This window comes from Squalius cephalus (genome assembly GCF_949319135.1).
Source record: "Squalius cephalus genome assembly, chromosome: 14".
Taxonomy (NCBI): Eukaryota; Metazoa; Chordata; class Actinopteri; order Cypriniformes; family Leuciscidae; genus Squalius; species Squalius cephalus.
In genome coordinates, this window is record NC_137135.1 from 3,813,090 (window position 1) to 3,885,178 (window position 72,089).

Consider the following 72,089-nt stretch of genomic DNA (forward strand, 5'->3'; position numbering starts at 1 on the left):
GAGAAAGTTCTCGATTTTTTCCCCATCCATACAATTGAAGGAAATGGGCATCGAAACAGTTTGGTTACCAACATTCTTCAAAATATTTTCTCTTGTGCTCAACAGAAGAAAGAAACCCTACAGTTTTGAGGGTGAACTAACACTTTAATCTATTTTCAGGATTATTTTTACAGGGTCATGTATCTCTCTTAACCCTCTGGGGTCTAAGGTGTTTTGGGGGTTCTTGAGATGTTTTGACATGCCCTGACATTTGTGCTTTTTTCAGTTGCTTATAAACATATTAATGGCAAAGGTGTAATTGCACTCTCTTTAGCACAAACAGGGCTACCATAATATGTGTGCAACTTGTATAAACATATTAAATGTTAAAAATGTTTGTATTTTTGAGAGAATAATGTTTATGCATGGTTATTGAAAAAACTAAAAATGAAAGTTTCTGAAATAAGGCCACAAAACACATACTAAATATGTGTCCACAAGACTTTTGACTAATGGGTGTTGTCGCTTAGAGTTTTTGCTTCAAAATGATCTGAAATTTATCCTGCCTAATCATTCACATAAAACAATACATTGATTTAAATTTTGTAAGACACATTTTGTTTGGAAGGCAATATGCGTGGGGGCTTGAATGATCATGAATAATGCTCTGATTCACACCTGAGAAGACAGTGACCTGCATAATGAGCCTTTCATTCAGGTGTGTCACTAAGAGGGTATACCACAAGAAAGAATGTGAGGACTTGCTCTGTATTCTCATACTGTATTTTCAGAAAGTTTTGGAATATATCCTCTCCCCAAATGTGTCACTAATAAAAAACAATAATAAGTAATTTAATGAGAAGGCTTATATTGACCTATTAAGATGTTGCTTACATCTACCTTGTACATATATCTTTTGCTATTTTATTAGCTTTCACATGTAAATCAACAACAATTACAATTTTAACAATATTTCAAGTGTAATCTTTCTTTGTAAAAAGTATACATTTTATCATACGTATTTCAAAGTTAAAGATTCATTAGTTTGAATATTGGAGCAAACACTATAATAACATCTTAGTTGATAATTCAATATACCTACTTTATTTGTGGTCAAAACATCACATAGTATATATTTAACATATAGCAGAAATTGGCGGACAAAAGGTTATTTAAATCACACTTAAAAATGTCTGAATGTGACTTAAATGTGACTTACCTTAAACATTTTAAATTTGTTCTACTTTAGCAAAGGTGAATTAAGACTAAAGAACATGCATACTTTATTGAAACAATCAAATTCTTCATTATGAGCCAAATTAGACTGTTTGAGAGTATCAGTGTGTATCGCAGGTCCTCATGTGACAAATTAGCAACATCCTAATATCAGTTGTTTTTTTCTGAATTAAATCATTATATTACTCACCTAGGACGCAGAAAAAGAACGATGATTCCTTGTGCAAACATTGTTCACAACCTGAGATTCAACTCACTAAAACTGACGATATGATCTGGCTATATAATGTATACGCCTCTTAACGTGGGAGCGGACCTTCCATCCCAACTATTCATCACATCAGACACACAGAACACACAGAGGGAGGTTTACTCAACACCTTTGTTTAATAGATTTATTTACTTTGGCTGGTAGTAGATGTGTGTAATGTCAAATGAATAATCACTTGAGTTGTACGAAATCAATCATGGATAACATATACAGTTTAATCTCTCTGATTCCACCAAATCATTCAGTTCCTGTAAAACTACTCAACTGGGGAACTATTTTCTAAGTTCTGGGCTTCTTCAAAGAAGATGTTCTGTACAAAGTAAAAAAAATTTCTCTCACAAATTTATCTGTCTTGTCTTGCACAAATTGCACAAGGTCCTTTTTAGTACAATTAATGTATTTTTAAATTCACTCCTAGTGCCCCATTAGAGATCTCCAGTGATTTGTGTCTCATTTGACATAGTAGATCATGACATCCTTTTGCAAAGACTTGATCATGTAGCTGGGTTTCAGGGATCTGTGCTGAATTGGTTTGCATCTTACCTTAAGGACAGAATCTTCTATGGTGTTCCCCAGGCCTCTATTCTGGGCCCTCTTCTTTTTGCCTTATATAAGCTTCCACTCGGTCATATTCAGAAACACACCATATCATATAATTCATATGCAGACGACTCTAAGCTTTATCTTCCTGTTAAAAAACAACAACTGTTCTGTGTCTAATTTGATTGCATGTCTTCAAGACATGAAATGCTGGATTGACTTGGATTTCTTACAGTTATAGTGATACAACTGAAATAATAGTTTTTGGCCCAACAGTTCTGTCTTCTGGCATTGTTAATCAGCTTGGTCCCCTTTCTTCTAATGTACGTGACTGTGTTAAAAACCTTTATTTTCAATCCCACATTGTCATGTCTATTCATTATGTTTTAATTCTGTTTGAGGTTTTGAAAATTCCTCATTTGTCCGAAAATTTTCATTTGTCCAGTTGATTTTTTGTATATTCATGTCTAAATTTGTCGTACAGTACTTTGGTTTCAACGTCTGTTTTAAATGTGCTTTATAAATTAATAAACTAAACTTTCCAAGTCCATTCCAAGGCTGTTCATTTAATGATTTTTAAAAATATGATGCATTATTATCTCCAACCATTTCCATGAGGCACTAACAAAATTCAAAATAGTATATAAATGAAAGCATAAAATTTTTTACTTTGATCGTCAACCTCAAGGACTCCTTCACTTTCAGTTCGGTCACGTTCGACGTAGTCGACTGATTGGGATCACGCTTAGGGAGCCTGTCATCTTCGAGTATTGATAAAACGAGTCAATGCACACATTGGCGTACGAGCTTTGCATCCACGCTCCGCCCCGCAGCGCGGGTATAAACACGAAAGCGGATGCACGCACCACTTGTCTTTCGCTTTGGAGCCGATCGGTCTTCGATGTCTCTGAAGAGTGTTGTTATATTACAATGAGCGAGTGTGTCGGTGCTTCTTCAAGGAAGTATCTCCCGGTGCTGGTGGTTCTACAGCGCGAGTGCAGCGGTGGTCGCAAGCTTTCTGAGCTCTCAACTGCTGTTTTAACAGCATCACATTTCTGTGTTTGTGTTTGTTTGTCTGACGGCCGGTTGAGAGCGAAGGAAGTGAGTGCTTCACTGGTACAGGCTGCAGCATCCCTGTAGGGCTGTCGCGATAACCGCAATATCGCAGTACCACGCTACTGACAAGCCAACCGCAGAGGAATTCAAGTAACCGCAGCAACCGCGATATTCGCGTGTTTTCTTTTTTCATAAGGCTATACCCTTCTTGTTTTGAACATCGTGCATGTATTGAATGTTAAATAAGTTAATAATGATAATAAGACGTGGCGATCATGGTTTTATCATGGTGATTTGTACAGAGGCTTCGTGGATTTGCACTTAAGCCTAAACAGACAGTGAATGAGAGCGATCGACTGAGCGCGTGCGATTACCTGCGTCTGTCTTTGAGGTCAAGTCATATATTCGTGAAAAGGTTGCCGTGTCCAAGGAAAGTTAAATATTTGTCCTGTCATCCTTTTAACTTTTAAAATAAAGGTTATTTACCATGAATGGCATCAGCGACAGCGCTGGTCAGCATCCACAGCGCGAGGAACTTGCGGTCGCGGGAAACAAAACTCAGTGAGTCACGCATTGAATCAATACCATTTGTCTCCATTAAGTGAAGCTTCAGTCAGAGAATGTCTAATAAGACGGGCTCTGCTTCAGTGTTACCCGTGCGACGCATTGCTGGTCAGCTGAGCCTTGAAAAGTGGAGCTCAAAGTTAAAAAATAATTAACCTTGTTTCATTACTATCTTTTAATGAATCAATCAGCGTTTTTGAACGTGTTGTTGAATGAATAGTTTACTCAAAGACAGTCCGTTGCCGTAACATCTGCGCGCTGAGTGACAGGCTTTCAATGCGGAGAGACGCTGTTTATTTTCGGTTTATTGGTTACTAAAAATGTACTCGTTTTTGTGCATGCTGATTTATTTATTTATTTATATAGCAACAAATAAATATAAATAAATATAAATTAATTAATAAATGCGGTAAAACCACATATCGCGCTATTGAGCCACTCAAAATTACTGGAAGGGAAAATCCTTCACCGCGACAGCCCTACATCCCTGTCAGTGTCGCCGCGATCATTCCCTTGTGTGCTCCGGCACTGGTGAGAGTTTTTCATTTCCTGAAAGAGCAACACGTTTTGCGTCTTTTTCAAGATGTCATTCCGCCCGTGCGTTTCTGGATGTGGTCGTTCCCTTTCCCCCTCTGACAGTCACAATAGTTGCATCACGTGTTTGGATTTAAAGCATGCTGTAGCAGCTTTTGTGGATTGTTCATGTTCTCATTGCGAGAACATGACTATCGCGGTGTTAAGATCGAGACTCACCTTTGTCCGCGAAGTCTCCATTATCACGCCCCACCCTAGGGTGCCGTGTGGGATGGGTGATCAGAAGATCATAGTGATGACTTCCCCGCCCGGTAACCAATCCCTGTGGGCCCCTCACTCCTCTATCACACCGCAGCCGGTGGAGCCCCCCGTTGAGTGCGCTGGTCCCTCTGTAATGGGACCAGCCATTTCATTCGGGGCCTCTCCAGAGGGGAGCTGGCCTCTGGAAATGATGAAAAGATCCAGAAATGTCAGCTATGCTGAAACGGGATCCAGAGTCCTGCACGGGTTCGGGTGACCCGCAAATTTTGCTGAAACGGGTGAAAAAGATCCAACTGTGTCGGATACGGGTCAGGTTGGACAAGGCTGAAACATGGGTCTAAACACGGGTTTAAAACAGCCACGTGCAAACGTAAAAATATATGCATATTTTTAGGAACACATCTACAAAAATATGCCTGTATTTCAAGTTGATCAAATAATTTAAAATCCATATCAGTTTATTTGTGCCCGCGCCCTCCCAGGAGTCTCTAGGCCTACTTTTACTTTTAAAAAATCACAACCGCGCGATCTGCCTGCAGTCGTCGAGATGGATCCTGAGGAGTTGAAGAAAAGAATAGCTAGTAGAGATTGTAAAAGTTGTCAACAATACGTCATCAAAAATCAAGTCCAGTGTGTGGGAGAAATTTGGAGTTGCCTCAGATGAGGAAAACAATATTGTGAAAGGCTTTGCTGCATCCAAAACCTGCCTTAAAGTTTTCGTGTTGGATAGCCGCAAATGTGGAACTTCATCGCTGAGGAAGCACGTAGATAACTCTGGTAACAAACCAAACAGTTCTATTGAACAGTATTTTTCAGTATTTTTATTTTGTTTAATGTAACACTGTTAAGTATGTGTGGTGTACAAGGCGTGTTTGAACCCAAAATTGTCAGATGTAGGCTAGACGAAATTGCATGGCAGATATAGTGTTGTAGCCGCGTCTGTTCAGTTTTGTGGTAGCCATGTTCTTCATGTAGCCTAGGATAGGCCTTTTGACAGCTTCGGCTGAAGTTGTCCTTGTGTTAATGGTTGTGTAATAATTTCTGTATGACCTGACAATACACATTTTTACACATTTTCGCGTCTGTGTTGCACGTCACCACGTATCACACATGACCAGCGTCGGCCAATAGTGAGCCTACGTGGTGACGTGCAACACAGACGCGCTACGCTTAAACACTACGCGAAAAGACCCGAGGCCCAGAGAGAAGGAAATGAAAAGTGGAATAAAGTCGTTATTTTTGTTTGTTTTTGCGCACAAAAAGTATTCTCGTCGCTTTATAAACTTAAGATTGAGCCACTGGAGTCACTTGGACTATATTAACGATGTCTTTAATACATTTTCTGGGCCAGCAAGTTTCGGTCCCTTAGAAGCCTATGGAGGAGTTAGACAACTCTCAGATTTAATCAAAAATATCTTAATTTGTGTTCCGAAGATGAACGAATGTCTTACGGGGTTGGAACAACATGAGGGTGAGTAATTACTGACAGAATTTTCATTTTTGGGTGAACTAACCCTTTAACCTTCACCAGTGCACGGACGCACTGAAGCGTTTTTTTTTTTATTTAGTTCAAAGTCTACTATCAGATTTAATGTTATACCTTGACAAACTATACATCATTAAAAAGATATAAGACTCAAGTTTCAGTATTTGACCACTATTGTATTCTGAGAAACTTATAGTGACAGTTATTTCTTAATTTGTGTCAGGAGTTATGAAATGAAAAAATGAGTCGATACCTTTAATATGAATTATGCCCGTCAGCCGCTCCCAATCAGAAAAAAACTCTGTGCTGTCGTCATGACAGCGCTTGACAAAACAACATCCCTCAGGGCTTTGAGCTCAAAAATGTGCAGATTTGCAGAAATATTGATAGATTCTCATAGGTTTACATCAGATTTCTATAGACAGGAATAATATTTATTGAATTTATACCCAAATGCGTCGATGTAATCATTATGAGCGCTTGATACTCTGATATACTGTGTTTTCAATCCATACCAGCAGCCTGAGGGCGCACTATGCACATTATAGTCCATATATGGATCACATGAAGAAGAGCCATAATCATGTGACATTCCAGGAAGTCCCGAACACATTCAAAGCTAACAGAGATCACTGTAACATGCAGATAAAGCCGTTTTGAAGACAATAAACATGATTGCAATGATATTTGATTTACCTGTGTTCTTCAAGACATGCCAGGTATTTTCATAATAATAGATTATATTTATAATGTAATGCAAATCTATATAGACTTTATCATCGTGCAGAATACTATAAAATAATATATTTTCTGTCTGACTTTTTTATCTGAAGCCAAATTACATCACAGAAGATTATTTAAAACACTCGACTTGCGTTATAAAGTAAGTTTGGAGCACAAACATGGTTTTAATCTCATAAATGGTCGTGTATTGATGGTGTGCTAAGCTAACATGCTAGCTAGCCCTAGGTGCACCTGCCACCTTGCAGTTATTCTTTTATGATTTTGGCGTCTTAGTGGGGATCCCAATCAGTCGGTACGTCCGGCTACGTTGAACATGACTGAACTAAAAGGGAAGTCAATAGTCCCGTCGTCACTGGACCACCACTGACTCCTCAGCGAAAAACAAGTGGTGTGTGCATCCACTTCCGTATCTAAACCCGCTCTGGGTTTAAATTATAAAGGTATAAATCTCTGCTCTTTATAAAGGTAGGAATCTCTCTGTGTCTGTTTGCATTTTGCATTTGGATTTGCCAATTGACTTCACATGTAGTAGACGTGTTGCTGCAGACCCAAGAGAGTGCAGTCACGTGTCGCATTTGGTGCAATATAGACACGCAACACGTTCAGAATTAATAAGCTTTTAATAAACAACAGAACAGCTCAAGCCGGAAACGGCGCGCCTCACACGGGCAGTAGGGCGGCTGTGCCGGTTAACTTGACAAAAGCATCACCGATTTTGTATTATGTTTTGCGATCTGGTCACCTGATTATCAGAGAATTTAACAATATTCCATGGGACATAGAATATCTTGTTTCTATTCCCAAATCTTCACTCACGTCTCGCCCATTTTTGCAGGTGATTATAAACGTTTCTTCATTTGGTTCGCTTTTAATTTGTCCTATTGCATTTTTTCTACTTAACCACAGTAAAAATGCGAATATAATAGGCCTGATACCTTTTTGCTTGCACATCAAATTCTATTTAACACAGTTTGTGCTTGTTATTATGGTAAGGCGCGTCAAATTTATTTGTATAGTGAATTTCATACACGCTTGGGATTTTAGTTTTGCTTTCTCTGGGAGCACAAAATCAAACATAGCCTAAATGTCTATGTCTAATAATGTATAACTTTCTTATATTATTTGGGTTACCAAAATTTACTGACTTTTAGAAGTGCTAAAATAAACGCGCGTCTGTTACAAAATGGAGGTTTAAGTTGAAATAAAATTAAATGAATTCCCTTATATAGAATAAAACAAACTGTAATAGGCTAAATAGAATATGCTAACGAGTATTGTATTTCACCAGATTTTATAGTGTAAACATATTCAAGCATGAATGAGAACCGTTTCGAGGGGGATGCCAGTACACTGTCATATGTATGTACAGTATGTATATATGTATGTGTATGTTAGAGTAGTTTAAATGTTTAGTCTAGTTAATAAAGTCTTGTTCCTGTCACACGTAAAGTTGTCCGTGTTTCAAGCTCATAAACTGGAGTCCCTAATCATAGATTTTGACTACATGCTCTGAAAAGTACTGTACAGTAAGAAAGACATTCCCCATACCCCAGAAATGCACATTTCTTAGAATTAATAAACAATTAACACTGAGTGTTCACGGCACAAACAGATTAATTGACTGTGATATTAATTTTACTAGTTAATTCTATTAACTGATCCAATTATTCATAATCAATTTAACAAGTTATGATTTATTATTGATATTTCTTTAGAGCTAATTTGCTACATCTAGCACATAATTTTTTAGCCAAATAAGAACTCAACTGTCTTAAGACCACTTTCTCCAATGTTTTTGAAATACAAGGCAGCTTTGAAATTGACCAGTAATTCATGAGATCCAAGGGTTTCAAAGTGGGCTTCATAAGAAGAGGTTGAACAACCACTTGCTTAAGAAATGATGGAAAAATACCTGAAAGACTACTGTTCACAATCGATGTAATACTTAGTCGAATAAAATCATCTGTCTCCCCCAAGCAAACCTGAGGGCAAAACATCCCAACTAGAGGCTGAGTTTATCAATCAAGCAATAATATAACTTATATCAGTAGACAAAACCAAATAAACTCATCAAAAGTGTTAACGAGCCATTCCACCGAATGGGTGACATTTCTGTCCCCAGGACATTATATGTATAAAATTGCTTGAAAATTAACTCTAAAATACATTTTATTATTAAGCAAAATGTCCTGCACATTATGCTAACTACAAATTTAAAATGTATAATTAAAAACATTAATTAAAAACTACATAGAACACACACAAAAAAATGCATTTTCTGCATGTTGCCACTTTACCATGAAATATAATTAATAAAATCCTTCAGAAATCTTAATTTTTGGGGATTGTTGTGTGACTTTATATCCAATCTATGCTTTAAAAAGGTTTTTTTTTTTCATGGGAAAAAAATTTTTTTTTTTTTTTTTTTTTGTCCAGTCAACGGTGTCAACTCTGTCCTGTTACCCTAACACATCCCCCTCCTGAAAAACTTGGAATATTCCACAAGACACATTTTCAACAGGAAGTTGCATCATCTGGATGTTCTGAAGGCAATGGGAGGACCAAAAGTAAGTCCTCTCATTTTAATTTCTGTATATTTGATGAAATTGTAACTATGAATGAGAAGGTCAATCTCAACATACTGTTCTGGTATCTAAATTATTTCTTAGATTTTATTTGTTTATTTTAAAAATATTAACTTTTGTTAAGTCACTAGAATTTGCTCAGTGTCCTCATGCTATTAGCATGTATTCTATGTGGCCATATGTCATGTATTTGATAACTATTTGCTTAAAAACTCAATCCTGTTACTTTCAGTCCTGTTACTTATATGAAAAATAACAGGAGTGAGTTAAAGTAACAGGAGTGAGTAGAGTCCTCTGTTTTGTTGATCTAATACTGTAAATATTAGTTGATATAATACTATTCACCTGAATTATGAGTTTTAAGGTTGCAATTACTTATATTGTAGACATTAGCATTAGTTTTACAATGTGAACACCATACTTCCAGGAAGCCAGTTCACCATGAAGTGACTTAAACGTTTTGTCTTTGGCTTCCTTATATTTTGTAGAAGATGGAGAAAACCCATACGATGCAGGTGCCAGAAACACCCACCAATGGCATATTGCAATGGAAGGAGCGAAACACACCCGCAACCCTCTCTTTTCTCCCTTTTTTGTCTTAACTTCCCTCTTTCTTTCTTTCTTTCTTTCTTTCTTTCTTTCTTTCTTTCTTTCTTTCTTTCTTTCTCCCTCCCTCTCTCTTCTTCTCTCTCTCCTTCTTTCTCTTTCCACCTCCTTCACTGTGAAGGAGCATCTTATGCACACACAGTCATGTACACTCTCTCTCATACACACACAGATGGACACTCATTCCTGTTTCCTGTTCCTCATTCCTGTAATGAGATAGTTCATTACTTTTACCAAGTGTTCATTCCTGGGGCTTTTTTTTTCTTTATAAAAAAATAAAGTTAAACCACTGTTTTTATCAGTTTTGTTTGGTCCATCATTTATACAATTGTTTAATAAATTAAATTATAAAAAAAAAATTATAAACTTGAGGCTTCGGTCTTCTTTAAAATGAAAAAAATGGCTTTGTGTTTTTTATTAAAATACACCTTGCCTTAATATATAGTGATAAGTATATAGTGACAAATATCAATTATTTGAACATCTAACCAACAATTTCTTTAAAATAAACACTTTCTTGTGGGAAAACAATGGAATTAATTGAGATGCTTTTAAACATGCTTTTTAAATGGCACATGAGTTTCGTTAACAGGACTGAGAAAACATGCGTCCATCTTCTGCTTAGAAACCTTGTAAAATTAAATAAAGTTGCCTGAGATGGACCAATACACATTTGGAATAGTTAAATATGTGTAGTATTAGATTCAGTGTTGAAAAATAAAAAATAATTTTTTTAAAAAAGATAAAAAAATAAAGTTTAATTTTGAAGAGTTACAACAAGCAAATGTCACCCATTCGGTGGAATGGCCCTAACACTAACAGAGTCATCCCCTACCCTTCCATCGAACACACAAAACCCTAATGTCTTTAGTCTTTCCAGTGAAAAACAATTAAAAATATCTCACAGCATTCTGAGGTTGGAAGTATAGTGACAGCAGTGAGATTAAGAAACCTATTAATAGTTTGAAACAAAATTTTAGGCGAGTTTGAGTGCTTTTTTGTTGAAAAATAAGCTGTTTTAGAGTCTTTAACAGCTTTCTGAAACCTAAGAAGTAGAAGTGAAGCCCATGAAATCTGATAAGAGACCAGTGATTTATTTATCTTCCAAGTCTGATCTACATTGCTGTCTAAAAAGACGAGTATGTTCATTTAGCCAAGGCTGATGATTGCCTTACGACACTTAATCTTTTAAGGAGCAACAGAGTCCAAAACATCAGAGCAAACGGAGTTACATCGTCACGTGGATCATATAGATCAAATACAGACCGGAGCAAGCGCGTTTCAAGTTTTTATGGACATATACTATATTGGCAAAAGTTTTGGACATCTGCCTTTACATGCACATGAACTTTAATCACATCCCATTCTTAATCCGTAGGGTTTAATATGGAGTTGTCCCACCCTTTGCAGCTATAACAGCTTCAACTCTTCTGGGAAGGCTTTCCACAAGGTTTTGGAGTGTGTAAATGGGAATTTTTGACCATTCTTCTAGAAGCACATTTGTGAGGTCAGGCATTGATGTTGGATGAGAAGGCCTGGCTCGCAGTCTCCGCTCTAATTCATCCCAAAGCTGTTCTATTGGGTTGAGGTCAGGACTCTGTGCAGGCCAGTCAAGTTCCTCCACACCAAACTTGCTCATCCATGTCTTTATGGACCTTGCTTTGTGCACTGGTGCGCAGTCATGTTGGAACAGGAACATCCCCAAACTATTCCCACAAAGTTGGGAGCATGAAATTGTCCAAAATGTCTTGGTATGCGGAAGCATTAAGAGTTCCTTTCACTGGAACTAAAAGCCCAACCCCTGAAAAACAACCCCACACCATAATCCCCACTTCCCCAAACTTTATACTTGGCACAATGCAGTCAGGCAAGAACTGTTCTCCTGGCAACTGCCAAACCCAGACTCGTCCATCGGATTGCCAGACAGAGAAGCGTGATTCGTCACTCCAGAGAACACGTCTCCACTGCATTTGACACTTTACACCACTGCATCCCATGCTTTACACCACTGGATCTGACGCTTTACACCACTGCATCCCATGCTTTACACCACTGCATCTGACGCTTTACACCACTGCATCCGACGCTTTACACCACTGCATCCCATGCTTTACACCACTGCATCCCACGCTTTACACCACTGCATCCCACGCTTTACACCACTGCATCTCACGATTAACACCACTGCATCCGACACTTTACACCACTGCATCTGACACTTTACACCACTGCATCCCATGCTTTACACCACTGCATCTGACGCTTTACACCACTGCATCACACGCTTTACAATACTGCATCCCACGCTTTACACCACTGCATCCCACGCTTCACACCACTGCATCCCTTGCTTTACATCACTGCATCCTACGATTTACACCACTGCATCTGACACTTTACACCACTGCATCCCATGCTTTACACCACTGCATCTGACGCTTTACACCACTGCATCCAACGCTTTACACCACTGCATCTGACACTTTACACCACTGCATCCCATGCTTTACACCACTGCATCTGACGCTTTACACCACTGCATCCAACGCTTTACACAACTGCATCCCACGCTTTACAACACTGCATCCCACGCTTTACACCACTGCATCCCACGCTTTACACCACTGCATCCCACACTTTACACCACTGCATCCCACACTGCATCCCACGCTTTACACCACTGCATCCCACGCTTTACACCACTGCATCCGACACTTAACACCACTGCATCCCACGCTTTACACCACTGCATCCGACACTTTACACCACTGCATCCCACGCTTTACACCACTGCATCCAACACTGCATCCCACGCTTTACACCACTGCATCCCACGCTTTACATCACTGCATCCCACGCTTTACACCACTGCATCCCACGCTTTACACCACTGCATTCCACGCTTTACACCACTGCATCCCACGCTTTACACCACTGCATTCCACGCTTTACACCACTGCATTCCACGCTTTACACCACTGCATCCCACGCTTTACACCACTGCATTCCACGCTTTACACCACTGCATACCACGCTTTACACCACTGCATCCGACGCTTTACACCACTGCATCCCTCGGTTTACATCACTGCATCCCACGCTTTACACCACTGCATCCCACGCTTTACACCACTGCATTCCACGCTTTACACCACTGCATCCCTCGCTTTACATCACTGCATCCCACGCTTTACACCACTGGATCCCACGCTTTACACCACTGCATCCCATGCTTTACACCACTGCATCCCACGCTTTACACCACTGCATCTGACACTTTACACCACTGCATCCAACGCTTCACACCACTGCATTCCACGCTTTACACCACTGCATCCCACGCTTTACACCACTGCATCTGACGCTTTACACCACTGCATCCAACGATTTACACCACTGCATCCCACGCTTTACACCACTGCATCCCACGCTTTACACCACTGCATCCAACGCTTCACACCACTGCATTCCACGCTTAACACCACTGCATCCCACGCTTTACACCACTGCATCTGACGCTTTACACCACTGCATCCCACGCTTTACACCACTGCATCCAACGATTTACACCACTGCATCCAACGATTTACACCACTGCATCCGACACTTTACACCACTACATCCCACGCTTTACACCACTGCATCCCACGCTTTACACCACTGCATCCCACGCTTTACACCACTGCATCCCACGCTTTACCCCACTGCATCCCACGCTTTACACCACTGCATCCCACGTTTTACACCACTGCATTCCACGCTTTACACCACTGCATCCCACGCTTTACATCACTGCATCCCATGCTTTACACCACTGCATCCCACACTTTACACCCCTGCATCCCACGCTTTACACCACTGCATCCCATGCTTTACACCACTGCATCCCACGCTTTGCACCACTGCATCCCACGCTTTGCACCACTGCATCCCACGCTTTACACCACTGCATCTGACGCTTTACACCACTGCATCCCACACTTTGCACCACTGCATCCCACGCTTTACACCACTGCATCCCACGCTTTACATCACTGCATCCCATGCTTTACACCACTGCATCCCACACTTTACACCACTGCATCCGACACTTTACACCACTGCATCCCACGCTTTACACCACTGCATCCCACGCTTTACACCACTGCATCCCACGCTTTACACCACTGCTTTACACCACTGCATCCCACACTTTACACCACTGCATTCCACGCTTTACACCACTGCATCCCACGCTTTACACCACTGCATCCCACGCTTTACACCACTGCATCCCACGCTTTACACCCTTGCATCCCACGCTTTACACCACTGCATCCCACGCTTTACACCACTGCATCCCACGCTTTGCACCACTGCATCCCACGCTTTACACCACTGCATCTGACGCTTTACACCACTGCATCCCACACTTTGCACCACTGCATCCCACGCTTTACACCACTGCATCCCACGCTTTACATCACTGCATCCCATGCTTTACACCACTGGATCCCACGCTTTACACCACTGCATCCCACGCTTTACACCACTGCATCCAACGCTTTACACCACTGCATCCCACGCTTTACAACACTGCATCCCACGCTTTACACCACTGCATCCCACGCTTTACACCACTGCATCCCACACTTTACACCACTGCATCCCACACTGCATCCCACGCTTTACACCACTGCATCCCACGCTTTACACCACTGCATCCGACACTTAACACCACTGCATCCCACGCTTTACACCACTGCATCCGACACTTTACACCACTGCATCCCACGCTTTACACCACTGCATCCAACACTGCATCCCACGCTTTACACCACTGCATCCCACGCTTTACATCACTGCATCCCACGCTTTACACCACTGCATCCCACGCTTTACACCACTGCATTCCACGCTTTACACCACTGCATCCCACGCTTTACACCACTGCATTCCACGCTTTACACCACTGCATTCCACGCTTTACACCACTGCATCCCACGCTTTAGACCACTGCATTCCACGCTTTACACCACTGCATACCACGCTTTACACCACTGCATCCGACGCTTTACACCACTGCATCCCTCGGTTTACATCACTGCATCCCACGCTTTACACCACTGCATCCCACGCTTTACACCACTGCATTCCACGCTTTACACCACTGCATCCCTCGCTTTACATCACTGCATCCCACGCTTTACACCACTGGATCCCACGCTTTACACCACTGCATCCCACGCTTTACACCACTGCATCCCATGCTTTACACCACTGCATCCCACGCTTTACACCACTGCATCTGACACTTTACACCACTGCATCCAACGCTTCACACCACTGCATTCCACGCTTTACACCACTGCATCCCACGCTTTACACCACTGCATCTGACGCTTTACGCCACTGCATCCAACGATTTACACCACTGCATCCCACGCTTTACACCACTGCATCCCACGCTTTACACCACTGCATCCAACGCTTCACACCACTGCATTCCACGCTTAACACCACTGCATCCCACGCTTTACACCACTGCATCCCACGCTTTACACCACTGCATCCAACGATTTACACCACTGCATCCAACGATTTACACCACTGCATCCGACACTTTACACCACTACATCCCACGCTTTACACCACTGCATCCCACGCTTTACACCACTGCATCCCACGCTTTACACCACTGCATCCCACGCTTTACCCCACTGCATCCCACGCTTTACACCACTGCATCCCACGTTTTACACCACTGCATTCCACGCTTTACACCACTGCATCCCACGCTTTACATCACTGCATCCCATGCTTTACACCACTGCATCCCACGCTTTACACCCCTGCATCCCACGCTTTACACCACTGCATCCCATGCTTTACACCACTGCATCCCACGCTTTGCACCACTGCATCCCACGCTTTGCACCACTGCATCCCACGCTTTACACCACTGCATCTGACGCTTTACACCACTGCATCCCACACTTTGCACCACTGCATCCCACGCTTTACACCACTGCATCCCACGCTTTACATCACTGCATCCCATGCTTTACACCACTGCATCCCACACTTTACACCACTGCATCCCACACTTTACACCACTGCATCCCACGCTTTACACCACTGCATCCCACGCTTTACACCACTGCATCCCACGCTTTACACCACTGCTTTACACCACTGCATCCCACGCTTTACACCACTGCATTCCACGCTTTACACCACTGCATCCCACGCTTTACATCACTGCATCCCACGCTTTACACCACTGCATCCCACGCTTTACACCCTTGCATCCCACGCTTTACACCACTGCATCCCACGCTTTACACCACTGCATCCCACGCTTTGCACCACTGCATCCCATGCTTTACACCACTGCATCTGACGCTTTACACCACTGCATCCCACACTTTGCACCACTGCATCCCACGCTTTACACCACTGCATCCCACGCTTTACATCACTGCATCCCATGCTTTACACCACTGGATCCCACGCTTTACACCACTGCATCCCACGCTTTACATCACTGCATCCCACGCTTTACACCACAGCATCCCACGTTTTACACCACTGCATCCCACGCTTTACATCACTGCATCCCATGCTTTACACCACTGCATCCCACGCTTTACACCACTGCATCCCACGCTTTACACCACTGCATCCCATGCTTTACACCACTGGATCCCACGCTTTACACCACTGCATCCCACGCTTTACACCACTGCATCCCACGCTTTACACCACTGCATCCCACGCTTTACACCACGGCATCTGACGCTTTACACCACTGCATCCCTCGCTTTACATCACTGCATCCCACGCTTTACACCACTGGATCCCACGCTTTACACCACTGCATCCCACGCTTTACACCACTGCATCCCATGCTTTACACCACTGCATCCCACGCTTTACACCACAGCATCTGACACTTTACACCACTGCATCCCATGCGTTACACCACTGCATCCCACGCTTTACACCACTGCATCCAACGCTTTACACCACTGCATCCCACACTTTACACCACTGCATCCAACGCTTCACACCACTGCATTCCACGCTTTACACCACTGCATCCCACGCTTTACACCACTGCATTCCATGCTTTACACCACTGCATTCCACGCTTTACACCACTGCATCCCACGCTTTACACCACTGCATCCCACACTTTACACCACTGCATCCCATGCTTTACACCACTGCATCTGATGCTTTACACCACAGGCTTGGATGCAGCTGCTCGGCCATGGAAACCCATTCCATGAAGCTCACTACTAATCTTAAGGCCACATAGGGTTTGGAAGTCTGTAGCTATTGACTTTGCAGAGAGTTGGTGACTTCTGCGCACTGTGAGCCTCAGCATGCACTGACCCGCTCTGTGATTTTATGTGCCCTTCCACATCATGGCTGAGTTGCTGTTGTTCCCAATTGCTTGCACTTTGTTATAATACCACTAACAGGAATAGTAGTGAGGACTGACTGTGGAATAGTAGTGAGGAAATTTCAGGAATGGACTTATTGCACAGGTGTCATCCTATCACGGTTCCATGCTTGAATTCACTGAGCTCCTGAGAGCAACCCATTCTTTCAACAAAAAAAATGTGTAGAAGCGTCTGCATGCCTAGTGCTTGATTTTATACAACTGTGGCCATGGAAGTGATTGGAACACCTGAATTCAATGATTTGGAGGGGTGTCCCAATACATTTTTTAATATAGTGTATTTCATATACTCTAGTGCTCTAAACATGAACCAGCACCGTGAATGCGCACAAATGGAAAATGTGCATATAAGAACACTGATACAGCTGTACTGATCATAAACGTGATGACACAATGGATTATTCTGATGTAGACAGAGCTTACAGTAGGTTAGTGCTCTTAAATTTAATAAATGTTCTTCTGCGTTTCTGCCTCGTTTTGGGAGTTTGTTGTTATGAAGGGTTAGATTTTTAAAATGCTTCATTGTGCCAGGTTTTTTTTTTGCTTTTTTTCTCCGTGGTCATATTTTAATATCCATGTGTCTGTATAATGAGTGTGTTGCAGGTCTGTGTTTTATTGGTTGTCTCCCCTTTTTCCACCTTCTACACTCCCAATTTTCCACAGCTTTACACTCCCATTTCTTAAGACTTTTTCCAACTCTGAGGTGTAAACGACCAGACTAAAGTGTTTCATAACACCACACCACATAGACATATAAACAACATTAAAAACTTGATTTTTACAAAAGGGGAACTTTAAAAAACAACACATTACAGCGACAGATTGCCTCTTATTTAAGACAAATTAACGTCAAACTGGAGATGTTTCATTTGTATTATGCATATCTGTGCAACCAGATATTTTCAAAAAAGTGGTGGGGACAATATCGACCCTGGGAAAATGTGGTGGGGACATGTCCCAGCCGTCCCAACCACAAGTTACACCTGTGGCACACACCTATTATGATATTCTGCTCTCTAGATATCGTTTGGGTGCTTCCTTCAAAGTAAATCTTCACCTATTTTATCATCTTGTCTTTCCAGGATTTAAAAAGTAAAAACAGAACCAAACAGAAAAGCTTCAACATGCAACATTTATTAATGGATTAAACCATTACACATTCAGGTCGTAATGAATGAGGCATGAGTAGCTGACTAAAGGTCTATCAAGCTGAATCATGGTGCCATCCTGTGTTACTCCTGCAGATGTTCATTTAACATGGGCCTTGCTTCTGGATCAAGATTTTAGTATTTGATGCCCTAAAGAGAGAGAGATTAAATTGAAGATTAAAGTTTGAAAGTGACAGACTCTAAACTGTTTTTAAACCTACAGTACTTTATTTTAAAATACATGCATTTTTAAACTCACTTGATGGCAGCACACAGTGTGCATTCATTGCCATGTTATTCCATTGGATCCACACATGCGTGATTGCATTGCGCATATGTTAGACGAGTACTTGCAATTAGGCTGGTCACATAAAAAGGAAAAAGAAAACCTTGAGTTATTTGCACCTGGAGGGAAGCAATTCTACAGCCTTTATTTACTCACCGCTCTTGCTCCATCAGATATGGCCAATGTTTGTGTCAAGAAGGAAAAACAAGGATTAAAGTTGATCATGATATGGCAAGAGGAAATCAAATAACATACATGCTAACTTCTTGTTTTACCCATGCAAAGTCTACTGTTGTTTCGTAGGACAAAAACAGAACTTTTCTTACGCATTTTTCAGTTGTCCTACTTTGGCAAAGATGAATTAAGACTCTAAAGAATGTGCAGACTAAACAATCAAACTCTTCATTATTAACCAAATTAGACTGTTGCTGAGTATCAGTGTGTATCGCAGGTCCTCATGTGGCAAATTAGCAACATCCTAATATCAACTGTTTTGTAAATGAAATTATTATATTACTCACCTAGGACACAGAGAAGGACGATGATTCCTCATGCAAACATTATTCCTAACCTGAGATTCAACTCACTAAAACGATATGATCAGTGATATAATGATCCGGCTATTTATATCAATACTGTATCCGCCTCTTAACGTGGGAGCGGACCATCCATCCCACCGATTCATCACGTCACACATACAGAGGGAGGTTTACTCAACACCTGTTTAATAGATGTATTTACTTTGGCTGGTAGGGGTTTGCAGGTCAGGACTTAGGGGGCTGGGGGCCCCTGGGCTTGAGTTTATGTTTGGGCCCTACTTACGCTACAAACATCATAATGGAATAGCACAAATTACACAAAAATTAAAATATGCTTTTGAGGTTCCTAGAACAATTAATATTCAACATGCCTATAACCAAAGTTTTGTGGTAGGCTAATATTAATTAGTCATTATAATATAATATAATGCAGGATATGCTCTCTCGATTGAGATGATTAAAACTCTAATAATAAAGCCAGGAGAAAACAGTATTTTTAAATTCATTGTCATAGCTATCTGTCCTCTTATGTCAGATTCTTAAATTTAGTCAACAAATTTAATCAGAATGCAAAGATGGTGTATGGCTATTATGACCAAATAAAAGGAAGTCAGTATCAATAAAATCCATTTTTGGATTGACACAGGCTGTTTAGACATGGCATGTTTACACAGCAAATTATAATTGCATAAATTATGTTAAGAGATTAATGTTTTAAATGTAATTTTTTTTAATGTAGAAATATGAAATGATTGAAAAAAAATGAAATAAGTCTACGTTTTAACTATGAAACTAACACCGCCAGTAGGTGGCGGCAAGTCTCCATCTTAATGATGGAGTTGAATCCTTTATTCAACCGATTCGTTTAAAAATCCTAATTCGTTTAACCTAGCAAACGACTGTATTTATGAATGGGTAGCCTAATTTAATAATTTTTTCATCTGATTCAGTCAAAAATGCAGATATTTTGAGGAACAAAACACGTGTTGCTCGGAGGCGCAGCAGTCCTGCTGTTTCTTCTGTTTTCTTTGACGGACCAAAAACAGAATATATCTATAAAAGTTACTCAGTAACTTTATTGAACTGTTGTATAAATGTCACATTTGCGATTGTGCAGATGTTTGGAAAAACAGCACTCTTGCTGGTGTGATAACTCACATATCATAGGCTTGTATTATAAATATATAAAACGGGAACTCGTTAGGACTAAATGTTTTTTTTTTTCGCGTTCGGCGCGTGCACGCGCACTATAGTATGTATGATTTTGTTTTCAAGCGCTCAAGTCGCTACTTTGTTTGGGCTGATTATAGCCCTCGCTCGCACATGGCCAGACAGTGGAAATACGACTAATAATTTCTGGATATCTGGCATACAAGTCAACCGAACAAAACAAACGAACGAAAATGGGTAAGGGAGGGGGGCCCCCTACTGGACGGGACCCATGGGCTGCAGCCCAGTCAAGCCCAATGGCAAGTCCACACGGGCATGGGTGTATGTAATTTCCAATGAATAATCACTTGAGTTGTACAAAGTCAATCATGGATAACATATACAGTTTAATCTCTCTGATTCCACCAAATCATTCAGTTCCAGTAAAACTACTCAACTGGGGAACTATTTTCTGAGTTCAGAGCTTCTTCAAAAAAGATGTTCTGTACAAAGTACAAAAATTTTACAGATATTATAAAATTTTTGAAAAGCCGAAGGTCCTTTTTACTACAATTAATGTATTTTTAAATCCCACTCCTAGTGCCCCATTACAACCCATTCTCACTCCCAAAAACTGAAGCATGGTCGAGCATGGTCAATATGAAGACGCCAAAGGCGCCCCTCTGCGTCACTCTATGGACGAATTGGGAACCCCATTGCTTTCAATGGGAGACCTGTGGCGTCAACAACAGACGCAAATTTTATCAGTAGGAAATCGTGCTGAAGAAGTCTCTTATTGAATACATTGCGATATTTGGCATCAGTTCACGTGTGCCAGATGTTGGTAAGTCGTCGTAAATGTACTGTCCCAATTATGTTTGTTATAATGTATTTTGTGTTTGTCGATATTAATCAGATTAGCTTCCTCATGGTCAGTCACTGCATTATATCTGTCATCTCCACGGAGGCTTTGCGTTTCATTGCTTTCTAATTCAAAACACTTTACTAAACTAAGTTTTATGTAACAAAGTTCGGGAAGCGCACGTTCAGGTAATCAACCAATCAGCACAAGAGGAAGCCGGTATAAATAAAGGATGACAAGTTTCATGACAAGTTTCACAGCATCCCTCCACCACCCCATCACCTCACTCTCGGCTGGTTTCTGTCCCAGTAAAAAGGGGGAGTACTCTGGGTTCGGGCCAAATTCCGAGCTCGGAGCCCTCCCCCGGACAGCATGCCAAATACGCTTAAAATACTACATCTGATTTCATGTACATGTGAACTTGTGAAACTAGGGTGATTAAACACGTCTGTCACATGACGTGCTATTGACCTTCAATCAGTTAATCAGATTTATATCAGGTTCAAAGTAGTACAATTAGTTCCAAAGTGGTATTTGTAGTAAAAGCACAGTAAAAACAACACTTGTTGTTTAAAAACACATTATAGAAATGGGTTCCCCCTCGGGGAAAACCCTCTGGTCCTGAAACACCACTGCAGGGCCCTCATATACAGCAGGGCAGGCCAAAAGGTATCACGTTGGATGCTGCTGCAAGAAGATGTTTTTATACCAGGGGCTGAGCCTATGCCAAGGGCGTGGTGAGCTGGTGCCTGCTTACGTCACTCGGCACCACAACTTTCAATAGGAAAATTCAACTGCAGTAGCCACCGTTCAACCTGAAGAGGGCAGCACTCAGGCGTTTTTACACCATATATTGTAGAATTAAAACACTTTAAACCCAAATGTCAAAAAAAATGTACTTGAATCAATGAACAGCACTAATGAAGCCCCAGTCTTACAGATCATTAACTAAAAAAAGTTGTTTTAGGGTTTAGTTACCCTTTAAAAAGCAGTTTTTTTTCTTTTACTATTGTTGACAATTTGGGATAGAGAAACATTTATGTCTAGTTATTTCAGCAATATTTTTAGTAAAGTGAAGTGGATTTGGTGTTGTTCATAAACTGACACAGACACTGGAGGGTTTGAATATTGAGTTTAATATTGATGAATGAAACAGTTTTCAATAGTTCCTCTGTACAGTATGGCAGCTCATTGTGTGTCTGTTATTAGATCAGACAGACTATATTCTGAATGCTGTTACTTTTTAAATTCAAAAGGGATCAGAGGTTCACTGGCGGTTTTATGGTACTGGACTCCAGACACACTCTTTGGCATTCCAACATAGATAATTACAGATAAAATCGCATGAACGCACTTATCTACTCCGATGTACACCTGAGAGAGAGAGAGAGAGAGAGAGAGAGAGGGAGAGAGAGAGAGAGAGAGAGAGAGAGAGAGAGAGAGAGAGAGAGAGAGAGAGAGAGAGAGAGAGAGAGAGAGAGACATACATTTATATGATCTCTTCCATGTAAACTCTGTTCACATTGATAGCGACCTGAACACATTTATTTTCCATGACAGCAAGCACATCTCTGCGAGTTCTGCTACAGTGACAGAGATCTCTTTCAGAGGTTTGAGTGTCCAGCAACGCTACAACGGTGAGAGAAGTTTTCTCTTATAGGCTCCAAATGCAGAGAAACTTTATACAGTGACTTGATGCATTTTAACTTTCAGAGAGGACGGAAAAATTACTGGACACTTCGCACCCGTTTAGGACACACTGCCACAGTTGGCTTGATGATAATAGAAACATACAAATTAGAGTTTCAGTGATGAAATCATAAGCTCAAAATCCATAAAAAATAAAACACGACTTACCTTGACCAGAGTGTGTTCTCCTCCCAACAAACTCAGACGCCTATAGGTTAAAGGAGCGAAAAAATCTAAATTGGTTCCAACCTCCTTCTCTATGTCTGGCTTCATCTGAATTAAAAAAAAATACAAAAAAGTCACATTTTATATTCATCTATATTATTACTATTATTTCAAAAAGATTGATTTATGTGACGTCTTTCCTTCGGATACCAGAAAAATCATGTAAAAAATATTGTGACTTTGAGTGAAAAGGAAAACAGTTCTTTTAAAAATGACAACAAAAACAAGTTTCCCCTCACATTTTACAGCACCAAAATATGTAGTTTATGTTTTAAAGGAGAACTCCGGTAAATTTTGTAAATTTGGAGTGTCAGTACAGAGAACAACGACAAAAATCGGTGTTGCCTACACCGTGTTATCCTCTTTTTAAAATTTGCACCCTGTTGACTTCAATGGGGCAAGTTTTAAACCTGCTTTTAGCCTCTTAACATCCTTGATGTGTCATTACAAGTGCCCAGCCAATGTGCTTTTCGGTTGAAGTCCACAGTAGTCGATTGTCGAGTTCGGGCGCATGATCGTACGTACTAAACCTATGCGCGTGAACTTGACAATCGACTACTGTGGACTTCAGCCGAAAACAGGATGTAAATACAGGTATGTGCGCTGGCTGAAATAACATCATTTTTATTCATATCTTTCACATCTACTGCAGTCAGATTCACCGTGTTCACTCTGAAGGAATCACTCACATGACCTGTGCACTTGTAATGACACATCAAGGATGTTAAGAGGCTAAAAGCAGGTTTAAAACTTGCCCCATTGAAGTCAACAGGGTGCAAATTTTAAAAAGAGGATAACACGGTGTAGGCAACACCGATTTTTGTCGCTGTTCTCTGTACTGACACTCCAAATTTACAAAAAATGAGCTCAATGTTAAAATTGACCGGAGTTCTCCTTTAACAAAAACTACATGAGTGATTTTCTGTCTCCTACCTCAAAGCAGAACTTCTTCACGTCTTCAGTGACGAGCTCCTCTGTGCTCCATTCTCCATGTTCTGGCATTGCTGTAGTCATTGTGCTGGTGATCAAAGCCCGGATGAAATAAACTGTATTATCAGGCAGTTTGTCTCATAGATTGATTCTGGTCCACTATTTATGCTGCCAAAATCGCATGACATCAGTCGTCATTGTAATTCCATGTAATCACATCAAAGGGAGTTTTACTTTGGGATGTTGTGTAATATTTAGTTCCTGTGAAAAAAATATTTATTACAGAAAAATAAGGACACAACAGAGCAAACAATGAGTGAATAACATATGCCAGTGTAATAATTGATTTTCCTGCTAAGACAAAATCTGAGATAAAACTCACATCTGCAATAAAACACACCCTGGACAGAAGATCGCAAAGACAGAGCACAGGACATTGTCTTGTCCAAACTTTTTTCCTTCCTTATCTCTGCATCGCCCTCTCCCTCCTCCCTTCCTTTCCTCCTGATTCAAGTCACTAAAAGTTCACTGAGATTGTCTATATATCACATATGATGTATCTTGTGAATCTAAAGTTTTTCCTTTTCATGTTAGGTATCATTTCAAATGTCTCAGTGCGATTGGTAAAGTGGTCTTAATTTCATTGCAGTCATTGGTATTATAAGAAAGAATGAAAACGTCTGTTCACCTCTTTGGGTGGTGTCTCTTCAAGATATCTGATAATTCTCTCCTCTCCCCCGAAACCAGGTGTCACCCCCTGGGGTACATGAATTGACCCAAAACAACTCTAAAAAATATTTGTACAAAATATTTGTTCTGGTCTGGGTATTTAAGGGTAGGTGACAGAGCAGTCTGTGGGAACCTGTAACCAGGAAAACCCCCATGCAGTGCTGTGTCAGTGTTTTCCCCGAGTCTTACACTTGAAACACATTCACACACCACTGTGTGTCTCTGTCAGGAATGCATTGCTTACTCTTAGAGTCATCTTTGAGTGTTTGATGTCATGTATTTATTATTTCTGAATTGGCTTTTAATCATTTACTTGTGTAATTGGCATGATACATTTTTACCTGACAAATAAAATGTGATATTTGAATTATTCTGCATTATTCTGAAATCATTATTCCTAGTAGATTAATGTGTAATCTGTTGTTTCCACAAATCTCTTCCAGGATAGATCAAACCGAAGGCACTAATGAATGGAGCATGGAGCACATCATTAAGGAGACCTTCCGATTTCTGACTATCACTGATTTAGCACGTTGCATTTTTGCGACTATTAAAAAAAGTACACCTTCTGTTATGAGTAAGCAGAGAGCGACCGCTTAAGGGTAAAATAGGTCGCACGGCACCCTCTGACTATTTCAGAACTTGCTAAGTTTGTGATCGTGAGCGCACATTTGCGACGTGACGTCTCAAAGCAATACCGGGTCCTAATGAATAAATAATTGGAAATATGGGATATTCAGAATAATTAAAGATCTAAATGATGTCATAATCAATATTTATGATTATTTTCTAATAAGAAACATGATCTAAATTTGATTATCATTTGAAATTGGAGTCAGATTAAGCGTAGAGCTAAAGTAATATTGAAACTAAATTCTAATGAATAAAGTGAACTTCACGCACTGAACAGACATAAACGCATTATACCTTCACCCACACCGTTGGATTCCGTCGTTGGGCCAATAGGTGGTCTTTACACCAGTTTAGGCTAATACAGTTTTTTACTCTTTGATGACTATCCCTTTAAAATGGACCCACAAAAGCATAACGTTTTTCCTAATTGTATTTAGTTGGCAAAATACAGAGTGATGTTTAACAGTTTAGAGAATCTGAGATAAAGAACTACTGCTCACTTAAATGAACTGCATGTGTGTGTGCGCATAATATAAAGCGCTACAGACAGTGAAAGCAAATAAAATACAGAAGTACAAGAGTAATACAAAAATAATCATTACAGTACAACACAGTAAAATACTAATCATGACAGTCTATATAAGCAATTTTAAAAAGATGAGTTTTTAACAACTTCTTGAAACTGGCTAATGTGGGAGCATCTCTAACAATAAGAGCAAGTGATTTCATAACCTGGGTGCCGCAACAGAGAAAGCTCTCTCCCCCATAGATCTTAATCTACAGGGAGGCTGCTGAAGAGTAAGTGAATCAGTAGACCGAAGGGAACGGGAAGGCGCGTGACTAAGTCACAGATATAAGAAGGGGCTTAGGTTTGTATGTTAGTGTGAGAGTTTTAAAAGCAATACACGACTGAACAGAAAGCCAATGCAAGCTATAAAGCATGCCTGTAATGTGCTGACGTGGTGAAGTGTATGTAAGCACACGTGCTGCTGAATTCTGGATGTACTGCAGCCGTTTTATAGATTTAGCAGGTAAACCAAATAGTGCATTACAGTAATCAATCCTGGAAGTAACAAATGCATGAATAAGCCTTTCAGCGTCAGGTAAAGTAAGATAGGGCCTAATTCTTGCAATATTTCTGAGATGATGGAATGCAGATTTTGTAATACTCTTAATATGTGAGTCTAGTGTTAGGTGAGCGTCAAAGATCACACCAAGGTTACAAGCATAAGAAGATGGAAATAAAACACTATCATCCATAATCTAATAAAAATTTCTGACTTTGTGAGTAGCCGCAGGTGTGCCAATGAGTAGAATATCTGTCTTGGAAGAATTCAATTTTAAAAAATGATGGTGCATCCACGTTTTTATTTCCTGCACACACTCCGAGGGACAGTATAGGATCAGATTTGGAACTGATGTAAATTTGAGTATCAATAGCATTAAAAGTGATACCCCAAACCATATTTCCTATATTTTTTCCCCAAAGAAAGCATATAAACACTAAACAATATGGGACCCAGGACAGTTCCCTGAGGAACACCATGGCGGACTTGTCCAATTTCAGATTTGTTGTTTCCCAAGACAATAACCCGGAAACGATCAGTGAGGTAAGATTTGAACCAGTTAAGCACAGTACCAGTGATACCAAGCCAGCTCTCCAGCCTATTTAGCAGGATAGAATGGCACACTGTGTCAAAAGCTGCACTGAGATCTAACAAGACTAAGATGGTAGAGCCTCCAGAGTCAGCTGAGACAAGCAGGTTATTCATAACACGAACCAAGCCTGTCTCTATACTGTCCCTTTCTAAACCCAGACTGAAAAGGTTGGATGACAAGTGTGAGTGGAGTTGTGCCACAACAACATGTTCCAAAACCTTAGCAAGAAAGTGTCATGAATGCGAGGGGAAGCAAGATGCAGGTAAAATATGTTTATTATAAATAAACGTCAGGTCCACACAAACATGACACACAGGGCAGGAGAGTGACGCAGGGACCTCGATGGGCAACCGGGCTGATGGTGGATGGCAGATGAATGAGGAGTCCGTGAATCCAGAAGTGAGATGATGACGTCAGGTAGTGATGTGACGTTCGGCACCGAAGCTTCGAAGCTTGTATCAAAAAAAAATAAAACATCACACATTGAAGCAGTGTATAAGAGCTTGATTCGTTTTGCCATAACCACATGATCTGTGACGTCCGAAGCTTCATTTCCACACAAAGTCAAGTGACTGCTTCTTATTCAGATTAAAAAATAGCGCAATCCCCTTGAGCAGGTTTCGAGTGTCATGCCCTTCAGTAGTAGTAAATAAAAAAAGAAATAGACTTAGCCCTCACACTGTTGAACAAGTCCTGTTCCTTTAATCTATTAAATCTACTTTAATCTATTAAATTACCCACAAAATGAAATGCCAGCTCCCCAGTTCACAAGCACTTCACCATTCCACACAATTTTCTTTTATTTTGATTATATATGCCTACATGAGCCTTGCCTATGAACTCGTAGGACTAGGACTGAGGCTAAAGTTTATGTGAATAAGGCTGCATTTGTAGATCAAAGCAGATTCATAAGAATTGTTTCTGTACAAGTGAATTAGTCCCATTTATTACTATTTTTTTCATAAATTAATTCATACAGTTGTTTGTTCATACATTGTATAAGAACTACATCAACACTAACACATGAATTATGAGAATTAATTGTATTGCTTTGTGGTTTACAGAGCACAAAGTGATTTATTAAATGAAAAAAAAAAGGTCTTCTGGGACAGAAAGGCAGCTTTTCCACCTTTTGACCACAAGATGTTGTTAGTCTGCAACGAGTTGAAAAGCTTCGAGTAATGAACTATTTTATGATACAGTCGAGGGGGAAAGCCCCGGTGCTTCACAAAGCTTCATTTCACCATAACTAAAGTCAGGAACCGAAGACACAAAGAGACAAATCCAACTGGAACGAAGACCACGAGAGAGCGCCAAACAGGACAGGACCCAACACCGGCAAACACCACAACGATCTGACAACACAAGACACCAGTCACTGAGAATATATAGGTGAGTAGAGTGGAATCAGCTGGTGCTGATGATCAGCGGTAATCGGAGGACACACCCACACTAACCATACACACTACACACAATCACACGAGACGAGGAAGAGACGGCGAATTCATGAACCGTGACAGAAAGGGCATATTTGAGATAGGCCTATAATTTGATAGGTCTGACTTATCACATCCAGGCTTTTTAAGGACTGGCGTAATAGCTGCAACCTTTAGGGCTTTTGGAACAATACCAGTTGTAAGAGAGGTGTTCACAATACTACAAATGAGGGGACTAATTGAAGAGAGACACCTCTTAAGAACAGATGTTGGGATTGGGTTGAGGGTACTTGCCATTACTAATTTTGAAATACAATCAGCAGTGACTATGTTAAAACTGGAGAATGCAGTTTCAGGAAAACTAACTGGATAGGTCTCAAGAATTACAGAGCAAGGTACCAAACTGATTTATAGATGCTTAAAATTGTATCAATAAAAAAACTAAGAAATTTGTTACACCCCTGCACATAACATGCATTACCTAATCAGATTACGTTTTGATCTAACAAGTAAAGTAATTAATTACAAGTAACATGCATTACGTAATCAGATTTTTTAAATTTTATAAGTAAAGTACGTATTACAAGTAACATGCATTACATAATTAGATTACTTTTTGATGTTACGAGTAAAGAAACGCATTACAATAACGTGCATTACAAAATCAGATTACTTTTTGATCTCACAAGTAATGCATTACAAGTCACATACATTATGTAATCACATAACTTTTTTTGATGTCAATAAAAATTACATTTTAATAATACAAATATACAATATTCACAGTAGTATGAATTGTAGCTGAAATATAGCCATTGATGCATGAGGTCCACTACAGTGGACATGTGATTAATCCGATTTTTCTCCCAATCAAAACTTGGAAATTTTAACTGTGATATGACTCATTAGATATTGCTTGATGCTGCAATATATATATATTTTTACCTACAAGAGTCTCCTAGGACAGAAGGAATGGGGGAATATTCCGGAGCAACTTGGCATTTCTGACTGACCCTTGGCCATCTTGGTTTGGAGGGGGAAAAAATACACAAAACACAACGGCTTGCCACTTGGTTGCAATGTATAGGATGATGCACCAGGGTCCACTGTAGAGGTTGATGTGCAACTTTGCCATAAAAACCCGTGCAAATTCAAGAAAATGCTTTTTTACTAGCTGTCCACTGTAGTGACCACTATGCATGAAAGGGTTAAGTTAATTCATGGGAAAGACCACATTATTTAGATATGTCTAAGTCAAAGTATCATGTAAAATTTAAGACCTCTTATTAGTAAAAATAAGACTTTGTAATACTTTTTATGACCTTAAATTAAAAACAAAACAAAAACTAATTTAATCCTTTTTAAGGATCCGCAGGAATCCTGTGATACCCGTACAATCATTACTGAGGGATTTCTTCATAACAATGTGAAAAGAAACTTTAGCCTTGGACTTGGGCAGTTTTGCATCTTGCCTGACTTGATCAATTATATTTATATTAGAAGACTTTACATAACCATTGTTACATGATATTTAGGCAACAGCAGTTTTAAATTAGATGATATTTTGCATAAGAAGAAATGCAGTTGAATGAAACAGTGCAGCAAGACCTCAAGACCTCAACTCACAGACTCACTATTTCATTTCATTAAATCAACAGCAGTATTTGATGTTCTTTAGTGATTATGAGTCATGAATGATCACTTCGAACACTTTACCCAGTTTGAGAATTATGTCTGCATAACTTCAGGTGTATGATCATGATTGTTTTGGCCAGACTGATTTAGATGTGAAAACTTTTGGTACTGCGGTCAAACAAAATCTCACTGAAAGCTCTATTTTTGAGATATCAACCTAAAAGTTTGAACACAACTTGTTTAGATTTATGGCTTTGATTTTCTCACAGTTTTAGAGTAAAACATGTTTTTGAAAATATATATTCTATACATAATATTTAAAATAGTATTTTTGCTAATTTTTTTCATGACAATAAACTTAAATTTCTGTAACTTTTTTTAAGTTCACTTTTTAAAAACTTTGTTTCACTTCAGCAATAATTTTTCAAGTTTCGTCTTTGAAAAGAGATCAAACTTCTGTGCTCTACAGTGTTCAAGATTTACCACAGTTTAAGTTGGAAATTTAATTTTCAGGTGAATAAATGGATTATAAATACAGTGTAAATATAATTTAGTACCATAAAATCCACTAAAATACAAAAGATTAAATAAAAAAACATTAGCAAACTAAAATATAGTATAGTTAATTTCATTTATATAATTTATGTCATTTTTGACTGACATGCAAAGAGCACCAGAGGTAAAAATCCTTTAAAAATTATAACTATTTATTTTATTTACTTTATAGTTTATTTTTTATTTTTTTATTATTGTTGTTGTTTTAACCAATTGTTTTGCACTGAATTACTGAGTGGAGGATGTTTTCTAGAAGTATTCCTCCTTCTTCATCCTCTGATTCATGATCATGACAAACAAACCTTTAAGAGTCAACCAGAACTCAATTGCTGGCTAAATTACTCTTTAAAATTATATTCATCTTGAAAATAGCCTCAAAGAACCTTCCAGAGATCTTCTTAAAATAACTATTTTTTTCTTAGTGTGAAGAAAATTTTAATAATCTAAAGAACCTTTTTCAACCATAAAGAAACGTGCAGTGGGAATGTCGAAGGTTCCTCATGGAAACACTGATGCAAACAAAGAAGCTTTATTTTTACGAGTGTATCATGATTAACCGTTCAGAGGTGGGAGGGAGAAATTATAGAAATGAATGTTCATGACATGATTTGCGTAATGTTGTCTCCCTCTGCTGGAAACACACACACTTGTTCATCCATTGCCTCTTCACTTTCCCTGAAACATCTGTCGCCTTTTCCTAAAATACTGAGGTTAATAAAATATGAACAAGTGTTTTGATTAAAGAATGATTTTACTCAACAACTTTATGCAACAGCCGAATGCACATAAAAACATTAATCAATAAATTAAAACTAAAAAACACACACACACAAACACACTGCACAGGTCAAATCGACCTATATTCAGTCTGTCCAATGATTGATACAACACACACAAACACACACACAAACACAAACACACACACACACACACACACACACACACACACACACACACACACACACACACACACACAAGACAGAAACACACACTCAGAAACACACACACAAAAACACACACACAAACACACTGCACAGGTCAAATAGACTATATTCAGTCTGTCCAATGGTTGATACAACACAGTATCCCACCGGTCACAATTGTGACCGAACATATAACACACTTTTTCACACACTTTTCCATGAAAATTTCTAAAAATGATGATTGATTGTTTCAAAGGGATACTAATGACACATGATTTGGATATTCTTGTGTCTGGGAAAAATTTGGGATTAAATGGGTTAAAGGGGAAGCTAACTGTAAAGTTGATACTGGGTGAAACGGAAAATGATCCAGAAATCATATTTGAGGTGCTCCTTGACATGTATGGCGACAGAACACCAGTTGGTACTCTACTGAGGGAGTTTTACGAAACCACTCAGAGACCAGGAGAGACGGTTAAGGCATATACTTATGCTCTTCTGGAAAAGTTGGAGAGGGTTTTGAGAAGGGACCGCAATTGTGTACCTCAACCAGAAGTTGTTCTGGAGGAACTGGTTTTTAGTTTGTTTGAAAAGGACCATTAAGGAACAGAGGGGTATATCTTTCAAGGATGTGATTACCTGGTCAGAGGAAGGTGAAAAGAATGTGCCAGCCTTAGCTTCAAGTAGTGGGGCTATTCAAAAACTAGCGGCCCATCAAGAAGAGTTGTTTAACCCTCTCGGCCCTAAGGGTATTTTGGGGCCCTGAATATGTTTTGACATATCCTGACATTTGTGCTTTTTTCAGTTGCTTAAAAACATATTAATGGCTAAAGTCTGATTAGACTGCACAAACAGGGCTACAGTAATATATGAGCAACATATACATCAAAATTTGTGGTTTTGAGAAAATAACGTTTATGCATGGTTTAAAAAACAAAAATTTTAAGTCACGAAAATAAGGCCATATAACACATAGTAAACATTTGTTCAAAAGGCTTTTCAAAACTGGATCTTGTTGCCTAGAGTTTTTTCTTCAAAACAATATGAAAACCATCCTGAGCACTCCTTCATACAAAACAATATATAGTCATTTAACTTTTGTAAGACACTTATTGTCAGAATGGCTGTATGCGGGGAGTGCGTGAATCATCATGAATAATGCTGTGATTCACACCTGAAGAGACAAAGACCCTCCCTGGGAATATCATGAGGAATGTGACAGGGAACGTCTCGGTTACATATGGTAACCCTCGTTCCCTGAGGGAGGGAAGGGACACGTACGTCGTGGTGAACGACGAATAGGAATCTCGCTAGAGAGGCCAATCTACTTAGTGAAACCAAAACAAGCCAATGCATATTGGCATGCAATCATTTGCATCAGCTGTTCATCCTTGCAGCGCGAGTATATAACGAGCAGCTGGTGTGATTGCACTTCAGTTTTTTGCTTCAGAGCCAAGCCTGAAAAGCTGGCCGCCCCGGCGGGCAGCAGCAGATGTGGCGACGGGACGTGGCGTCTCTGTTCCCTCCCTCAGGGAACGAAGGTTACCATATGTAACCGAGACGTTCCTCTTCGGTCAGTCAGTCGACGCAGACCTACAAATAGGAATCCCTACTAAAGGGTTAGTACAGCTAACAGCTGCTGCACCCCATCCAGCGCCCTGTGTAAGCCTCTACACCTTCTGGCCTGGAAGGACGATAGGAGAGGGCTTACACAGTGTATCTGTCACTGTTGTTCCGTGATAACCCATACAGTGAGATTATTGGATAACACTGGGAAAGCGTGCCGGATCTGAGGGAGGAAACGCTGCGGAAGCCACATTCTTCGAAGGAGTTATGTGGGAATACACATATGGACCAACCCGAGGATTGTACTGCAAATGAGTAGTGGGTGACTAAGCCCAAGGGAACGACGGGCTTCTGTTTTAGGAGCAATGCTGAATTTATTTGATCCAAAATACAGCAAAGATAGTGATCTTGTGAAATATTTTAACAATTTAAATAAATGTTTTCTATTTAAATACATTTTAAAATGCAATTTATTCCTGTGATCAAAGCTGAATTTTCAGCATCATTACTCCAGTCTACAGTGTCACATGATCCTTCAGAAATAATTCTAATATGATTTGTTGCTCAAGAAAAATGTCTGATTATTATCAATGTTGAAAACAGATGTGTACAAATTTCTTTCAGGATTCTTTGATTATCTGAAATAGAAAGATTTTGTAACATTATAAATGTCGTCTTTACTGTTTGATCAATCATCTTTGTTGCCTTAAAGTAAAAGTATTAATTTCTTTCAAAAAACAACAAGAAAACAACAACAGCATTAAAAAACGTCTCAGGTTACGACTATATCCTATGTTCCCTGTGAACCGGTGTCTGAAACACTTTAGTCTTTTTTTTATTTCATTTTTGTAAACTATACTTTAAATCACACTTAAAAATGCCTGAATGTCACTTTTTCATTTTCATTTGTCCTACTTTAGCAAAGGTGCTAAACTTCAGGGTGATAATTCATGATTCATAATCACTAAAGAACATCAAACACTGTTGGTGATTTTAGGAAATAATGAAATAGTGAGTTGAACTTGAGGACTTCCTGCACTGTTTCAACTGCATCTCTTCTTATGCAAAATATTATTTATAAAACTGCCAATGTCTAAATATGATTTTAGCAATCGTTATGTGAAGAATTCTAATATAAATATAAATTAATAAAGTCAGGCAACATGCAAAACTGCTATCCAAGTCCAAGGCAAACATTTATTTTCACACTGTCATGACAATGTTGTGATGAAATCCCTCAGTAACGATTGTACGGGTTTCAGTATTCTCACATGTCCAACATGGCTAAAAACTGCAAACCTCAATGAACAGAAAATACAAACAACTCATATAATACTGGAGTCCCTGAGGTTGATGATGATGATCAAAGTTTCATTTTTTATACTTTTAGGCCCTATTTTGTATATTTTATTAGTGCCTCATACAAATGTTGCAGATATTTATGCATCATATTAAAAAATAAATAAATGAACAGCCTTGGATTGGACGAGACAGATAAATGTGCAAACAAATATTATAAATAAATATTTGATAATAAGTGTAACATTTGCACAGAACATTTTCTTTGAAGAAGCTCTGAAGAAAGTAGTTCCCCAGTTAAGCAGTTCAAACTAAAGGTGTTGAGTAAACCTACCTCTGTGTGTGTGTGTGTGTGTGTGTGTGTGTGTGTGTGTGTGTGTGTGTGTGTGTGTGTGTGTGTGTGTGTGTGTGTGTGTGTGTGTGTGTGTGTGTGTGTGTGTGTGTGTGTGTGTGTGTGTGTGTGTGTGTGTGTGTGATGAATCGGTGGGATGGACAAATACAGTATAAGCTATAAATAGCCGGATCATTTTATCACTGATCATATCGTCAGTGAGTTGACTCTCAGGTTGTGATATAATGATTTCTTAAAAAAAAAAACCCGGATATTAGGATGTTGGTAATTTGCCACACACTGCGATACACACTGACACTCAGCAACAGTCTAATGTGGCTCATAATGAATCAAGGTGATTGTTTCAATAAAGTATGCATATTCTTTAGAGACTTAATTCACCATTGCTAAAATAGGACACATGAAAATGAACAAGTGACATTCAGACATTTTTAAGTGTGATTTAAAGTATAGTTCACAAAAACAAAAGACTAAAGTTCTGTTTTTGTAAAAAAACAAAAAAAAAAACAAAAAAAAAACATTAGACCATATTGACTTTCATTGTATGGGCCAAACAAGAAGTTAGCATGTATGTTATTTGATTTCCTCTTGCCATATCATGATAAACTTTAATCCTTGTTTTTCCTTCTTGACTCAAACAGTGGCCATATCTGATGGAGCAAGAGAGGTGAGTAAATAAAGCCTGTAGAATTGCTTTTCTCCAAGTGCAAATAACTGTGCAAATGTGACCAGCCTAATTGCAGGTATACTCGTCTAACATGTGCACAATGCAATATGCACCCGTGTGTGGATCCGATGGAATAACATATGGCAATGAATGCATGCTGTTTAAAATAAAGTACAGTAGGTTTAAAAACAGTTTAGAGTCTGTCACTTTCAAACTTTAATCTTCAATTTAAACTCTCTCTCTTTTTAGGGGATCAAACACTAAAATCTTAATCCAGAAGGAAGGCCAATGTAAAATGAACATCTACAGGAGTGACAAAGGATGGCACGTGATTCAGCTTGACAGACCTTTAGTCAGCTACTCATGTCTCATTCATTATGACCTGAATGTGTAATGGTTTAATCCATAAATAAATGTTGCATATTGAAGCTGGTCTGTTTTCTCCCTCAAATCTTGGAAAGACACAATAAAACAGGTGAATATTGTAAGGAGGTCCCCAAACCATATCAAGAGCAGAATATCATAAATGGTCTGGGCTTTTTTTTTTTTTTTTTTTTTGATTATTTGCCAGGTAGACTATCTGCATCCTCGAAGCTTTCAGTTGGAAACCGAGACCGTGTAATACCATAACAATCAATTTTATTAAAGAAGGGTCATATTTATACACAAGATAAAGCAGATTCATCCACGATGGCCAGGCCATCCAATCATATACTCAAGATCAACCTCTGCCTTGTAGGGCATATTAAGAAATATAACAAGAGTTGTCAGATGTTCAAATGTGTGTGCGTTGAGTGTATAAGTGTGTCCAAGGACTAGTTCTTGTTTTGTTTGTGTCTATGATGTGTAGATAACATAACGGAAAAAAGTTACACAAGAATAGTCAAAAGTGGAGTCTGAGAAATAAGAAAATATTAACACACCCTGTGCAGAAAACACCACGTACTTCAAATACCTGTAATTAAAATACTGCCCATACCATCTAAAGTGATGTTTCAATCTGAAGGGAGTGAACAAGACCCGTGTGAAGGCCCTGCAAACAGCTCAGGGAATACGGGAACATCCATAACATCGGCTGTAACATAAATGACAAAACAATACTTCTTAGTTACCCATTTTTCTTTGCTTGTTCTCTGGTTTATTTTCATAGCAATATTCTTTCGATTTTAACAAAAGAAATTATTGAAAAAAAAAGAAAACTACAAAATATTTGGCAGCAAAATTTTCAGGGGTGAGCTAATGCCAAACTAATAAACCAACAGAAACTAACTTTCCCACACAAAAAACTAACTTCCCTACAAACCAAATAAAAGAAACAACATACAATGACATATCTCCTTATTTAACCAATAAACAGGAGAAAAAGTGATGGACTTTAGGCCTACAAAAGCTTCTCCCCACTCGGATTCTCAAATAATTAAGAAGGAATACAGATATGATCAACGGGACACTGATGTTTTCACATAATGGGCAAACTGTGTCAAAAGTGTGTAACAGCACTCAGTTAAACACAAAGAAGAGCACAGAAATCACCATCTATCACACAGCACAGCAACAGTCAGTCAAGAGCAATGAAAGAGACAGAGAGCTTCATCCAGAGGAATTTACAGTCCGGGTCTCTTCTCTAGTCCAACAACCAACAGCCTTGCATTACGTCCAGGACCAATCCTACAGGAGGAAGAGGAGACCGCAGAAACAACAACAGAACCAACACAGCTGCATTCTGACACGGACATAACAAAAGAAATACTGATTCATGTGAGAAACCATTCAAACTTTAAAGAGAAGTTCATCATTTATGCAGTTCTGCCTGTTGTTAGTGTTTCTAGATCAGTGTGTTATGAATGACATGTATGTTTTCTGAATGAGAATTGTTGCCAGTGTCATGGTGGAACGAGCTTATTTTGAGACATATATGAAGTGTTTTGTTGGTCTGAGTGAGTTTTGGAGGTGAGATGAACTGTTTGGCCAAGATTCATGTTGCTAATGCAGACTGTATGAAGAGTTTTGAAAATGTGGCTTCAGTATTGAAAAATGCTTTTTAAATAAACTAATAAAAATCAATAATAACATCTAAGCCTCGTCATTTTCACCACCTTAATTATATTAAAACTTATGAAAGTATTGGAGAGATGTGAAATGATTGGTGGGTAAGTTTTCCTCTCCAGTTCCTGTGAAGTGATGTATGGATGTTCCCGTATTCCCTGAGCTGTTTGCAGGGCCTTCACACGGGTCTTGTTCACTCCCTTCAGATTGAAACATCACTTTAGATGGTATGGGCAGTATTTTAATTACAGGTATTTGAAATATGCATTTAATTACTTTTGAGTAATTTGTATTTTCATTAAATAATATATTAATACTATAATTTGTACACTTCACAGGGCACTTATGGAGCGCACTTGAGGATTTCAGTGGAGTTTTCTGCACAGGGTGTGTTAATATTAACTTTTTTCCGTTATGTTATATTATCTGCACATCATAGACTCAAACAAAACAAGAACTAGTCCGTATTATACACTTAAAGGGACAGTAAGTGGGATTTTCTCCCATCTAGTGGTGAAATTGTATTTTGCAATCAAATGAATAGTGCTCTCGCATTTTCAAATGTGTGTTGCATCTACGGTAGCCATTATGTACCAAAAAGCTATGACAGGATGTCCTCTAATAGCACTTCATCGAGTTTTCCTTCGGGTGAACTGGTTTGTTATTTCAAACAAACTACAACTTGACACAACGAACAAACGAATGTTACAGTTTTGAACAAACAAAACTTACAACCTTGTTTATAGGGCCTTCTCTACTTTACTCAATAGTAGAGATACTACTTTGATACTATACCTTGAAATGTGCTGGGGGTTTTTTTATTTAATTTTTGATGTGCACAAATAAATGACAGGTACCATAAGATTTTCTTCTTGCTGTTCCTTTTTTTTTCTTCGTTCATGCATGTTATGAATGCATGAATGAATGAATGAATGAATGAATGAATGAATGAATGAATGAATGAATGAAACATTTATGTATGACTTGAGCAATAAATAAATAAATAAATAAATAAATAAAATCAATTTTCAATACCACAGGGAAAAACTTATAGGCCTACTGTCATATAGATATTTTTATCTATTATTTTCTTTTCTTTTTTTGTCCATCCATTTAAAATCTAGGAAATCATTACTTTCTTCTGAAGAGATCACTTTACATATTGACATATTCAATTAAGGCTTTTTATTCATATATAAACATTGCTCAATTACCATTGCAAATCTCACCTAAATGTTTGCTCACTCAGTGTATGGGATAATTATTGGGATAATAATTGGGATAATGTGATAATTATTGGGATAATTTTGTTATAATTGCACAAGATAGCTTGTTTTTACTATATTTTATGTAGCCTAATAATTTCACAGTAAATCTCCAAATTAATGTAGAAACATCATAAAGACAGTATATTTCAAATAATTGTTTAATGGCATCTTTTTATGAATGAAGTGTTATTTGATTCTGATGTCACTGCTGCACTGTCACATGTGGATCCCACACGCGTCCCATTTTCTCACAACTCTTAACGTTCATTTAAGACTTTATTTAACTAATTTAAGACTGCTCTGATGAGGATACTCAAAGCGAAAGCGCGAAAGAGAAGTCGAGTCTGGCGCGCGTCGTGTCAGCATCACAGGACAGCGCATTCTCTTTTGTATTTTCTCGCTTGCATGGTAGAAGCATTTGCATGAAGAAGAACGTGACTATATAATGTAACGCTAGCCAAAGGATGACAGAAAAAATGCTGCTTTAATTGCGTTAAATATTTTTAACGCGTTAAACTGAAAAACATTAATCGCACGCGTTGCGTTGACAGCAGCACGGACATAACCGATGTGTTTATGTGAATATGCGGCAAGACGGACGTTGTGACAATGTTTTCGTGTGTATTTGACTGTAAGCGCATCAATGAAAAATAGGCAGCTTTATGTTGACGCACTGGGAATAAGGCACGGGAATAAAATCACACGCAAGCGCAACCTCCGCAATTCAACGCCGAAAACTTATGATTTGCATTTTTATTATAAATTTGTGCGCATTATTTGTTGTTAGAGACTTCCGACGATCCGAGATTGATGGTAAAAATTGTTTTTTTACACAGCACCCCTGCTCTCGCCAGAAGCACCCCAGGGTGCCGCGTCACCCCGCTGGGAAACGCTGGTCTATATAGGCTAATAAAAAAATAAAAAGCCTGTAATTAAGACCTTAACATTGACTTACCTGTCGAGAAGAAAGCAGGCAACTTCAGCGTCTCTTTTGAAAGCTTTCTCCTGCATTAGCTATCCCGACATTATAATAACCCTTGTTTTTGTAATCTCCGATCACGTTTCCTTTTACGGTCTTATTGTGGACTTTTTCGACGAAGAGGACTCGTTATCCTGTGACTTAACCGTGCAGTGCAGCCTTTTAAACTTGCCGGGGCAGTGACAAAAGCACCTCTCACTGCTCTGCTCCGTTTCTGCTGGTTTCAGTCACGTGACGCGGGCTCTGAACGAAAACGCGTTGTGGAAACGCGTTGGCCTAGTACTTTTTGTCCCTCTCTGCTATTATAGTTTTTCAAGATGGCAGAACTACATGGAAGCCTCCGTGGACTTACCCGTCCTATTAAAAAATTAAAAAATAAAAAAATAAATAAAAAAAAAATGTATATAAAGATAATAAATTCTTCGTTTACGAGGATAAGTCAGATCATTGGCAGAGGTATTTGTACACCATTGAGGACATATTTATGAATAAAAATATTGATTTTAGATAATAAAATACCTAAAAAGTTACTTATTGTCCCTTTAACACACATTTGAACATCTGACAACTCTTGTTATATTTCTTAATATGCCCTATAAGGCAGAGGTTGATCTTGAGTATATGACTGGATGGCCTGGCCATTGTGGATGAATCTGCTTTATCTTGTGTATAAATATGACCCTTCTTTAATAAAATTGATTGTTATGGTATTACACGGTCTCGGTTTCTAACTGAAAGCTTTGAGGCTGCAGATAGTCTACCTGACAAATAATCTAACAGGAGTAAAAAAAAAAAAAAAAAAAAAAACATTTATGATATTCTGCTCTTGATATGGTTTGGGGACCTCCTTCCAATATTCACCTGTTTTATTGTGTCTTTCCAAGATTTGAGGGAGACAACAGAACAGCTTTAATAGGCAACATTTATTAATTGATTAAATCATAACACATTCAGGTCATAATGAATGAGACATGAGTAGCTGACTAAAGGTCTGTCAAGCCGAATCATTCTTTTTTTTGCCATCCCACACATGGGCCTTCATTCTGGATTAAGATTTGAGTGCCTGATGCCCTAAAAAGAAAAGAGATTAAGTTGAAGATTAAAGTTTGAAAGTGACAGACTCTAAACTGTTTTTACACCTACAGTACTTTATTTTAAAATGCATGCACTTTTAAACTCACTTGATGGCAGCACACAATGTGCATTCATTGTCGTATGTTATTCCATTGGATCCACACACAGCTTTATATATCTCTGGGCATCCGTCAGACGGGTACTTGCAGCAATCAGGCTTGTTACATTTAATTAAAAAATAAAAAGTAAAAAAATAAAAATAGTGTTATTTGCACCTGGAGAAAAGCTATTCTACAGCCTTTATTTACTCACCTCTCTTGCTCCATCAGATATGGCCACGGTTTGTGCATTCTCACACGGGCCTTTATTCTGGATTAAGATTTGAGTGCATGAGCGCCTTTATAAAAAAATAAATAAAAAGATTAAATTGAAAATTAAAGTTTGAAAGTGACCCACTCTAAACTGTTTTTACACCTACAGTACTTTATTTTAAAATGCATGCATTTTTAAACTCACTTGACGGCAGCACACAGTTCGCATTCATTGCCGTATGTTATTCCATTGGATCCACACACAGGTTTATATATCTCTGGGCATCCGTCAGACGGGTACTTGCAACAATCAGGCTTGTTACATTTAATAAAAAAATAAAAAGTAAAAAAATAAAAATAGTGTTATTTGCACCTGGAGAAAAGCTATTCTACAGCCTTTATTTACTCACCTCTCTTGCTCCATCAGATATGGCCACTGTTTGTGCATTCTCACACGGGCCTTTATTCTGGATTAAGATTTGAGTGCATGAACGCCTTTATAAAAAAAATAAAATAAAAAAAAATAAAATAAAAAAAGATTAAATTGAAAATTAAAGTTTGAAAGTGACCCACTCTAAACTGTTTTTAAACCTACAGTACTTTATTTTAAAATGCATGCATTTTTAAACTCACTTGATGGCAGCACACAGTTCGCATTCATTGCCGTATGTTATTCCATTGGTTCCACACACGGGTTTATACTCCATTGTGCATACGTCAGGATCGCCCTTGCAATCAGGCTTGTCACATAAAAAAAAAAAAAAAACATTATTGTCATTTGCACCTGGAGGAAAGCAACTCTACAGGCTTTATTTACTCACCGCTCTTGCTCCATCAGATATGGCCACTGTTTGAGTCAAGAAGGAAAAACAAGGATTAAAGTTTATCATGATATGGCAAGAGGAAATCAAATAACATACATGCCAACTTCTTGTTTGGCCCATACAATGAAAGTCAATATGGTCTATTTTTTTTTTTTTTTTTTTTTTTTTTTTACAAAAACTGAACTTTAGTCTTGTTTTTGTGAACTATACTTAAATTGAAAAAAGTGACATTCAGACATTAAGTGTGATTATCTTACTTCAGCAATGGTGAATTAAGTCTCTAAAGAATGTGCATACTTTATTAAAACAACCACATTGATTCATTATGAGCCACATTAGACTGTTGCTGAGTGTCAGTGTGTATCGCAGGTCCTCATGTGGCAAATTATCAACATCCTAACATCAGTTGTTTTGTAAATGAAATCATTACATTACTCACCTAGGACGCAGAGAAGGACGATGATTCCTCGTGCAAACATTATTCACAACCTGAGAGTCAACTTACTGACGATATGAGCAGTGATAAAATGATCCGCCTATTTATATCAATACAATAAGCCTTCGTAGGATTTCCTAATTGCGCAACCAGGTGTTCCCGATCACCGCTCCTGGCGCCAAGCACCGGTGCGAGAGGACAGCTGCCATCCTGATTAGGGCTGGGTATCGTTCAAAATCTTTCGATCCGGTGCCATTTTCGATACCTCAGTTTCGATACCGGTTCCTAACGATACTTTTTTCGATACCAATTTTATAAAATCCATTTTGACAGACACACACACACACACACACACACACACACACACACACACACACACAGAGGTAGGTTTACTCAACACCTTTAGTTTGAACTGCTTAACTGGGGAACTACTTTCTTCAGAGCTTCTTCAAAGAAAATGTTCTGTGCAAATGCTACACATATTATCAAATATTTGGATCTTGTCCAATCCAAGGCTGTTCTTTTTTTTTTTTTTTTTTTTTTTTTTTTTTTTTTTAAATATGATGCATAAATATCTGCAAAATTTGTATGAGGCACTAATAAAATATACAAAATAGGGCCTAAAAGTATCAAATTTTTACCTTTATCATCATCACCAACCTCAGGGACTCCAGTATTATATGAGTTGTTTGTATTTTCTGTTCATTGAGGTTTGCAGTTTTTAGCCATGTTGGACATGTGAGAATACTGAAACCCATACAATCGTTACTGAGGGATTTCATCACAACATTGTCATGACAATGTGAAAATAAATGTTAGACTTGGACTTGGATAGCAATTTTGCATCTTGCCTGACTCTATTCATTTATATTTGTGGCCCTGGACCACAAAACCAGTCACATGGAGCAAATTTAAGCAATTGAGATTTATACATCACATGAAAGCTTAATAAATAAGCTTTCAATTGATGTATGGTTTGTTAGGATATGACAATATTTGGTCGAGATACAACAATTTGAAAATCTGGAATTTGAGGGTGCAAAAAAATTGAAACATTGAGAAAATCGCCTTTAAAGTTGTGCATTTGTGTTCGCGATTGTGCTCCATTCACTCACAAAAATAAATGTTTATATATTTACAGTAGGAAATTTACTAAATATCTTTATGGAACATGATCTTTAATTAATATACTAATGATTTTTGGCATAAAAAAAAAAATCGATAATTTTGACCCATACAATGTATTGTTGGCTATTGCCACAGATATACCCGTGCGACTTGTGACTGGTTTTGTGATCCAGGGTCACATTTATATTAGAATTCTTCACATAACGATTGCTAAAATCATATTTAGACATTGGCAGTTTTATAAATAATATTTTGCATAAGAAGAGAATTTTGCAGTTGAAACAGTGCAGCAAGTCCTCAAGTTCAACTCACTATTTCATTATTTCCTAAAATCACCAGCAGTATTTGATGTTCTTTAGTGATTATGAATCATGAATTATCACCCTGAAGTTTAGCACCTTTGCTAAAGTAGGACAAATGAAAATGAAGGCATTTTTAAGTGTGATTTAAAGTATAGTTCACAAAAAATAAATAAATACTAAAGCATTTCAGACACCGGTTCACACAGAAGCGTTCCCCATAGCGTTCTGACGCAGTGTCTCATTCCCTGTTCTCAGGGAACATAGGATACAGTCGTAACCTGAGACGTTTTTAATGCTGTTGTTGTTGTTTTCTTGTTTTAAAAAAAAAAGAAATGAATACTTTATTCAACAAGGATGCCTTATATTGATCATAAGTGACAGTAAAGACATTTATAATGTTACAAAATCTTTCTATTTCAGATAAATGTTGTTCTTTTGAACTTTCAGATCATCAAAGAATCCTGAAAGAAATTTGTACACATTTTTCTTGAGCAAGACCTGTACAGCAAGACCTCCAAGCTCCGCTTGCCTGTTTCATCAGTAGCTGAAGAATACAAGGCCACCAAGGCAAGAGCAGTCAGCACGCTGCTCCTGTCAAAGGATGGGAAAGTCCAGCACGCTAGCAAGTCTATCAGGTGCGGCAGGAAGTGGAAGCCCCAAGAAGCAGGAGATTGTCGGAGTGGTCTGCCAAGGCCGCCTGGGACTTGGACATAACAACACCAAGAGGTGGAGCAAGGCCAACACCAAAGGCAAGAGAGAGCTTGTGGTGCAGAGGGTCTGAGAGGCAGAAGAAGAACACCGCCGTGTGAAAGCGGTAGGGCTGGCCTCTCAGGGGCATTGGATGCAGTGGGATCAGGCACTCGAGCGATCACTGTCCTGGAAGGAACTCTGGGAAACCGACCAAGACAAGCTGACTTTCTTACTACGTACGTGCTGTAGCTGACCTCTTGCCAACCCCAAATAATTTAAAGATCTGGGGCAAGGAAGAAGATCCATCATGCAAGCACTGTGGAGCAGTGCTATGTACACTGAACCATAGCATGCCCCAAAGCACTGGGAGATGGGCGATATAGGTGGAGACACGACAAGGTCCTGACATAAGTTGCCAAATGGGTGGATCTGCAGAGGGTCAAAGCCAACAACAATCTGGCACCACTGTCTCCCAAATTCTTCAACCCGCCATCCATTCTACAGCGTGCTTTTGACTGGGAGATGCAAGTGGACCTGGGAAGTAGGCTTGTCTTCCCACAAGACATCGCAGCGACCTCACTCCATCCGGATCTGGTCCTGATTTCCAGGAGCATCAAGACCATCTTAATAGCTGAACTTACGGTGCCATGGGAGGACAGGCTAGCTATCTTGCATCAAATCAAGAAGGATAAGTACCAGGACTTGATCGATGAGGCTCTTACCAAAAGATGGCACGCAACCATGTTTCCCATCGAAGTCGGCTGTCGTGGTTTCCCAGCAACATCTTTGCGCTATTTCCTATAGAAGGTTGGCCTGGATCCAAAACATCTGAAGAAAGCCACCAGGGAGATAGCTTTGGCAGCCAAGACTAGCTCAAGATGGTTGTGGCTGAAGAGAGCCCACAGTTGGAACCCCTCTGCAGGCAAAGGCTAAATGCTGCCCCACTCGGGTGAAGCGTACAGGTCAAGGGGCGAAACGCTAGTGAACCTGAGACACGTGCTGACGATGCAGAGGGGTCCTCAACAATGTGGATGCTCCACCCACCTTCTCACCGTGGAATACCATCACATAGACACCATACCCAAGTAGCTCTTGCAATTCCTGCTTGTAGCAAAGCATCTTTGATGTTTATCTCACCTTGAGCAGCAAATCATATTAGAATGATTTCTGAAGGATTATGTAACACTGTAGACTTGAGTAATGATGCTGAATATTCAGCTTTGATCACAGGAATAAACTGCATTTTAAAATGTATTTAAATATTACATTTAAAATGTTTTCTATTTCACAACATCACTGTTTTTGCTGTATTTTGGATCAAATAAATTCAGCATTGGTGAGCAGAAGTTTTGAACTTTTGAATGGTAGTGTTTGTATAAAGTTAAAGGGATATTTCACCTCTGGAAAGATGAATGTGTATTTAAAAGTTTTTTAATAGCCCCACTACTTGAAGCTAAGGCTGGCACATTCTTTTCACCTTCCTCTGACCAGGTAATCGCCGCTTCTATCACATCCTTGAAAGATATACTCCTCTGTTCCTTAATGGTCCTTTTCAAACAAAACTTCTGGTTGAGGTACACAATTGTGGTCCCTTTTCAAAACCCTCTCCAACTTTTCCTGAAGAGCATAAGTATGTGCCTTAACCGTCTCTCCTGGTCTCTGAGTGGTTTTGTAAAACTCCCTCAGTAGAGTACCAACTGGTGTTCTGTCGCCGTACGTGTCAAGGAGCACCTCAAATATATTTTCTGGTTCATTTTCTGTTTCACCCAGTATCAAATTTACAGTTAGCTTCCCCTTTAAGGTGCTGTTTAAGAAGTTCAACTTGATCATCCTCGGGAATGCGGGACAAGAGGAAGGTGGATCTCACTTGATCAATGCATTCCTCCACATCCTGTTCCCCTGATATACAACTGAAATCAGAAAGCTTTCTCTCGAGGGATATAAATGGCTGGGGTTACTTTTCTGTGGCAGCTTTTGCTAATGCCAAGGCCTCACGTTGACCTTTTCTGGCTAGTAGCAAAGCTTCACCTTGTTCTTGCCATTTTTTGTTAAGTAAATCCACTTCTTTCTGTAAATCTTCCATTTTTCAAAGTACTTAGTCCCCACTTACATATATAACAGGCAAAAATTAATCCTATTCGCAAACGCCAAATGTAACGGGTACTTATGCTGTCTGACAGGGGTTAAATATCCTGTGGCTCATTGCCTCCAAATTCAATACGCTCCGTACTATTCTCTCCCTCTGCTGTCACATATCTCATTTCTATATTTAAAAGGTTTTAATTAATTAACCTGTACTTATTACTATAGAGTTACAGGTAGGGTTTGCTTTTGGGGTTAGTTACTTGTAATTATGGATAATTTACTGTTATTATTATAGTAAATGTAAACGTGTAACTATGTCACCCTAATATAAAGTTATACCAAGTTTCTTTCTTCTGCTGAACACAAAAGAAGATATTTTGATGAACGTCTGTAATCAAACAGTTGGCGATAGCCATTGACTAGTAGCCATCCACTCTGGTTTTTAGTGGTGATTACTGTGTGTTTCCTGCACAGGGTGTGTTAACATTTTCTTATTTCTCAGACTCCACTTTTGATTATTCTTGTGTAAGGCTGCAATTGTGTAACTTCTTTCTGTTATGTTATCTGCACATCATAGACACACCTAGACAAAACAAGAACAAGGCCTTGGACACACTTATACACTCGCATATCTGACCTCTCTTACTTGTTATTATATTTCTTACTATGCCATATATGGTATACATGTTTGATTAGTTGTGTGTCAACCAGTGGTGAGGCCACATAAGGGCCAGAGTGGCAATCAAAGGTTTCAGAATGGTCTGGAAATTACTGCAAAATAATCATGTCTGTTGTGTGTATAATTTTTTAACGTGTTTTATTACAAATACATATAACATAATGTTTGTATTTTATCTCTATGAATGCTGTGTGCGTCACCGTACATGATTCACACTGATAATACTGTGTTGTTTGTTTAATTTTTTGATTAATTATTTATTCTACCCTTTCAGTCAACAGTTCTTGAAGGAGCCTTTTTTACTCAGATTGAAGAACATTTCAAAATTCTGAAGAAAATTCTTTTTTTTTTCACTTTGCCTTTTGTGGAATAGAAAGTTTCAGCGAGTCTGAGCTTCCTCAAGAACCAATGAGGTTCATTCTCGTGTTACGCAACAAGTCTGAGCTTTCTCAAGAACCAATGAGGTTCATTCTCGTGTTACGCAGCGAGTCTGAGCTTTCTCAAGAACCAATAAGGTTCATTCTCGTGTGTTACGCAGCGAGTCTGAGCTTTCTCAAGAACCAATGAGATTCATTCTCGTGTTACACCGAGAGTCTGAGCTTTCTCAAGAACCAATGAGGTTCATTCTTGTGTTGGGCAACAAGTCTGAGCTTTCTCAAGAACCAATGAGGTTCATTCTCGTGTGTTACGCAGCAAGTCTGAGCTTTCTCAAGAACCAATAAGGTTCATTCTCGTGTGTTACGCAGCGAGTCTGAGCTTTCTCAAGAACCAATGAGGTTCATTCTCATGTTATGCAACGAGTCTGAGCTTCCTCAAGAACCAATGAGGTTCATTCTCGTGTTACGCAACAAGTCTGAGCTTTCTCAAGAACCAATGAGGTTCATTCTCATGTGTTACGCATCAAGTCCGAGCTTTCTCAAAAACCAATGAGGTTCATTCTCGTGTTTTATGCAGCACGTCTGAGCTTTCTCAAGAACCAATGAGGTTCATTCTCGTGTTTTACGCAGCACGTCTGAGCTTTCTCAAGAACCAATGAGGTTCATTCTCGTGTTTTACGCAGCACATCTGAGCTTTCTCAAGAACCAATGAGGTTCATTCTTGTGTGTTACGCATCAAGTCTGAGCTTTCTCAAGAACCAATGAGGTTCATTCTTGTGTGTTACGCAGCGAGTCTGAGCTTTCTCAAGAACCAATGCGGTTCATTCTTGTGTTACGCAACAAGTCTGAGCTTTCTCAAGAACCAATGAGGTTCATTCTCGTGTGTTACGCAGCGAGTCTGAGCTTTCTCAAGAACCAATGAGGTTCATTCTCGTGCTTTACGCATCAAGTCTGAGCTTTCTCAATAACCACTGAGGTTCATTCTCATGTTACGCAGTGAGTTTGAGCTTCCTCAAGAACCAATGAGGTTCATTCTCATGTTACGCAGCGAGTCTGAGCTTTCTCAAGAACCAATGAGGTTCATTCTCATGTTACGCATCAAGTCCGAGCTTTCTCAAGAACCAATGAGGTTCATTCTCGTGTGTTACGCAGCGAGTCTGAGCTTTCTCAAGAACCAATGAGGTTCATTCTCGTGCTTTACGCATCAAGTCTGAGCTTTCTCAAGAACCAATGATGTTCATTCTCATGTTACGCAGCGAGTCTAAGCTTTCTCAAGAACCAATGATGTTAATTCTTGTGTTACGCAGCGAGTCTGAGCTTTCTCAATAACCACTGAGGTTCATTCTCATGTTACGCAGCAAGTTTGAGCTTCCTCAAGAACCAATGAGGTTCATTCTCATGTTACGCAGCGAGTCTGAGCTTTCTCAAGAACCAATGAGGTTCATTCTCATGTTACGCATCAAGTCCGAGCTTTCTCAAGAACCAATGAGGTTCATTCTCGTGTGTTACGCAGCGAGTCTGAGCTTTCTCAAGAACCAATGAGGTTCATTCTCGTGTGTTACACCGAGAGTCTGAGCTTTCTCAAGAACCAATAAGGTTCATTCTCATGTTACGCAACAAGTCTGAGCTTTCTCAAGAACCAATGAGGTTCATTCTCATGTTATGCAGCAAGTCTGAGCTTTCTCAAGAACCAATAAGGTTCATTCCCGTGTGTTATGCAGCAAGTCTGAGCTTTCTCAAGAACCAATGAGGTTCATTCTCATGTTATGCAGCGAGTCTGAGCTTCCTCAAGAACCAATGAGGTTCATTCTCGTGTTACGCAACAAGTCTGAGCTTTCTCAAGAACCAATGAGGTTCATTCTCGTGTGTTACGCATCAAGTCCGAGCTTTCTCAAGAACCAATGAGGTTCATTCCCGTGTGTTATGCAGCAAGTCTGAGCTTTCTCAAGAACCAATGAGGTTCATTCTCATGTTATGCAGCGAGTCTGAGCTTCCTCAAGAACCAATGAGGTTCATTCTCGTGTTACGCAACAAGTCTGAGCTTTCTCAAGAACCAATGAGGTTCATTCTCGTGTGTTACGCAGCGAGTCTGAGCTTTCTCAAGAACCAATGAGGTTCATTCTCATGTGTTACGCATCAAGTCCGAGCTTTCTCAAAAACCAATGAGGTTCATTCTCGTGTTTTATGCAGCACGTCTGAGCTTTCTCAAGAACCAATGAGGTTCATTCTCGTGTTTTACGCAGCACGTCTGAGCTTTCTCAAGAACCAATGAGGTTCATTCTCGTGTTTTACGCAGCACATCTGAGCTTTCTCAAGAACCAATGAGGTTCATTCTTGTGTGTTACGCATCAAGTCTGAGCTTTCTCAAGAACCAATGAGGTTCATTCTTGTGTGTTACGCAGCGAGTCTGAGCTTTCTCAAGAACCAATGCGGTTCATTCTTGTGTTGCGCAACAAGTCTGAGCTTTCTCAAGAACCAATGAGGTTCATTCTCGTGTGTTACGCAGCGAGTCTGAGCTTTCTCAAGAACCAATGAGGTTCATTCTCGTGCTTTACGCATCAAGTCTGAGCTTTCTCAATAACCACTGAGGTTCATTCTCATGTTACGCAGTGAGTTTGAGCTTCCTCAAGAACCAATGAGGTTCATTCTCATGTTACGCAGCGAGTCTGAGCTTTCTCAAGAACCAATGAGGTTCATTCTCATGTTACGCATCAAGTCCGAGCTTTCTCAAGAACCAATGAGGTTCATTCTCGTGTGTTACGCAGCGAGTCTGAGCTTTCTCAAGAACCAATGAGGTTCATTCTCGTGCTTTACGCATCAAGTCTGAGCTTTCTCAAGAACCAATGATGTTCATTCTCATGTTACGCAGCGAGTCTAAGCTTTCTCAAGAACCAATGATGTTAATTCTTGTGTTACGCAGCGAGTCTGAGCTTTCTCAATAACCACTGAGGTTCATTCTCATGTTACGCAGCAAGTTTGAGCTTCCTCAAGAACCAATGAGGTTCATTCTCATGTTACGCAGCGAGTCTGAGCTTTCTCAAGAACCAATGAGGTTCATTCTCATGTTACGCATCAAGTCCGAGCTTTCTCAAGAACCAATGAGGTTCATTCTCGTGTGTTACGCAGCGAGTCTGAGCTTTCTCAAGAACCAATGAGGTTCATTCTCGTGTGTTACACCGAGAGTCTGAGCTTTCTCAAGAACCAATAAGGTTCATTCTCATGTTACGCAACAAGTCTGAGCTTTCTCAAGAACCAATGAGGTTCATTCTCATGTTATGCAGCAAGTCTGAGCTTTCTCAAGAACCAATAAGGTTCATTCCCGTGTGTTATGCAGCAAGTCTGAGCTTTCTCAAGAACCAATGAGGTTCATTCTCATGTTATGCAGCGAGTCTGAGCTTCCTCAAGAACCAATGAGGTTCATTCTCGTGTTACGCAACAAGTCTGAGCTTTCTCAAGAACCAATGAGGTTCATTCTCGTGTGTTACGCATCAAGTCCGAGCTTTCTCAAGAACCAATGAGGTTCATTCCCGTGTGTTATGCAGCAAGTCTGAGCTTTCTCAAGAACCAATGAGGTTCATTCTCATGTTATGCAGCGAGTCTGAGCTTCCTCAAGAACCAATGAGGTTCATTCTCGTGTTACGCAACAAGTCTGAGCTTTCTCAAGAACCAATGAGGTTCATTCTCGTGTGTTACGCAGCGAGTCTGAGCTTTCTCAAGAACCAATGAGGTTCATTCTCGTGTTTTACGCAGCACGTCTGAGCTTTCTCAAGAACCAATGAGGTTCATTCTCGTGTTTTACGCAGCACGTCTGAGCTTTTCAAGAACCAATGAGGTTCATTCTTGTGTGTTACGCAGCGAGTCTGAGCTTTCTCAAGAACCAATGCAGTTCATTCTTGTGTTACGCAACAAGTCTGAGCTTTCTCAAGAACCAATGAGGTTCATTCTCGTGTTTTACGCAGCACGTCTGAGCTTTTTCAAGAACCAATGAGGTTCATTCTCGTGTGTTACGCAGCGAGTCTGAGCTTTCTCAAGAACCAATGAGGTTCATTCTCGTGCTTTACGCATCAAGTCTGAGCTTTCTCAAGAACCAATGATGTTCATTCTCATGTTACGCAGCGAGTCTAAGCTTTCTCAAGAACCATTAAGGTTAATTCCTCTGTTACGCAGCGAGTCTGAGCTTTCTCAATAACCACTGAGGTTCATTCTCATGTTACGCAGCTTAGTCTGAGCTTTCTCAAGAACCAATGAGGTTCATTCTCATGTTACACAGCTTAGTCTGAGCTTTCTCAAGAACCAATGAGGTTCATTCTCATGTTACGCATCAAGTCCGAGCTTTCTCAAGAACCAATGAGGTCCATTCTCGTGTGTTACGCAGCGAGTCTGAGCTTTCTCAAGAACCAATGAGGTTCATTCTCATGTTAGGCAGCGAGTCTGAGCTTTCTCAAGAACCAATGAGGTTCATTCTCATGTTACGCATCAAGTCCGAGCTTTCTCAAGAACCAATGAGGTTCATTCTCGTGTTATGCAACAAGTCTGATCTTTCTCAAGAACCAATGAGGTTCATTCTCGTGTGTTACGCAGCGAGTCTGAGCTTTCTCAAGAACCAATGAGGTTCATTCTCATGTTACGCATCAAGTCCGAGCTTTCTCAAGAACCAATGAGGTTCATTCTCATGTTACGCAGCGAGTCTGAGCTTCCTCAAGAACCAATGATGTTCATCCTCATGTGTTACGCATCAAGTCCGAGCTTCCTCAAGAACCAATGAGGTTCATTCTCGTGTGTTACGCAGCGAGTCTGAGCTTTCTCAAGAACCAATGAGGTTCATTCTCATGTTACGCATCAAGTCTGAGCTTTCTCAAGAACCAATGATGTTCATTCTCATGCTTTACGCATCAAGTCTGAGCTTTCTCAAGAACCAATAAGGTTAATTCTCGTGTTACGCAGTAAGTCTGAGCTTTCTCAATAACCACTGAGGTTCATTCTCATGTTACGCAGCGAGTTTGAGCTTCCTCAAGAACCAATGATGTTCATCCTCGTGTGTTACGCATCAAGTCCGAGCTTCCTCAAGAACCAATGAGGTTCATTCTCGTGTGTTACTCAGCGAGTCTGAGCTTTCTCAAGAACCAATGAGGTTCATTCTCATGTTACGCATCAAGTCTGAGCTTTCTCAAGAACCAATGATGTTCATTCTCATGTTACGCAGCGAGTCTAAGTTTTCTCAAGAACCAATAAGGTTAATTCTCGTGTTACGCAGCGAGTCTGAGCTTTCTCAATAACCACTGAGGTTCATTCTCATGTTACGCAGCGAGTTTGAGCTTCCTCAAGAACCAATGAGGTTCATTCTCATGTTACGCAGCGAGTCTGAGCTTTCTCAAGAACCAATGAGGTTCATTCTTGTGTGTTACGCATCAAGTCCGAGCTTTCGCAAGAACCAATGAGGTTCATTCTCGTGTGTTACGCAGCGAGTCTGAGCTTTCTCAAGAACCAATGAGGTTCATTCTCATGTTATGCAGCGAGTCTGATCTTCCTCAAGAACCAATGAGGTTCATTCTCGTGTTACGCAACAAGTCTGAGCTTTCTCAAGAACCAATGAGGTTCATTCTCGTGTGTTACGCATCAAGTCCGAGCTTTCTCAATAACAAATGAGGTTCATTCTCGTGATTTACGCAGCACGTCTGAGCTTTCTCAAGAACCAATGAGGTTCATTCTCGTGTTTTACGCAGCACGTCTGAGCTTTCTCAAGAACCAATGAGGTTCATTCTCGTGTTTTACGCAGCACATCTGAGCTTTCTCAAGAACCAATGAGGTTCATTCTTGTGTGTTACGCATCAAGTCTGAGCTTTCTCAAGAACCAATGAGGTTCATTCTTGTGTGTTACGCAGCGAGTCTGAGCTTTCTCAAGAACCAATGCGGTTCATTCTTGTGTTACGCAACAAGTCTGAGCTTTCTCAAGAACCAATGAGGTTCATTCTCGTGTGTTACGCAGCGAGTCTGAGCTTTCTCAAGAACCAATGAGGTTCATTCTCGTGCTTTACGCATCAAGTCTGAGCTTTCTCAAGAACCAATGATGTTCATTCTCATGTTACGCAGCGAGTCTAAGCTTTCTCAAGAACCACTGAGGTTCATTCTCATGTTACGCAGCGAGTTTGAGCTTCCTCAAGAACCAATGAGGTTCATTCTCATGTTACGCAGCGAGTCTGAGCTTTCTCAACAACCAATGAGGTTCATTCTCATGTTACGCATCAAGTCCGAGCTTTCTCAAGAACCAATGAGGTTCATTCTCGTGTGTTACGCAGCGAGTCTGAGCTTTCTCAAGAACCAATGAGGTTCATTCTCGTGCTTTACGCATCAAGTCTGAGCTTTCTCAAGAACCAATGATGTTCATTCTCATGTTACGCAGCGAGTCTAAGCTTTCTCAAGAACCAATAAGGTTAATTCCTCTGTTACGCAGCGAGTCTGAGCTTTCTCAATAACCACTGAGGTTCATTCTCATGTTACGCAGCTTAGTCTGAGCTTTCTCAAGAACCAATGAGGTTCATTCTCATGTTACGCATCAAGTCCGAGCTTTCTCAAGAACCAATGAGGTCCATTCTCGTGTGTTACGCAGCGAGTCTGAGCTTTCTCAAGAACCAATGAGGTTCATTCTCATGTTACGCATCAAGTCCGAGCTTTCTCAAGAACCAATGAGGTTAATTCTCGTGTTCTGCAACAAGTCTGAGCTTTCTCAAGAACCAATGAGGTTCATTCTCGTGTGTTACGCAGCGAGTCTGAGCTTTCTCAAGAACCAATGAGGTTCATTCTCATGTTACGCATCAAGTCCAAGCTTTCTCAAGAACCAATGAGGTTCATTCTCATGTTACGCAGCGAGTCTGAGCTTCCTCAAGAACCAATGATGTTCATCCTCGTGTGTTACGCATCAAGTCCGAGCTTCCTCAAGAACCAATGAGGTTCATTCTCGTGTGTTACGCAGCGAGTCTGAGCTTTCTCAAGAACGAATGAGGTTCATCCTCGTGCGTTACGCAGCAATTCTGAGCTTTCTCAAGAACCAATGAGGTTCATTCTTGTGTGTTACGCAGCAAGTCTGAGCTTTCTCAAGAACCAATGAGGTTCATTCTCATGTGTTACGTAGCGAGTCTGAGCTTTCTCAAGAACCAATGAGGTTCATTCTCATGTTACGCATCAAGTCCGAGCTTTCTCAAGAACCAATGAGGTTCATTCTCGTGTGTTACGCAGCGAGTCTGAGCTTTTTCAAGAACCAATGAGGTTCATTCTCATGTTACGCATCAAGTCCGAGCTTTCTCAAGAACCAATGAGGTTCATTCTCATGTTACGCAGCGAGTCTGAGCTTTCTCAAGAACCAATGAGGTTCATTCTCGTGTTATGCAACAAGTCTGAGCTTTCTCAAGAAGCAATGATGTTCATTCTCGTGTGTTACGCATCAAGTCCGAGCTTTCTCAAGAACCAATGAGGTTCATTCTCGTGTTATGCAACAAGTCCGAGCTTTCTCAAGAACCAATGAGGTTCATTCTCGTGTTATGCAACAAGTCTGAGCTTTCTCAAGAACCAATGAGGTTCATTCTCGTGTGTTACGCAGCAAGTCTGAGCTTCCTCAAGAACCAATGATGTTCATTCTCGTGTTATGCAACAAGTCTGAGCTTTCTCAAGAACCAATGAGGTTAATTCTCGTGTTATGCAACAAGTCCGAGCTTTCTCAAGAACCAATGAGGTTCATTCTCGTGTTACACATCAAGTCCGAGCTTTCTCAAGAACCAATGAGGTTCATTTTAGTGTGTTACGCAGCAAGTCTGAGCTTCCTCAAGAACCAATGATGTTCATTCTTGTGTTATGCAACAAGTCTGAGCTTTCTCAAGAACCAAAGAGGTTCATTCTCGTGTTACGCATCAAGTCTGAGCTTCCTCAAGAACCAATGATGTTCATTTTCGTGTTATGCAACAAGTCTGAGCTTTCTCAAGAAGCAATGATGTTCATTCTCGTGTGTTACGCATCAAGTCCGAGCTTTCTCAAGAACCAATGAGGTTCATTCTCGTGTTATGCAACAAGTCCGAGCTTTCTCAAGAACCAATGAGGTTCATTCTCGTGTTATGCAACAAGTCTGAGCTTTCTCAAGAACCAATGAGGTTCATTCTCGTGTGTTATGCAGCAAGTCTGAGCTTCCTCAAGAACCAATGATGTTCATTCTCGTGTTATGCAACAAGTCTGAGCTTTCTCAAGAACCAATGAGGTTAATTCTCGTGTTATGCAACAAGTCCGAGCTTTCTCAAGAACCAATGAGGTTCATTCTCGTGTTACACATCAAGTCCGAGCTTTCTCAAGAACCAATGATGTTCATTTTAGTGTGTTACGCAGCAAGTCTGAGCTTCCTCAAGAACCAATGATGTTCATTCTTGTGTTATGCAACAAGTCTGAGCTTTCTCAAGAACCAATGAGGTTCATTCTCGTGTTACGCATCAAGTCTGACTTTCCTCAAGAACCAATGATGTTCATTTTCGTGTTATGCAACAAGTCTGAGCTTTCTCAAGAACCAATGAGGTTCATTCTCATGTTACGCATCAAGTCCGAGCTTTCTCAAGAACCAATGAGGTTCATTCTCGTGTTATGCAGCGAGTCTGAGCTTCCTCAAGAACCAGTGAGGTTCATTCTCGTGTTATGCATCAAGTCCGAGCTTTCTCAAGAACCAATGAGGTTCATTCTCGTGTGTTACGCAGCGAGTCTGAGCTTTCTCAAGAACCAATGAGGTTCATTCTCGTGTTACGCATCAAGTCCGAGCTTTCTCAAGAACCAATGAGGTTCATTCTCATGTTACGCATCAAGTCCGAGCTTTCTCAAGAACCAATGAGGTTCATTCTCATGTTACGCAGCCAGTCTGAGCTTCCTCAAGAACCAATGAGGTTCATTCTCGTATTACGCATCAAGTCCGAGCTTTCTCAAGAACCAATGAGGTTCATTCTCGTGAGTTACGCAGCGAGTCTGAGCTTCCTCAAAAACCAATGAGGTTCATTCTCATGTTACGCATCAAGTCCGAGCTTTCTCAAGAACCAATGAGGTTCATTCTCGTGTTACGCATCAAGTCCGAGCTTTCTCAAGAACCAATGAGGTTCATTCTCGTGTGTTACACAGCGAGTCTGAGCTATCTCTAAAACCAATGAGGTTCATTCTCATGTTACGCATCAAGTCCGAGCTTTCTCAAGAACCAATGAGGTTCATTCTCATGTTACGCAGCGAGTCTGAGCTTCCTCAAGAACCAATGATGTTCAATCTCGTGTGTTACGCATCAAGTCCGAGCTTCCTCAAGAACCAATGATGTTCATCCTCGTGTGTTACGCATCAAGTCCGAGCTTTCTCAAGAACCAATGAGGTTCATTCTCGTGTTATGCAACAAGTCCGAACTTTCTCAAGAACCAATGAGGTTCATTCTCGTGAGTTACGCAGCGAGTCTGAGCTTCCTCAAAAACCAATGAGGTTCATTCTCATGTTACGCATCAAGTCCGAGCTTTCTCAAGAACCAATGAGGTTCATTCTCGTGTTACGCATCAAGTCCGAGCTTTCTCAAGAACCAATGAGGTTCATTCTCGTGTGTTACACAGCGAGTCTGAGCTATCTCTAAAACCAATGAGGTTCATTCTCATGTTACGCATCAAGTCCGAGCTTTCTCAAGAACCAATGAGGTTCATTCTCATGTTACGCAGCGAGTCTGAGCTTCCTCAAGAACCAATGATGTTCAATCTCGTGTGTTACGCATCAAGTCCGAGCTTCCTCAAGAACCAATGATGTTCATCCTCGTGTGTTACGCATCAAGTCCGAGCTTTCTCAAGAACCAATGAGGTTCATTCTCGTGTTATGCAACAAGTCCGAACTTTCTCAAGAACCAATGAGGTTCATTCTCGTGTTATGCAACAAGTCTGAGCTTTCTCAAGAACCAATGAGGTTCATTCTCGTGTGTTACGCATCAAGTCCGAGCTTTCTCAAGAACCAATGAGGTTCATATGAGGTTTTATTTAACAAAGTTCGGGAGGAGCAGGTTCAGATAATTAACCAAATCATGCACAGCTGTTGATTAATCAGTAATCAACTCAATGACAGAGTATAAATTCACAGCAGACCCGTCTCTGTTCATTGAAAGTTTGTCAGCATCCCTCCTCCACCCCATCTCCTCACTTCCAGTTCCATCTACACTTCCATTTCCATCTACTCTTACCAACTGGGGGGAGTACTTTGGGTTCGGGCCTAACTCCGAGCTCGGAGCCCTCCCCCCGGACAGCACGCCAAATACGCATAAACTTATTGTATTAATTATATGTAGATGTGAACTCGTGAATCTCGTGTTATGCAACAAGTCCGAGCTTTCTCAAGAACCAATGAGGTTCATTCTCGTGTTATGCAACAAGTCCGAGCTTTCTCAAGAACCAATGAGGTTCATTCTCGTGTTATGCAACAAGTCTGAGCTTTCTCAAGAACCAATGAGGTTCATTCTCATGTTACGCATCAAGTCTGAGCTTCCTAAAGAACCAATGATGTTCATTCTCGTGTTATGCAGCAAGTCTGAGCTTCCTCAAGAACCAATGATGTTTATTCTCGTGTTATGCAACAAGTCTGAGCTTTTTCAAGAACCAATGAGGTTAATTCTCGTGTTATGCAACAAGTCCGAGCTTTCTCAAGAACCAATGAGGTTCATTCTCGTGTTACACATCAAGTCCGAGCTTTCTCAAGAACCAATGAGGTTCATTTTAGTGTGTTACGCAGCAAGTCTGAGCTTCCTCAAGAACCAATGATGTTCATTCTTGTGTTATGCAACAAGTCTGAGCTTTCTCAAGAACCAATGAGGTTAATTCTCGTGTTACGCATCAAGTCTGAGCTTCCTCAAGAACCAATGATGTTCATTTTCGTGTTATGCAACAAGTCTGAGCTTTCTCAAGAACCAATGAGGTTCATTCTCATGTTACGCATCAAGTCCGAGCTTTCTCAAGAACCAATGAGGTTCATTCTCGTGTTATGCAGCGAGTCTGAGCTTCCTCAAGAACCAGTGAGGTTCATTCTCGTGTTATGCATCAAGTCCGAGCTTTCTCAAGAACCAATGAGGTTCATTCTCGTGTGTTACGCAGCGAGTCTGAGCTTTCTCAAGAACCAATGAGGTTCATTCTCGTGTTACGCATCAAGTCCGAGCTTTCTCAAGAACCAATGAGGTTCATTCTCATGTTACGCATCAAGTCCGAGCTTTCTCAAGAACCAATGAGGTTCATTCTCATGTTACGCAGCCAGTCTTAGCTTCCTCAAGAACCAATGAGGTTCATTCTCGTGTGTTACGCAGCGAGTCTGAGCTTTCTCAAGAACCAATGTGGTTCATTCTCGTGTTACGCATCAAGTCCGAGCTTTCTCAAGAACCAATGAGGTTCATTCTCGTGAGTTACGCAGCGAGTCTGAGCTTCCTCAAAAACCAATGAGGTTCATTCTCATGTTACGCATCAAGTCCGAGCTTTCTCAAGAACCAATGATGTTCATTCTCGTGTTACGCATCAAGTCCGAGCTTTCTCAAGAACCAATGAGGTTCATTCTCATGTTACGCAGCGAGTCTGAGCTTCCTCAAGAACCAATGATGTTCAATCTCGTGTGTTACGCATCAAGTCCGAGCTTCCTCAAGAACCAATGATGTTCATCCTCGTGTGTTACGCATCAAGTCCGAACTTTCTCAAGAACCAATGAGGTTCATTCTCGTGTTATGCAACAAGTCCGAACTTTCTCAAGAACCAATGAGGTTCATTCTCGTGTTATGCAACAAGTCTGAGCTTTCTCAAGAACCAATGAGGTTCATTCTCGTGTGTTACGCATCAAGTCCGAGCTTTCTCAAGAACCAATGAGGTTCATTCTCGTGTTATGCAACAAGTCCGAGCTTTCTCAAGAACCAATGAGGTTCATTCTCGTGTTACGTATCAAGTCTGAGCTTCCTCAAGAACCAATGATGTTCATTTTCGTGTTATGCAACAAGTCTGAGCTTTCTCAAGAACCAATGAGGTTCATTCTCGTGTTATGCAACAAGTCTGAGCTTTCTCAAGAACCAATGAGGTTCATTCTCGTTTTACGCATCAAGTCCGAGCTTTCTCAAGAACCAATGAGGTTCATTTTAGTGTGTTACGCATCAAGTCTGAGGTTTCTCAAGAACCAATGATATTCATTCTCGTGTTATGCAACAAGTCTGAGCTTTCTCAAGAACCAATGAGGTTAATTCTCGTGTTACGTATCAAGTCTGAGCTTTCTCAAGAACCAATGAGGTTCATTCTTGTGTTACGCATCAAGTCTGAGCTTTCTCAAGAACCAATGAGGTTCATTCTCGTGTGTTACGCATCAAGTCCGAGCTTTCTCAAGAACCAATGAGGTTCATTCTCGTGTTATGCAACAAGTCCGAGCTTTCTCAAGAACCAATGAGGTTCATTCTCGTGTTACGTATCAAGTCTGAGCTTCCTCAAGAACCAATGATGTTCATTTTCGTGTTATGCAACAAGTCTGAGCTTTCTCAAGAACCAATGAGGTTCATTCTCGTGTTATGCAACAAGTCTGAGCTTTCTCAAGAACCAATGAGGTTCATTCTCGCGTTACGCATCAAGTCCGAGCTTTCTCAAGAACCAATGAGGTTCATTTTAGTGTGTTACGCATCAAGTCTGAGCTTTCTCAAGAACCAATGATGTTCATTCTCGTGTTATGCAACAAGTCTGAGCTTTCTCAAGAACCAATGAGGTTAATTCTCGTGTTACGTATCAAGTCTGAGCTTTCTCAAGAACCAATGAGGTTCATTCTTGTGTTACGCATCAAGTCCGAGCTTTCTCAAGAACCAATGAGGTTCATTTTAGTGTGTTACGCATCAAGTCTGAGCTTTCTCAAGAACCAATGATGTTCATTCTCGTGTTATGCAACAAGTCTGAGCTTTCTCAAGAACCAATGAGGTTCATTCTCGTGTTACGCATCAAGTCCGAGCTTTCTCAACAACCAATGAGGTTCATTTTAGTGTGTTACGCATCAAGTCTGAGCTTCCTCAAGAACCAATGAGGTTCATTCTCGTGTTATGCAACAAGTCTGAGCTTTCTCAAGAACCAATGATGTTCATTCTCGTGTTATGCAACAAGTCTGAGCTTTCTCAAGAACCAATGAGGTTCATTCTCGTGTTATGCAACAAGTCTGAGCTTTCTCAAGAACCAATGAGGTTCATTCTCGTGTTACGCATCAAGTCTGAGCTTCCTCAAGAGCCAATGAGGTTCATTCTCGTGTTACGCATCAAGTCTGAGCTTTCTGAAGAACCAATGATGTTCATACTCGTGTGTTACGCATAAAGTCTAAGCTTTCTCAAGAACCAATGAGGTTCATTCTTTTCAGGGGCGGACTAGCCATCTGGTATAGATATTCAAGGGCGAGATGGGTGGTGTTTATGATTATATGTAGTGGGACAGTTTAGATTTTTTTTGTCCCAGTCCAGCCCTGATTCTCGTGTTACGCGGAACATCTGAGCTTTCTCAAGAATCAATGAAGTTCATTCTCATGTTATGTAGCACGTCTGAGCTTTCTCCAGGACCATTGAGGCTCATTCTTGTGTGTTACACAGCATGTTTGAGCTTCAGCAATAACCATTTTGAATGATACTAAACATGTATAGTGTTGAATGATAATTGTTCATATCAAGAGTCTAGGGTAAATTTCAGATGATCTCCGCATGAGAGAGAGAAGAGATGGGGGGAGAGGAGGTGAAGGGAAGGAGATGTAGATTAAGACGATACCGAGGTGATTGACTCTTGGGTGGGGATGCTCAGAGTTCAAATGTTAATTTCCTTCGTTTTCTCAGAGAGTAGTCCTCTCTTGGCCAGATTGCTCTGCGTCTTTCAGTTTTTCCAGTCTTACACCAGTGTCTCGGGTCAAAGGCAGTAAAACACCCTGGACAGATGGCCGGTCCATCACAGGGATGACACACTCACATCTAAAATCTCCAATTCACCTGTCCTGTATGTCTCTGGATTGTGGGGTAAACCCAGAGGAAATCAACATCAACACGGAGAAAACATACAAACTCTACGCAGAAAGACTCCTGATACAGCTGGGACTCCAATCCTGCACACACCTGATTATACTATACATGTTGCTGATGTTTTTTTTGTTTTTTTGTGTAATTATTATTTCTTCAGGAATTGTTGTCTTTTTATTTTTGACAAATAAATTCCTAATTGTAAAGATATTGAAAAAAAAAAAAAAAAAAAATATATATATATATATATATATATATATATATATTTTTTTTTTTTTTTTTTTTTTAATTAATAAATTAGTCTTAATTTTTTATCCTACAATGTGTTGCGGTCCCTGGTCTAGGTCAGGCTGTAACATAAATGACAAAACAATAGTTACCCATTTTTCTTTTCGTGTTCTTTGGTTTATTTTCATAGCAATATTCTTTCGATTTTAACAACAATTTTGAGACATATATGTGATGAATAATACAAAATGTGGCTTCAGTATTGAAAAATGCTTTTTAAATAAACTAATAAAAATCAATAATAACCTTGTGAAGTGTACAAATTATACAGTAGTGTATAACAAGGACTAGTTCTTGTTTTGTTTGAGTCTATGATGTGCAGATAACATAACGGAAAAAAGTTAATATTAACACTCCCTGTGCAGAAAACTCCACTGAAATCCTCAAGTGTGTTCCATTCGACCATAAGTGCCCTGTGAAGTATACAAATTATAGTATTAATATATATTATTTAATGAAAATACAAATTACAAAATACTCCAAAGTAATTAAATGCCTATTTCAAATACATTATTTTAAGTACATTAAATACATCAATTACTGCCCATACCATCTAAAGTGATGTTTCAATCTGAAGGGAGCGATCAATACTTTCATAAGTTTTAATAGAATAAAGGTGGTGAAAATGTCGAGGTTTATATGTTATTATTGATTTTTATTAGTTTATTTAAAAAGCATTTTTCAATACTGAAGCCACATTTTCAAAACTCTTCATACAGTCTGCATTAGCAACATGAATCTTGGCCAAACAGTTCATCTCACCTCCAAAACTCACTCACACCAACAAAACACTTCAAATATGTCTCAAAATTGTTGTTAAAATCGAAAGAATATTGCTATGAAAATAAACCAAAGAACACGAAAAGAAAAATGGGTAACTATTGTTACCACAACACATTGTAATGGATGGCTAAAATAACTATTGTTTTGTCATTTATGTCATTTATGGCACACCTTAAGAAAAATGTGCTTTTCACTACTAACATAGAGTATGATTGCATAAAAATATGTGTTTGTGCTGAACATTGATGGAGCAAAATATTTCATGTGAAAATAAATCACAAAAGTGTTTTGTTTTGTTTAAAGATCTTATATGTATGATGTGGGCATGGAGGGCATTTTACCCCACAGACACACGGGGCAAAAGACACACATTATTGATATAAATACTTTAGCTTAACCCCCATCCTTCCCTCACGTCCTTTAACAAATCCTTCCCTTGCAGGCCAAAATGACCAGAAGCCCTAAAATTATGCTTTTTTTTTGGGGTTGGGGGTGGGGGGATAGTGGGGGTGGTCCAGCAAGCTTATTTAATTTAATTTTGATAATATTTTTTCTATATATATTTTTTTTTTTTTTTTTTTTTTTTTGATTGTTTTGTTACCTTTTATTTTATTTACCTTTACTATTACTAGATTAAATTTACTATTACTAGATTAAATTATTACTAGATAAATTACTAGATTTAATAAAAAATAGTAAGCACGTTCCTCACATTCTTTCAACTTAGTAGGCCCCCTCTGTCTCGAAAGACAATGGCTGCGCCTTCTTTATCTTTTTCAGTCAATTTTGTTGTTGGCAACATCTGGAGTGGCTCAGTAGTCCTATCCGTGCATGGCAGTCTCTGCCGCAATTTAGGCAGACAAAGCTGGATGGCGGGTTGGAGTCATGGCTTGGTTTCCTCTCCTTCCTGCGACTTCTTTTGTCCTTCAACTGATGGAGTCTCTTCACTTCTCCCCTTTGGATTCCATCAAAATATCTTACATTGGGTGTCTTTGCTGACCTCTTGTGGAAATAAATAATATAACATGATATTTCATGACTCTTGCCACTAGATGGCCTTATAGCTCTATATGGAGCAAATGAGCTGTTCCTCCGGGTCCTAAAGTATGCATTCAGATATTTCAGATATATTGCTGCCACATACATATTATTTTTTCCACTCAGTTATGTCGTAATAACGAGATGTTATGTCGTAATAACGAGATGTTATGTCGTTTTTTATTTTTTAAATTATTTTTTATGTAAAAATGAGATATGTCGTTAAAACGTCATATTTTTCTTGTAATAACGAGATGTTATGTTGTTAAAACAACATATTTTCTAGGCCTTATAAGGACATGTGTCGTCAAGTACAAAATATGTCTTTATCCACATAAAATATGTATAGCCTATCATGCCTTTATTGTACTTCAACATTCAAAAAGCTGAAAAAAAAAAAAAACCAACCAAAAAAACTCCTCGAATTCACACACACACACACACACACACACACACACACACACACACACACACACACATATATAAATATATCTAAATATATAAAGTCCTGGGGTCTTGGACCCCTCTGATGAAAGCTTTTATTTAAAAAACAAATAAAAAAAAAAAATAAATAAAAATAATAATATGATAATATGTTTTTAGTAATGTCTAAGATAATACTTTTTCAAAACCACTTTAGAAAAGTTTATTCTATTTTCTGTTTATTTTTTATTTTTTTAATTTATTTTGAGAGATAAAAATATTCATCTTTGTTAAATAAATATACTGTCATTAATAATGTTAATATAAAACATATATTTAAAAAAAATACAGAAATAAAATTATTTTGAAAAGTAACGATGCTGGAATCATAGGTGATCCCATAATAATTTAATATAGATTTACAGTAGCAACAATAAAATATATTTTATTATATGATAAGATTAATATCATATTTTTTAAATATGATGGTTTCATTATAAATATAGTAATCTCTAGGGTGGACACCCAGCTTAATATATATTTATTTACCATCTGAGTCTAACCATGTCATGTCAATCCCACGCTTTACACCACTCCATCCCACGCTTTACACCACTGCATCCCACGCTTTACACCACTGCATCCCACGCTTTACACCACTGCATCCCACGCTTTACACCACTGCATCCCACGCTTTACACCAATGCATCCCACGCTTTACACCAATGCATCCCACGCTTTACACCACTGCATCCCACGCTTTACACCACTGCATCCCACGCTTTACACCACTGCATCTGACGCTTTACACCACTGCATCTGACGCTTTACACCACTGCATCCCAAGCTTTACACCGCTGCATCCCACGCTTTACACCACTGCATCCGACGCTTTACACCACTGCATCCCACGCTTTACACCACTGCATCCCACGCTTTACACCACTGCATCCCACGCCATCCCACGCTTTACACCACTGCATCCCACGCTTTACACCACAGCATCCCACGCTTTACACCACTCCATCCCACGCTTTACACCACAGCATCCAACGCTTTACACCACTGCATCCCACGCTTTACACCACTGCATCCCACGCTTTACACCACTGCATCCCACGCTTCACACCACTGCATCCCACACTTTACACCACTGCATCCCACGCTTTACATCACTGCATCCCGCGCTTTACACCACTGCATCCCACGCTTTACACCACTGCATCCCACGCTTCACACCACTGCATCCCACGCTTCACACCACTGCATCCCACGCTTTACACCACTGCATCCCGCGCTTTACACCACTGCATCCCACGCTTTACACCTATGCATCTCAAGATTTACATCACTGCATCCCACGCTTTACACCACTGCATCCCACGCTTTACACCACTGCATCTCAAGATTTACATCACTGCATCCCACGCTTCACACCACTGCATCCCACGCTTTACACCACTGCATCCCGCGCTTTACACCACTGCATCCCACGCTTTACACCACTGCATCCCACGCTTCACACCACTGCATCCCACGCTTTACATCACTGCATCTGACACTTTACACCACTGCATCCCACGCTTTACACCACTGCATCCCACGCTTTACACCACTGCATCCCACGCTTTACACCACTGCATCCCACGCTTTACACCACTGCATCCCACGCTTTACACCACTGCATCCCACGCTTTACACCACTGCATCCCACGCTTTACACCAATGCATCCCACGCTTTACACCACTGCATCCCACGCTTTACACCACTGCATCCCACGCTTTACACCACTGCATCCCACGCTTTACACCACTGCATCCCACGCTTTACACCACTGCATCTGACGCTTTACACCACTGCATCTGACGCTTTACACCACTGCATCCCACGCTTTACACCGCTGCATCCCACGGTTTACACCACTGCATCCGACGCTTTACACCACTGCATCCCACGCTTTACACCACTGCATCCCACGCTTTACACCGCTGCATCCCACGCTTTACACCACTGCATCCCACGCTTTACACCACTGCATCCCACGCCATCCCACGCTTTACACCACTCCATCCCACGCTTTACACCACAGCATCCAACGCTTTACACCACTGCATCCCACGCTTTACACCACTGCATCCCACGCTTTACATCACTGCATCCCGCGCTTTACACCACTGCATCCCACGCTTTACACCACTGCATCCCACGCTTCACACCACTGCATCCCACGCTTTACACCACTGCATCCCACACTTTACACCACTGCATCCCACGCTTTACATCACTGCATCCCGCGCTTTACACCACTGCATCCCACGCTTTACACCACTGCATCCCACGCTTCACACCACTGCATCCCACGCTTCACACCACTGCATCCCGCGCTTTACACCACTGCATCCCACGCTTTACACCACTGCATCCCACGCTTCACACCACTGCATCCCACGCTTCACACCACTGCATCCCACGCTTTACACCACTGCATCCCACGCTTTACACCACTGCATCCCACGCTTTACACCAATGCATCCCATGCTTTACACCACTGCATCCCACGCTTTACACCACTGCATCCCACGCTTTACACCACTGCATCTGACGCTTTACACCACTGCATCCCAAGCTTTACACCACTGCGTCCAAAGCTTTACACCGCTGCATCCCACGGTTTACACCACTGCATCCGACGCTTTACACCACTGCATCCCACGCTTTACACCACTGCATCCCACGCTTTACACCGCTGCATCCCACGCTTTACACCACTGCATCCCACGCTTTACACCACTGCATCCCACGCTTTACACCACAGCATCCCACGCTTTACACCACTCCATCCCACGCTTTACACCACAGCATCCAACGCTTTACACCACTGCATCCCACGCTTTACACCACTGCATCCCACGCTTTACATCACTGCATCCCGCGCTTTACACCACTGCATCCCACGCTTTACACCACTGCATCCCACGCTTCACACCACTGCATCCCACGCTTTACACCACTGCATCCCGCGCTTTACACCACTGCATCCCACGCTTTACACCACTGCATCCCACGCTTCACACCACTGCATCCCACGCTTTACATCACTGCATCTGACACTTTACACCACTGCATCCCACGCTTTACACCACTGCATCCCACGCTTTACACCACTGCATCCCACGCTTTACACCAATGCATCCCACGCTTTACACCACTGCATCCCACGCTTCACACCACTGCATCCCACGCTTTACACCACTGCATCCCACGCTTTACACCACTGCATCCCACGCTTTACACCACTGCATCCCACGCTTTACACCACTGCATCCCACGCTTTACACCACTGCATCCCACGCTTTACACCAATGCATCCCATGCTTTACACCACTGCATCCCACGCTTTACACCACTGCATCCCACGCTTTACACCACTGCATCTGACGCTTTACACCACTGCATCCCAAGCTTTACACCACTGCGTCCCACGCTTTACACCGCTGCATCCCACGCTTTACACCACTGCATCCGACGCTTTACACCACTGCATCCTACGCTTTACACCACTGCATCCCACGCTTTACACCACTGCATCCTACGCTTTACACCAATGCATCCCATGCTTTACACCACTGCATCCCACGCTTTACACCACTGCATCCCACGCTTTACACCACTGCATCTGACGCTTTACACCACTGCATCCCAAGCTTTACACCACTGCGTCCCACGCTTTACACCGCTGCATCCCACGGTTTACACCACTGCATCCGACGCTTTACACCACTGCATCCCACGCTTTACACCACTGCATCCCACGCTTTACACCACTGCATCCCACGCTTTACACCGCTGCATCCCACGCTTTACACCACTGCGTCCCACGCTTTACACCGCTGCATCCCACGGTTTACACCACTGCATCCGACGCTTTACACCACTGCATCCCACGCTTTACACCGCTGCATCCCACGCTTTACACCGCTGCATCCCACGCTTTACACCACTGCATCCCACGCTTTACACCGCTGCATCCCACGCTTTACACCACTGCATCCCACGCTTTACACCACAGCATCCCACGCTTTACACCACAGCATCCCACGCTTTACACCACTCCATCCCACGCTTTACACCACAGCATCCAACGCTTTACACCACTGCATCCCACGCTTTACACCACTGCATCTTACGCTTTACATCACTGCATCCCGCGCTTTACACCACTGCATCCCACGCTTTACACCACTGCATCCCACGCTTCACACCACTGCATCCCACGCTTTACACCACTGCATCCCGCGCTTTACACCACTGCATCCCACGCTTTACACCACTGCATCCCACGCTTCACACCACTGCATCCCACGCTTTACATCACTGCATCTGACACTTTACACCACTGCATCCCACGCTTTACACCACTGCATCCCACGCTTTACACCACTGCATCCCACGCTTTACACCACTGCATCCCACGCTTTACACCACTGCATCCCACGCTTTACACCTATGCATCTCAAGATTTACATGACTGCATCTGACGCTTTACACCACTGCATCCCACGCTTTACACCACTGCATCCCACGCTTTACACCACTGCATCCCACGCTTTACACCACTGCATCCCACGCTTTACACCACTGCATCTCAAGATTTACATCACTGCATCTGACGCTTTACACCACTGCATCCCACGCTTTACACCACTGCATCCCACGCTTTACACCACTGCATCCCACGCTTTACACCACTGCATCACACGCTTTACACCACTGCATCCCACGCTTTACAGCACTCCATCCCACGCTTTACACCACTGCATCCCACGCTTTACACCACTCGCTTTGCATTGCACATGGAGATGTAAGGCTTGGATGCAGATGCTCGACCATGGAAACCCATTCCATGAAGCTCTCGCACTGTTCTTGAGCTAATCTGAAGGCCACACAAAGTTTGGAGGTCTGTAGCTATTGACTCTGCAGAAATTTGGCGACTTCTGCACACTGTGAGCCTCAGCATGCGCTGACCCGCTCAGGGATTTTACGTGGCCTAACACTTCGTGGCTGAGTTGCTGTTGTTCCCAATTGCTTGCACTTTGTTATAATACCACTAACAGGTGACCGTGGAATATGTAGTGAGGAAATTTCACGAATGGACTTATTGCACAGGTGTCAGCCTATCACGGTTCCATGCTTGAATTCACTGAGCTCCTGACCCAGTCTTTCACAAATATTTGTAGAAGCATCTGCATGCCTAGTGGTTGATTTTATACAACTGTGGCCATGGAAGTGATTGGAACACCTGAATTCAATGATCTGGAGGGGTGTCCCAATACTTTTGGCAATATAGTGTATCTTATATACTCTAGTCTAGTGCTCTAAACATGAACCAGCACTGTGTACGCGCACAAAATTAGTCACATCTTCTTCAAATGAAAATGTGCAAATAAGAACACTGATACTGCTGTACTGACCATAAACGTGATGACACAATGGATTATTCTGATACACAGAAGACGATGTAGACAGAGCTTAGTTTAGTGCTCTTAAATTTAATAAATGTTCTTCTGCGTTTCTGCCTCGTTTTGGGAGTTTGTTGTTATGAAGGGTTCGATTTTTTAAATGCTTCATTGTGCCAGTTTTATTTTATTTTTCCCCGTGGTCATATTTTAATATCCATGTGTCTGTATAATGAGTGTGTTGCAGGTCTGTGTATTATTAGTTGTTGTCTCCCCTTTTCCCACCTTCTACACTCCCAATTTTCCACAGCTTTACACTCCCATTTCTTAAGACTTTTTGCAACTCTGAGGTGTAAATGACCAGACTAAAGTGTTTCATGACACTTTAAATTCAACACATAGACATATAAACAACATTAAAAACTTGATTTTCACCACAGGGGGACTTTAAAAACAACACATTACAGTGACAGATCGCCTCTTATTTAAGACAAATTATGGTATTTGTGATACCTTTATAATATTCTGCTCTCTAGATATGGTTTGGGTGCCTCTTTCAAAGTAAACCTTCACCTATTTCCCCCTATTTTATCATCTTGTCTTTCAAATTTGACTCGAGGAAGAAAACAGAACCAAACAGAACAGCTTCAATATGCAACATTTATTTATGGATTAAACCATTACACATTCAGGTCATAATGAATGAGACATGAGTAGCTGACTAAAGGTCTGCCAAGTTGAATCATGGTGCCATTCCTGTGTTACTCCTGTAGATGTTCATTTAACATGGGCCTTGCTTCTGGATCAAGATTTTAGTGTTTGATGCCCTAAAAAGAGAGAGATTAAATTGAAGATTAAAGTTTGAAAGTGACAGACTCTAAACTGTTTTTAAACCTACAGTACTTTATTTTAAAATACATGTATTTTTAAACTCACTTGATGGCACCACACAGCATGCATTCATTGCCATATGTTATTCCATTGGATCCACACACGGGTGAATATTGCATTGTGCATATGTTAGACGAGTACCTGCAATTAGGCTGGTTACATAAAAAGAAAAAGAAAAGTTATTTTATTGAGTTATTTTCACGTGGCAAGAAGCAATTCTACAGCCTTTATTTACTCACCGCTCTTGCTCCATCAGATATGGCCACTGTTTGTCAAGAAGAAAAAACAAGGATTAAAGTTTATCATGATATGACAAGAGGAAATAACATACATGCTAACTTCTAGTTTTGCCCATTGAACAAAAACAGAACTTTAGACTTTTTGTCTTGTGAAGTATCCCTTAAATCACACTTAAAAATGTCTGAATGTGACTTATCTTAAGCATTTTTCATTTGTCCTACTTGGCAAAGATGAATTAAGACTCTAAAGAACGTGCAGACTTTATTGAAACAATCAAACTCTTCATTATTAACTAAATTAACTTATTATTTTTTAAATTAACTCTTTAATATTAACTAAGACTGTTGCTAAGTACCAGTGTGCATCGCAGGTCCTCATGTGGCAAATTACCAACATCCTAACATCAGTTGTTTTGTAAATGAAATCAATATATTGCTCACCTAGGACGCAGAGAAGGACGATGATTCCTCGTGCAAACATTGTTCACAACCTGAGAGTCAACTCACTGACGATATGATCAGTGATAAAATGATCCGCCTATTTATATCAATATTGTATCCGCCTCTTAACGTGGGAGCGGACCGTCCATCCCACTGATTCATCACATCACAAACACTAAGCACCTTTAGTTTAATAGTTTATTTACTTTGGCTGGTAGTTGTGTAATGTCAAATGAATAATCACTTGAGTTGTACAAAGTCAATCATGGATAACAAATACAGTTTAATCTCTCTCATTCCACCAAATCATTCATTTCCAGTAAAACTTACTCAACAAGGGAACTATTTTCTGAGTTCAGAGCTTCTTCAAAAAAGGTGTTCTGTACAAAGTACAAAAATGTTACACATATTATCAAGCTTTTGTTTTGTCTTGCACAAAATGCACAAAGGCCGAATGTCCTTTTTAGTACAATTAATGTATTTTTAAATCCCCATTAGAGATCTCCACTGATTTGTGTCTCATTTGACACAGTAGATCGTGACATCCTTTTGCAAAGACTTGATCATGTTGCTGGGTTTCAGGGATCTGTGCTGAATTGGTTTGCATCTTACCTTAAGGACAGAACTTTTTCTGTTAATTTGGGGAAATGTTTCTCATCTCATTCTCAAATCTCCAATGGTGTCCCACAAGTCTCTATTCTGGGTCCTCTTCTTTT

At 40.3% G+C, this 72,089-nt stretch overlaps 1 protein-coding gene and 1 long non-coding RNA gene across 4 annotated transcripts; both read right to left on the reverse strand.

Moving 5' to 3' along the window:
• Positions 1-18,478: 18,478 nt before the first annotated feature.
• Positions 18,479-42,630, reverse strand: LOC307171531 (thrombin inhibitor rhodniin-like). Of its 3 annotated transcripts, XM_079893218.1 has the most exons (9): positions 42,536-42,630; positions 42,094-42,119; positions 41,906-42,012; positions 41,683-41,767; positions 41,478-41,587; positions 41,274-41,358; positions 41,069-41,178; positions 40,873-40,958; positions 18,479-18,508 (listed from the first exon to the last, which is right to left on the reverse strand). In XM_079893218.1, exons 1-8 carry the CDS (start codon positions 42,573-42,575, stop codon positions 40,892-40,894), a joined length of 630 nt encoding a protein of 209 aa, XP_079749344.1. In that variant the 5' UTR covers positions 42,576-42,630; the 3' UTR covers positions 18,479-18,508; positions 40,873-40,891. The 3 variants fall into 3 exon arrangements, with proteins under 3 accessions (XP_079749344.1, XP_079749343.1, XP_079749345.1); XM_079893217.1 differs by lacking the exon at positions 18,479-18,508 and having other exon boundaries at positions 40,555-40,958; XM_079893219.1 differs by lacking the exons at positions 18,479-18,508; positions 41,478-41,587; positions 41,683-41,767 and having other exon boundaries at positions 40,556-40,958; positions 42,536-42,629.
• Positions 42,631-70,450: 27,820 nt separating this feature from the next.
• On the reverse strand, positions 70,451-71,448 carry LOC307171534. The gene is made up of 4 exons (XR_013823561.1): positions 71,374-71,448; positions 70,933-70,958; positions 70,739-70,845; positions 70,451-70,629 (listed from the first exon to the last, which is right to left on the reverse strand). It is a non-coding gene; the product is annotated as an uncharacterized lncRNA (long non-coding RNA).
• Between the last annotated feature and the right edge of the window lie 641 nt (positions 71,449-72,089).

Coding starts and splice junctions, on each gene's coding strand:
- LOC307171531 (XM_079893218.1), bottom strand. CDS start 42,575: ATGTTTGCACGAGGAATCATCGTCCTTCTCTGCGTCCTAG. Junction 42,120..42,535: donor CGTCCTTCTCTGCGTCCTAG/GTGAGTAATGTA, acceptor TGACTCAAACAG/TGGCCATATCTGATGGAGCA. Junction 41,359..41,477: donor GAACTGTGTGCTGCCGTCAA/GTGAGTTTAAAA, acceptor TTTTTTATAAAG/GCGCTCATGCACTCAAATCT.